The 72,089-nt window shown below is 41.8% G+C and overlaps 1 protein-coding gene across 1 annotated transcript; it reads left to right on the top strand.

The window, feature by feature from the left end:
• The first annotated feature begins 744 nt into the window (after positions 1-744).
• Positions 745-29,169, top strand: ACTR3 (actin related protein 3). The gene is made up of 12 exons (XM_038142658.1): positions 745-955; positions 15,601-15,656; positions 19,201-19,325; positions 19,944-20,054; positions 21,485-21,580; positions 22,124-22,231; positions 24,111-24,254; positions 25,005-25,178; positions 25,552-25,644; positions 26,076-26,201; positions 27,785-27,868; positions 28,260-29,169. The coding sequence occupies exons 1-12, from the start codon at positions 912-914 to the stop codon at positions 28,353-28,355; spliced, it is 1,257 nt and encodes a 418-aa protein (XP_037998586.1). The 5' UTR covers positions 745-911; the 3' UTR covers positions 28,356-29,169.
• The last annotated feature ends 42,920 nt before the right edge of the window (positions 29,170-72,089 follow it).

The raw sequence follows: 72,089 nt of genomic DNA on the forward strand, positions 1-72,089 counted from the left end.
TACAGACTATATTATGTCCACCTGAACACCTGATCCCAACAGTGCATTGTCTCTTGCCCTCTTTGGGACAAAGATGATGGGAGGGAGTCTGTCACAGCTCTCATACAAGGAGGGAGTGCAGGGAGTGCAGGAGCTGGGCCTGTTTAGTCTGGAGAAGACTGAGAGAGGATCTCATTAATGCATATAAATGTCTCAAAGACAGGTGCCAAGAGGATGGTGCCAGACTCATTTCAGTGGTGCCCAGTAACAGGATGAAGAGCATGGGCCATAGACTAAAGAACAAGAAGTTTCACTTCAGCATGAGGAAGAATTTCTTTATATCGAAGGTGGCAGGGCCCAGCAACAGCTGCCCAGGGAGGGCATGGAGTCTCCCACACTGGAGACATTCTGAGCCCACCTGGCTGCATTCCCGTGTCACTGTCTCAGGTGACCCTGCCTGGGCACGGGGGATGGACCGAATGATCTCCACAGGTCCCTTCCAGCTCTAACCGTTCTGTGATTGCCCATGGAGGCGGTGGAGTCACATCCCTGGAAACGTTTAAGAAAAGCTTGGACGTGGCACATGCTCTGTTTGACACGGCGCTGTTCGCTCACTGGTCGGACCCGGTGACCCCGGGGGTATTTTCCAGCCCGACTAACCCCGTGCTATATCCGCGATAATCAACGATCGAGCAGCTCCCGCCGCCCTGAGGGCGCTCGGCCGCTCCGCCCGGCGGGCGAGGCCGCGCCACCGCACGTCACGGGGCGGGGCGGGTCAGCCATCTTGGGCTCGCCGGGCAGCGAGCGAGCGGGCGGGGGCGGAGGCAGCGCCCGCCCTGCGGAAGTCCCTCGGTGCCGCCGAGCGCAGCCCGTCGAGCCCCGCCGGAGCCCAGGGCTGCCCGCCGTGCCCAGCACCGTCGCTACCGACCAGCATGGCAGGGCGGCTCCCGGCCTGCGTGGTGGACTGCGGCACGGGGTGAGGCACGGCCGCTGACAGCTCGGGGCCGCCCGGGGCGGGGCCGGGTGGGTTCCGCCGCCGATGCTGCTGCAGATGGCGGCGGGGGTCGCGCTGCCGGGCCGGCCGGCCGCGCCCGAGCCGCCGCGGGGCCGGTGCTGGGAGGGATGGACCGGGCCGGGCTGGGCCGGGGCGAGCATCCAGCCGCCTTCCCTTCCCCGCCCTTCGCTCTCTGCCCGCCGGGAGCCGCGTCCCGGCGCGGCCCCGCTCGTTGCTCTCGGGCCGGTCGGGGCCGCCCCCATCGGTGCCGGGCCGGGGTGCGGGACCTTGTGCGGCTGCCGGGGCCGGGGGAGGCGAGCGGGGACGCGGCTCCCGCGGCTGCCCAGAGCCCCTGGGATCCCGGGCGTGGGGGAATCGCCGCTTTGCCCGGCGCCGTCTGGGGGGAGCGTGCGTATTTATTTTTTTGTTTTAATGTGCGGATAATGTCATTTATTCTGTGTTACTTCTCTCTGTGGAAGAAAAAACCCCTCCCCTTCCATCGAGCAGGCGCAGAGGAACTTCCTTAGTTTTGTCAAAGCCTCTTCCTGCTTTCGGGCTTTTATACCTTATAAGGCAGTTTTCAGTGTCAAACCTGAACCAAATCCGCTTTGGAAACGCTTCTTTTCGTTCAGCAGCTGCCAGGCGGTGGAGGGAACGCGGTGCCAGCGCTCCCTAGCCCCGGGAGCGGTGCGGGAGGAGGCCCCGCGGACCCGGGCTGGCTCCTGCGCGGCTCCGGGCTCGGGGCAGGGCGGCAGCCGCGGCGGGGCCGTGGGAAGCGGGGCCGGGCGGGCTCCGCCGGCCGCTCGCAGCCGCGCTCGGGAAGTGCGGACCGCGCCGTGACCCGCGGGGCCGTCCGAGAGAGGAAACGGCTCCACCAGGCCGCGGTTTTTCATGGGAAGGGAAAGCGCTGCTGTGCTTCCAACGCTCTTCAGCTGCCGCTGATGACATGCTGCTTCTTTAACTCGTTTTTTACTTTTGTTTCGCTTCTCACCCCTCTTGCTAAAAATAAAGAAAATTTTCAGTGAATGCTCTGTAGATGCAGATATTTATCGTGCTTTCTTGAAAGGGTGTGTTCTTCTGCAACCCAAGCACTTGTTTCTGAAAGCACATGCTCATCATCCCCTCAAGAGAATCTCTTTGGTGTAGGATATTAATAAATCGGACTTTAGGAAGAGCAGGTACACGTATGTGAGTGTCTGATGACTGCATGTCTAACAGTTGTATGAAGAAATCATTCCTGTAGTGAAAGCAGAATTAAAACCTTGAATTCTGTGGGATGGAGGAAAGTTAGCACAGTGGGAATGAGGGTGTATAGCTCAGTGTAATAGAAGTATACATGAGTTTAACATGTGTGTATATGCTGTTTGTCTTTCAGGGCAAAAGATCTCTAACTACTCTTCTACATGCCACCAGAGGCTTTTTCCCTTCCCACATGTTTGTGTATCACCAGTAGTCCCATTAAAGGCAATAATTATGTCTTTATAGGTTTGTAAAGTACAGGTTATGACCACTGGATTAGAAATTCGCTTAAGGCTTTCAGCAATGCCCTGCAGGAGCAGCATGCAAGCTCAGAGCTGTGTAAGAAATAACTTTGTGATGTGAGAGGTGTACCAAGGGACATGAATGTTAAAGCAAATGTTCCCGGGGAAGATGTGTGTGCAAGTACACCATTAATCAACTTCAGAGTACTTCATTACTCTGTAATGTTCTTGAATATGATGTTAGACAATTCTTGCCCCTATTTAATTTATTTATTTCCGTACAAATCTTTAAAAAATGTTGTAAGATGCTGTTTTGTTGTGCACCGTATTTTTTTTTAATGCAGCCCAGCCTATTTTACTCTCCAGGCTTTTCATTTCAGGTGCATTTCCTCATCCAGGGTTGTTCTTCCATAAAATTCTGCTTCAAGAAAGATTGCAAAGATTTGTAGCACTGTGAAGATTACAGAGTGTTGGGGTGGTTTGAATTTAATCATTTCAGTAGGCAAAAATATAAAGTGGTGAATTTACAAAGGAAAATTATGATAGTTAAGATGAATAAGAAACAACTGGGTAATAGTGCAGTGAGTTATGATAGCATGATCATGCTCTTGGCTTTTATTTTTTATTTGGTGCAACCCTCCCAGTCCACCCCACTTTTTGTGTGAGAGCACAAACTGTGTCAGCCCTGTTCTCAGTGCAGATCAGCTGAGGATTCAGTGTTCTGTCCTGTCTGCCAAAATGACCGAAAGCAGACAAATTAAATATAGCCCCCAAAAAGAGGAAAAGAAGTTTTGAAAATACAGCTAAAACAGAAAGGGTGGAAGGAGCTGCCTTGCTTCGACCAGGCTTTAAATGTGCACTGGTTTTCCAGTAAGTAGGCCTTTTTTAGAGGAAAGGGTTGATAGTTTCTAATCTCAGGAGAATTGACCTCAATCACCAAAAGGGCAGGTGTAGAAGTTGTATTGAATAGTGTCTTCCTGTGTCTCATGCTTGTAGCCACAGTTGTTTGTTTATCTGAATGTTAAATTTGGGGTTGGTTTTTTTAATGTGTGTGTGCATTTTTGCCGGCTAAGACAGAGGGATGAGAAGGGCAGCAGAGTTGTGCTTTTCAGCATCACCCTGCGCAGATTATACAAATGATAAGGGCTTCTTTCAAAGCATAAAGAGGCAAAAAACACAGAAGAGATTGGGAGATGATATGATGACTGTTGCTTGAGGTTTTAACTGCTCAGTCAAACTTTAGGGGTCATCTAAGTACATGTCATACAGCTGGAGCTGGGAAATGGGTTTAATCAGTGACATGGCAATCAGATGCAGCTGAAATTCTTCCAGTGTTACATTTGTACCCTGAAATTTGCATTCTTTGCTTAAGCAAACTTGATACCTAGAAAATAAGGTAATTGATAGCTAGTAAGAGCAAGTAAGTACTTGTGGTTTTAGAAGCTGCTTGTCTGAAGCACTCTCCTTTTAATTGCACAGTATTTGTATATGATATAAAAACTCTGAAGAGCCCAGTTAGTTTAACATAACTGTGTTAACATAATCCAGTATTATTTATTTCTAGAACTGATAGCCTTGTCTAGATTAGTTTTAAGTATACTTTGTTGGGTAATCTGTAGAACAACCCCATGGACCTTATTGTCAGGAAGTCTTTGTCCATTAGTAGTGAATTTGACTTCACTTGGATGCTGAGCCCCTCTCTTTCTCTCCTTTCCACAAAAGCTAGGCACCGGGTCCATGAGCTATGAAGTAGCACCTGTGTGCTGTTCTGTTTATATTCTTCAAACGCTGGCAAATTTTTGATTTTTCCTGAAGTCAGTAGATCTGCTGTGAATGTGACTTATTTCATCCTTGGTGTATCTAAGAATTACATTCATTTTAAAACAAAAATTAAAAATAGAAAAATGAGATGGAGTTCTTCCCATAATGTATGTGAGCAATGTACCAAAGAAAGGAAAAGGCTCTTAGTCATTTTTTAATCACAGTAGGCTGCAGTCTTTTGCTCTGTGCCTTTTGGGTGTTGGAATTGTTCTTGCTGCCTCTTCTACAGGCGAGCACAGCACTGCCTGCGAGTCATGATTAAAAGCTCTTCCTACGCCACTTTGGAATTTAGCTTGATTAGGTTGACAAGTAGATTTTAACTGTGTCTTTCTGTGTGAATGCACTTTTTTCCTTCAGTGTGACTTGTATAACACTGAATTAGCTCATTTGGGATGGCAGATAATTGCAAGTGTTCAAATTAATGGCTCTTCAGCTGAGCTGCAGTAAGTGGCTGTGCAACTACTGCACTTCTAAAATGAGAACTTAATTATAGCACTGAAAGGGATTTATAGAATATTGTTTGTATTTTCTGTACCTGAGCTTTGTTTTCTGCAGGTTTGTGTGCTGTTTTTCAGTGGCTGCCAGGTCAATCCATTTAGTACTTGAGTGTCAGTGGTGACCAGCTTCTCCAATATACCCAAGAGTCTTTTGTTGGGAGGGTCATGTCTGTTGGTAACCTTTTTTTTTGAGTAAATTGGTTATATGATTGTGTGGAAAAAAACTCAACCTGTTGCCATGGGTCTCATTTTCTGCCTCCTCCTATGCCAAGCCTTTTATTTCCCTTTTTTATTTCCCATGCACAGGTTGCAAAAATGATGTATTTTAACTTTTCTTGCGTAGTAGGGGTGAATTACAGGCTTTAGGGTTCACTGGAGAAAGATTTCCTGTTCTTGGTGGGAACTCAGGATTTCTTGGACAACTCCTGGCAGTCTAGGTTCCCGCTGAGCTGAGAGCCAGGAGGATTGAGGCTGCTCAGGATTTCCAGGGTTTCTTGATGTTGAGTTGCAAGCTGTTCTTTGGAATGAGTCACATACATCTCTGAGAGTTTCTTGGCTATTTGGTCTCTCTTACCAGTGCTGTGAATGAAGGAAGAGTAAATTTGTGCACACAGAATCTCAGAGAAGCAGAAGCTGGCTGGAGTGAGCTTTGCTGTGGGGAAATTCTCTACAAACCCTACTGCTCTAGTTAATCTTCATGCAACACCTCTGTGGCTCTTAGGGAGAGCAAAGTATTTATGGGTTCAGTGTCTTCTGATGTGATAAGCCATGACAGGATTGTGTCATTCTGTTTCTCTTCTGGGTTTTGACCTGAGAGCATAAATAAGTACAAAATCCATGAAAGGCAGTAATCTTCCATAGACAGCAAAATCTATGAGGCGAGAAATCCAGTGCTATAAAATCAAGGTAGGGGGAAGTAACAGTCTGTTTTGTGAGCTCTTGAACTTTTTAGTATCTTGTACTGTGCCTTGAAATTATTTTTCTTCCCTAATGTTCCAGGTATGGTTTATTTCTGTGGGTTTTTCCAAGCCTAACTTATGTTTAGTATAAAGATTTCAGCACCATGATATTTTTGCAGTTTATACTTCAACTGGATGTCTTGTCATGACCTTCTAAGGGCTTCAGTCTTCATGAAAATTCTCTTTTGGGCTGAATTTTCTCTGTGTTGTGTCATCCCAGAAGTAATTTTTCAATATGGAAACCATGGAAAAAATATTTCCTTGATGGCATTTGGAAAAAATCCTCTTCAGGGTTTTAAGAGTATCTTTTCCTTGCCAGTGGCTGAAGTGTGGTTAGGGAGGGAGGGGAAAATATCTCATCCTTCACATGGAAAAAGGAATTGTACTAGGTTAAGAATTGATTTAATACATTTATAAAACCTTTGCAAGGACACTTGGAAGGCCGATGATGACCTGGGGTGTCTCTTGGATGATTCTAATACCTCACAGTCCATGTTGCAACGCTAAATTCTCAAGAGTATGCAATATAATTAGGAATAACAGGAGTTCAGTTAGGAATACATGTATTTCTACTGACACACACTTTTTTTTGGTGTAATTCCATCATAGGAATCAGTTTATATCTTTATTTAGTGCATTCCAGAAGCCATTCAAGATGCATGGCACCTTCCAATCCTTCAGTTTCTGCTCCTCTTTTCCTGTGTCTCACTTGTGCTTGATACAGAGGAAAAGGGCAGTGGCATAAAACCCACTTCCATCCCTGGGCTGGATCTGTAAAGTTAAAGATTAATGAACCTCCTTGTATGAACTGCAGGGCTCCTGCTTGGGGCAGGGTTTGAGGTGTTCCTGGGATGGGCAGGTGACATTCTTGTCCCTTGGTGTGTTTAGTACCTGGCCTGGACTTTCTGCCCAGCAAGTGTGTTGATTGCATGACTCCTAGGGACATTTACTTGTCTAAATTAATTGAAAATACAGTTTTTGTGAGTTCAGAAATATTGCACCAGTTCTGAGTGGTAATCCATGCTCTGTATTGTTTTATAGGCACATCTAAGAAACTTTGCAGTAGGTCTGTTAGTTCATGCAATTGGAAAGTTTCAACATAATGTCTCAACATTTAGTTTCAACATTGCAGACTTTCTTTGGGACGTGCTAAAAGGTTTTAACAATTTCAAACAAACTTTTTAAAAAACTTTAAATGAATGCTTGTCCAAAATTAAAAGACTTTAGGGAGACAAGGTTAATTTAAAAGGTAAAATAACTAAAAGCATGCTTGGGTTTGTCCCCCAGGAAATTCCAAATTCTTTTCTGCTCTGTGTAAGAAAATGAATCTCTGTTGCTTTAGTCTTTAATTTTTGGTTTTGGTCACTGAACTAAAATACATTTAGGTGTACCAGTTTAACAGAAATCATCCTTGTGTAGATGCTTAAAAATACCAATTGGATTGCAAACTTGTTCATGCCTAAAGTGGGATTATTTAACCACCAAAATGAAGCATCAATCCTTTCCAAGTGCTGCTAGTGATGTATTGCTGGGATTTTGTTTATTCAGTTATATCCAAAATTGAAAAAACAATCATTTTATCCACTGACTTAATGTAGGGTATAGTATGATTCATATCTTTTTTATTTTTGTTCTGATCATGGGTTTGCATTTTTAAGACTAGACGGAAAAAATCTAGATGAATGTACGGTTTTAATTTTTTCTGGGATTTCCTTTTTCTCTTTATTATTCTCTTGTGGTCAGTGCAAATGTTTGCAGCTGTGCACAGGATGTGTTTTGGCATGCTCAGGCTGTAGAGAGCAAGATGCAGACAGGAGGATGATAGTTTATTTTGATAAATAAATGCTATCAATGGATGATTCCAGATTGTAATTCTTTACTTAACACCATACCTCCTATCTAGGTTTTCAGTATTGGTATTTTTTTGTCATGACTTGCCTTAGATACAGAAGATTGTTTATCGTCTGCATGAGGTTTCACAAGACAACTGCTTGCATATTTACTGTCAGACTGCAGAATCTCTGTGATTCTGTTAAACGAGACCTGCTTTTTATATTAAACAAGATTTACTGATATGTTTTTGTCCACAGCTGAGTTTTTTTCCTACGAGCCAACTGTTTCTAATCGAAACAATCTTTTATTACGAATGTGGTGTAACATGATAAATGTGTAATCTGGTGCCTTAGGTGCAAGCCTGCTCTTGATGGAAAGCATTTGGTTACCTGCTGAAAGGCTGAAGTGATAATGGGGCAGATTGGGAATGCTGGGACAATCCCTTGGTGCTTGCAGGGTGCTCCTGCCCTCCGTCCCTGCTCTCCCAGGCCATTCAGTCTCATCCTGCCCTCTGCACAGCTCTTGGGTCAAAGCTGGAGCTCTCAAGTGCTGAAACTGTGCAAATAGCAAGCACAAAAGCTCAACTCCTCTCTTTTTTTTTTTTTTTTTCTTTTTTTTTTTAATGTGGAACAGCTTTACAGTTTTAGCCCCTTATTAAATTTGCTTGAGGAAACTTTCAAGTCAAGTCAGGCTTTTTCTGCATCATATGACTTAGATTTCACCTGTTTAATTTCTTCAAGTGCAAGATTTTGTTTACTTGCAGGTTATGTATGCATTCATTCAGTTGATCCCTCCTTGCTTTATCTGTTGAAAAATATGTATAATTCATTTATTTTCTTGTTGTTTTTTTTTTTCTTTCTAATCAATATCTGTGCAGTCATAGAATATTCTGAGTTGGAAAGAACCCACAAGGATAACTGAGTCCAACTCCTGATGTTCAGCTTATTTTGGGTAAATGATGTAGAAAGTTGCCAAATAAATCTCCCCCTCATACTAAATAACTTACACTGTTAAGTAATTATTCATGTAAGACTGCCAAACTTTTGGGCATTCTTTCCTCAGTATTTGGAAATACTGCATGGAGTAGGCAGGCTGTGAAAAATGCTCAGAAAGCCTGGAAAAATGAAATATGAAATTTATTTAAAAGCCTATCAGTATAGGTGAGTGCTGTGTGGGTGTGGTGTAACACAGAAGCACTGTTAAGACACTTGTTAAAATGAATTAGTCTAGAAGTCTCAAAGGAAGCAGTGAGTAGAAAGGGAGCATTTTGCCTTTGCCAACACAAACTACTCTACTCTCGTTATGCAAAGATAATATCCAAAGCCATTTGCTCTTCTTATTTTGAGGAAAATGCAGTCGAAGAAAAGCTTTTACTTTTGTGTTAAAGTATGTGCCAGCATTAAATATTAGAAATGGGTTTACAAATACAAATAAAATTGACAGAGACTATAAGTTTATGTGATAGTATCATCAGGACACCAGAGTTTGGATTTTGTTAGTTGAAAACATTTCAAGTAGGGACTGGTTTCAAGTTCACTTTTCGTGGCTCAGTAATAAGCCAATTTTTTGGACATTAATGCATCTTATCTTCCTCTTTACTTTTAGGAGAACTTTTCCAGAGTCAGCTTACCAGTGTCATTTGCTTTTGGTTGGCTGGTTGATTTTCAGAAATTTGCTGGTAGTAAACAGAAAGCAAAATTGAAAGTTGTTGATCTTCTACTCCATCCAAATGTTAGTAAAGTTAAAAGCAGCACAATGCAGTAGTTTGCTCTGTTCTACCAGACTGGTATAAATGTCACCTGGAGACCTGTATTCCAGTACATGTGAATTTATTCTGGGTGCTGTGCAGCACTGGCTGCTTTTGTCCTCATGTTCCTCTTGGTCATTCTGGTCTGGCTCTGTGCAGCTGTGTCTTTGTGATTTTCATTCCCCATTTTAGCTGGATTTTACTAGCAAGCAGTACAGTTGTCTGTGCTCTGAGTTGTAGAGGTAGCTGCTGATAAAAAGCAGCACTGGGTAAATTTCTACACAAAAATAGAGATGCCTTTAAAGATAAATCAGCCTTTTTTAAAGGTGGTTTTTGTCTTTTTAGGAAATAAACCTTTGCTAGAAGCACTCTTTCAGGCTGCTTTTAAGCTCATTTATTAAATTGCTCACCAATCTTCTTATGGTTTGTTTTACTGTGATAGTTTCAGTATGTGGCACAGAAGTATTTGTTTCCAAGGTAAAGGCTCTTGATTGAGTGGGCTGATATTTTTTGGGAGAAATACTGTAAAATAATAGTTTCAAACATACAGTAGTGCAGTTAATTCCAAGGTCAAGCTTGTAGACTGTGAGATTTTTAACACTTTTGCTACCTAGAGGTCCCATATATCACTGAAATACTATACTCCTTTTTACCATCCCTTCATGTGACTTATCTACAATTTAAGAAGGCTCTCTTTACCTGAGAGTGCTTCCAATCTTGTGGATTTTTTCCATTTATAGAGCAATTTCTTTGGTTTCCACTATTGATTACTTAAAACACTTGTTGATCAATTTAAAAGAAGCAGCTGCTATTTAAAAATGCAAACTAGTAATGTGTGAAAGGTAAACTATATTAGATAAAGATACAGAACACGAAAAACGTGGCTAATTTAAAAATCTTGCTGTCTTATGTTTTATCAAGGACATTTAAAAAGAGATAGTAAACTAATTTATGAATACAAGTCCCATTTTCGTAATGTAATCCATCCTTCAGGGACTTCTGCTGCTTAACCAATTTGTCTTTGATGGACAGACCATGCGTAAGGAGCTGGTATTGAAGAGCAGAATCCCTTTCCATTCTGTTTAAAAACCTGGAGGTTTTGCCATGAGATTTATTTCATGCCCTTTTGAACATATTACCCAGGTGTGTGTTCTCCTTAGAATCTCCACAGTCTGAGCTTTTCTGTAGTGCCTTTGATACCCTGCGTTACTTAATTACAATTTTTTGAGTTAAGGTCATTTAGCCAGCAATGAACGAGTGTTGAGTGACGAGTGTTGCAATCATCTTGCTTTCTGTCCTTGGCCCTTGGTTCCTGGAGTCTTTTTTTCACGTGGTTTTCCAGTAAAGAAATGCAAAGCACTCCTGCCTCAGGAGAGTTCATAAACACATGGGAAGAGGCTCTCAAGGGAAATGGGAGATTGGCTCCAGATCCATTTGCATGGAAGGGGATATGGAGCAGAGATCTCCTGCTGCCTGAGCAAGTGTGACACCTTGCAAAAAGGCAGTATCAGCTTACATTTAAGAATAAATGCATTTAACTGTGTAAAGCCTAATGTAATCACTGATGCTTGGAGCATCACCACTTGGATGTGTCCTGCATAGGAGCTGAGATGTGTTTAGGTAGGGAAACCTTGCTGGGCGTGGTGTATGGGCTGTGGTACACACCAAAGCAGTATTTTAGCAGTTACACATGTGTGCTGTCCGGACTATGGTACCTGGGAAACTCATTGCATCTGCAGGGTGAGATACAGGCAAAGGATGTGTTGTGTTTGGAGTGAGAACTTGCACAAGACTGTGGCTCAAATGGTGAACAGTAAGTCAGAACCATCATGAAGAGAGCAGTTTGAACAAGACAAAAATAGCCCTCTGAACAAAATGAATAGCCCTGAACAAAATGCCCTTGTTTTGCCCATGATGCACCTTGAAGGTAAACCAGAAAGAGACCATTTTGATTTCCTGTCAGTTTTGGGGTTTTTACTCCCACTTGCTTTACTTTTCCCCACAGAAAAAATGGTTGTTTTGTTTGTTTTTCAAGTTTCTTTATATCTTTCCAGTGGGACCATATCTTTCCAGATGTACCATTGCAGGTACATCTTACTTGTGTTTGTGTGTGCATTTTAAATGTGTGACATTTCTGTTAGCCCAGGTCATTAGGAACAGCAGCAGAATAGGCTGCAACCCAGATTTGCTCTAGGAGTTGGAGATCAGGTGATGCTTGTCCTCGAGTGCTCTTGTCTGCTTGTGCTCAGTTAACTCCTGTCTTTGTGTGGAGCTGTCTGAGAAAGGACACAATTTGTGTTGGACCCCCTCCAGCTCTGTGGTACTTCAGGAGCAGCTGGACAACTGCATTGCCCACGAAGCAATTGTCCCCCTTTTCCTCACACTTGTTAGAATTGCAGTTGTGCTTAAACTAGGGGTCTGTAACTCGGGAGAATGGCATTTGTTGTGGGTAGGAAAGCAGTGGAGCAAAGGCGCATGGTCATAGTTTGTGGTTTGCAGATGGAGGTTCTGGTAATGACATCCTTGGTACAAGTTCTTACCCTCAGCACTGTTTCCTCTTGGCTTTAAAATTGTCTGTGTGACTAATGCACAAGTAACCTCCCAGTGACATTGCTTTTGTGTCACAGCCTCAGAAACATCTATTCTAGGTGAGAGAGCACATGTAAGAAATCCCATTAGTGCTGCTGAGAACATTGTGGGAAGCCCTTTGGCTGTCCTTCCAGAGAGCTCTTGGGCAGAGAGTGCAGTTTCAGGATGTGAGTTTTTGAGGGTGATGATCACATGCTGAAGATATTTCTCCACTGATAGGTGAGGTAAGGATTAGTAGAGTTAACGCAGAAGGAACCTTCATTAGTTGCTCTCCCAAACCTGTTTGTGCTGCAAATGTCCATTACAAAAAGATTTTATTTATCACTTATCTCTGTAGACTAGAGAGTGGTGCTGCCTTTTGCGAAGGTGTTACAGGGAAGTCACTGGGGAATATCAGCACTCTCTATATATTTATATATATATATATACATAGACACATATATGTATATTTATATGCATGCTGAGAGAGTGCGGAGGGATATATATGGTTCTCCATGTATAGACATGCACATATGTATAGAGAATGTGTACTGCTCTTGGATACTCTGTAGCTGATTTTCTGAACTAAAGTTAAAGGCCATGATTAGCCAATAAAATTTTTTGCCTGGTTGTTTCTTAGAGGTTTTTTCCTTTTTTTTTTTTTTTTTTTTTTTTTTTAATGAGCTAATAGGCCTACAGAAACACTTCAGGGAGCTGAATACAGAAGTAGGAGGGAAACACCCAAACAATCCAGGCTTTCACCTTTGGGATTTTGTAAATCAGTTCTGTGTTACAGCTTTTAATAGAACTCAGCTTATACCATTACACTCCTGTGTGCAGTGCCTTGTGCTCTTACTGCTGAATGCCCCAAATTCCATGTGGGAAAGCTGAGTCCATGGCTCATTAATGGGGTGTGCCTGCCTGTCTCCATGCAAGTCCCTTCTGCCACTCTTCAGTTCTGGATAGCAAGACCAGGGGTGATTTATGGAAAATCCAGTGTTGATACTGCCTTATGGTATCTCTCCTCTCAGGATTCTTTCTCTGTAGCAGCAGTAATTCCTGCCCTGGAGAAGCTGGGGTGTGCCTTGTTCCCCTGTGAATCATTGATTAGTCAGACGCACGTTGCTATGTAAGAACTCCTTATGGAAACTGTACACTTGTGGAATCTGGATTGCCCATAGTATCCTTCTTTTCATGTGATTTAAATATTTACTTCAAGTGAATGATAGATCTGATCAGTCTGAATAAAGCCTCTTATCTGCAAAAGTTAATTTGTAAAGAATCCCGTAGTCACTAGATTGTGCATTTATTATTTAAGATTTTTATCGACTTTCATTCAATTTTACCTTAGCTTTTTGCCTCACCTATCACATTTTTAGACTCCATTTTAACTCAAGAGTATCTGTATATATGCATTTAGCTATGAAAATCAGATTTAGTGTTTATAATGTGCTGTGCCATGGTCCCTGGCTGTGCTGTGAGCCTGAGGCTCCCAGGGCAGCAGGGGGTCCATGCCTGGCCCATGTGGCAGCGATGCTGGAGTTCCAGGGCGTAAGGAGGTCTTGTACATGAGAGATGTCAAGTGTTGTGTAGGACACTGCACTGGAGACGTGCTGGTACAATGTTCTAATATTCAGAGATATCATGCAGATTTTTTTTCCCCCCTTTCTTTCCTTGGAAGCTTAAAAACGCACTACTTTTTTTTTTTTTTTCCCTGAGTCAGTACACTTCTTGCTGAGTAGACCATAGTATTTTTTTATATGCTGATTTTATGTCTGAATATGTTCTTTTTATGTAAAATGCATCTTTCATGAGATTATTTTTCTTTCAGTTTTCCCGGCTGGGTGTGCTGGGCAAACTCCCACCCACAAGCAGCTAAGCTGCCAGTTACCTGCAACAGTTGAGCTTTTGCTTTCTTTGAAATACTGAGTTTAATCATCAAACAGTTTTAACTTTTTTAACTTTAAAAAAACACTTCTAATCTCACTGTAGGTTTATGTAGCAGTCAGGCTCCAAAGTTCTTGTGTAGATTTAGCTTTAAAATCTGCATGCCGCAGTTCTGGTTTGCAGGGGAAGGCAGAGGGAGTGAGTCAGTATTTGCTGTTTTACTTAGTAATTGTGGCACTAAAAGCCTCTTAAAACACTATAAATACAGTGAGCAGTTGTACTCTGATAGGTTACTGTATAGGTGTACTATGATAGGTTAGAGAAGCACCAGTTTGTGGAATTCTTGATATTTCTTTTGGGAAGTAGATCTTTAAGAAGAAAATCAAACTTCAATGAGCAAAACCCAAGTTGTGTGTCCTGAGGTGAGGCACATGCAGTGCCTAATGTCTTCATGAGGTGTGAAGTTCTTTCTGGTATCTAGTTTCTTTTTTCATTATTTGTCATCTTGTGCCTGCGAAGTTTTCTTTGTCAAGAAACATTCCTGGTGATTGGTACGAAGTCAAGTTTCTGTGCATGGTTACTCACAACTGTTACAGTGTGTTACACACAAGATCAGGTTTACAGCTTTGAAAATACATCTCGTGCAAAGCATTTGTGGTGTTAGATGAGGTTCTGTGCTAACCACTTTGTTATTCAGAGAGAAAGCCACCTTCCCTGTGAGATCCGGTGCCTTGGCCGGGTGCAGTTAGTGTCAGGGATGGAAATTGTGTAGGTGTTGCTGCTCCCTGCTGCGTGGGGCATGGCAGCCTGAGCTGCTGCAGCAGCACTCCCCTCCCAGCCTGGGCAGCCCAGCCTCCTGCTGTGTCCCTGCCATGGATTTATGGTTTGTGAGAGTTACTGCTGCCTTACACCTCCTAAGATCTTCCAGCTTTACATCAGAGTGCTGAAAGCTGTAGAGGTGCTACTACAGCCTTCGTGCCTTTGCTGATGGTGCTAATTCAGTGCAGCTGCCGTAAAATAAAATGAGAACTTTGTCACGTCTGTGTTTGTTAAAAACATGTGGGTAAGCTCTAACTCTTGAGCTAGAGCTGTGCATTTTGGTCTGCATGGTTTAGAATTTGCCTGTTCTGCTTTAGTGACAACATTTCTAGCAGCTGGTTTTGGTACCCCGAGTTTTAAAGTTACTGTTCATGAACACTTTGTTAATTTCTTCATTTTTCTTGCATTGTGATAATGAAGATAATGAATACATCCACAGCACAATCTAGAGGCTGGGTGAAGGCATGTAGTTATTTTCCCCTTGTTTTCTTTATTCTTATTAGACACGTTTTGACACTGTTTTCCATTTGTGAAATGGAATGGCCTTTGCTAGGACTTGGCATTATCAGCTGCTTGTGTCATGAGGATGAGCAGCCCTGCCTCATGCCCAGCAGGGCAGCTTTTCCCCCTGGAGTGGAATTACAAAAACACTTCTACTACTAGCATTAGCTATATGAAAATATTTCGATAGAGATGCTGCTGCTGAGCAGGGAGGAACAAAAATTACATTCCTAAACACTGATAGATTGAATTACTTACTTTGTGTTCCTTAGTAAAATGTTATTAGAGTAGAAGTTAGCAGTGATGCTTGATCTGTGGCAAGGAGCATTGTTTTTACTTTAAAAGATAAATTCTTAGTTTGCCTTAGGTTTTTTTTTTTTTTGTTTATTTTTATAGAAAAGTCAGTGTGGTGTCCCTCTGATATGGGGAGAGGGGTCTGTCCATTAAAAAAAAGGAGATATCTTGGTTATTTGTGGTATTAAATATTGCAACTAAATCTTTTTTGCCTCAACAGGTATACAAAGCTCGGATATGCGGGTAACACTGAACCCCAGTTCATTATCCCTTCATGTAAGTACTTGTTACTTGTGTATCAGTGCTAAAGTTCCTCTTGGACTTTCTGTAACGTGCCATAAAAAAAACCCAACAAAACAGAAAAACCAACATTAAAAGGTAATTACTTGATCTCTGAGTGATGGCACAGAGTAATAATGTGGCATTTTTTGTTTTGCTGCAGATACTCAGTTTAGAAAGATGCCTTCATTAAAAAAGGATACTAATAGTTGAAGCTGATTTTTTCTGGACATGGAAATAATGTGCAAATCCAGTAGCATGGTTACATTTACCTTTTAGGAGGTTTTTCCCCCGTTTATTGATTTATTTGGTAAAACATTGAGTTGATTATAACTGGAAAAAAAATAAAATTATATGATTTAATATCTCTAGGGTTTAAAATATTCTGCTTGCCTGGAAGTTGTCAGTATTACAGCTATGTTAATTTATTATATTTTGCAAATGCAATAAGAAACCGTGTCAGTTTTCCCCACGTAGAACAGCTTATTTATTTGCTCCCTGGCTCCTGAACTGTTTCTTCCACTTGAAGAGATACCGTTCTACTCCAGAGAATGGAGCTCACTCAGCTTCCCTTAGAAATGCTTCACCTTTTGACCTCCTACAACACTTGGCAGTTCCTCATTGTTCATCTGTGCCAAAGTAATCATGGATTACATCCTGGTGAAAAGGAATAATTAGCACACCCAGTTTTCCTTGCAAATACAACAGGAAGAGAGCTGGAACTAATACTACTTCAGCATAGTCACTGTGGAATAAACTTGGAAGTTCAGGCTCTGGGTTGATGTTTCAAGGAAATGTGCTTCAAAAAGTAATTTTCATGGAAAGATAAGGCTAATTCACTTCTATGAGAACAGGAGGATGCATTCAGAGAATCCATTCTGTATCTTCTATTTTGGCTTCTAATAAGTATTTCTTAGATTATTTGGTTTTCCAAATTAACTTCATTAAGTTTATTTCAGTGTCACATAAAACACTCTACAGTTCTGCTTTTCACACCAAAGCGAGTTTAAGATTAGACATAAAAGTTTCTAAACATTGAAAAAATGCTTACAGTGCTCTTTAAACTTTGTAGCACTTGTTAAAATATAAATGGGCAAGTGGTTATTTAATTTCAGAAGCATAGTGTTTACATACTTTTTCTGCATCTTTAGATTTGGTTATTTAATTTGAAAATCACTTTCTTGTTCCAAAAAAGAAGAAATATGATATTTTAAACACTGGAAATGAAAGGACCTGTCAGATCATTAAGCAGAAAAATTTGTCTAACAGGGATGCTATTAAAATAGGAGAGAAGGGGATGAAATAAGATTTTTTTTTGACAGCCTTTTGATGCAGTGTGGTGTATGGAAGACAGGATGCTCAGCCTAGATGCTCCTGTGGCTGAAATGACCCTTGACTGCAATTCTCTCAATAAAAAAGGCATTTTTCTCATTTGTGCTGCAGTCCAAGCTGGATAATTACAGTAATGGCATGAGTTTGTGTTAATCCTCTGCCTGGAATGAAACAAAATAGCACTGGGTTAATCCACATTAGAGAAACAGAAATAGAGTACAACAGTACCTAGTTTCAAAGTAAAATTTTACAAAAAAGCACTTTGGTGTCTGTAATTTCCTTAATCCTATTCCCTGTGGAAAAATGGTTTGGTTTCTCCTTGCACTTCCAGCAGTGGCATTTTATCAGCTTGCTTCTCTAAAATTAATATTTGCTGTTGAACAGGTCTGAGCAGCATTCCTTGTGCCTTGTTCACTTGTAGCTTATCTTATTCACTCCTGCTCTTAACAAATTTTTATCTCCTTATGAGGTGTTCTTAATTTTATTCTGAATATGCTTCTGTAGAGATGATAAATGCTTAGTTCACATGAAAAGTGAAGTAAATGAGAATATATTGAGCCAATTTTTTGATGTGGCTTGGGTTCACTACTTTCTTCCCTGGCTGCTTTTTAGATCTTAGATTATCAATTTTGTTTGATTTTTATTCACTTTAGCAGGTTTTTCCTGTTGGTTGTTAAACTACCCAGTAGTTCCCTTGTTTTTTCATTATTTCAGTTTATCTGTGATAGCTGATGGCTTTTTCTTTACTTCTGAAAGAAAAAAACTGGTTTGAGTAGTGTCAGCAGAAAAATTGATTCAATGCAAGTATGTTGTTGGTTTTTTTCCCCTGAAAGCTCTTAATTCTTGTGCCAAGCAAACCAAAGGCAACTGCTCTGAGTGATGCTGCCCATCCTGAGGCACAGCAGCTGAGGTTTCAGCAGGATTCACTTTCTTGTTTGTATTTTGAGGGTATGATTCAGGTGGTTTGCTCCTAGTTTCTACCTTTCAAATGTGGGCTGAACAAGCTGGCCTTGAGGCCAGCAAAATATTGGAGACTTCCCATCTTGTTTGAGGCTTAACAGTGTGAAACCGTTGGATTTGAAAGTTGGTGTAATCCTGTGGCAAGTGGTGGATTTTACTTGAAAGTTCTTGAGGATGAGGCGCATCAGGACAGAATAATTCCCCCAGATGTGTGAGCTCTGTAACAATGACCTGAAAATATTTGTCAAGGTTCCTCTCTTCACTTGCAGCAAGCACCTGCCTTGCGACATTTCCTTCCCTGTGATCTTAGCTTCTGCTTCCCATCTACCCCCCTTCTGCTTGGCTTCCCCCAGCCTTCTGCTTCCTCTCTGCTCTCCTGTAAGCAGCTACAGAAGTTGCAGTATGATTCAGTTTTCTTCCTGAAGAGCTCAAAATAATGACTTCTGTTCCATCCTGTTCAGTCTTTCACAACACTCTGCCTGTGTTGCTCAGTGTGGGAAGGGAAGGGAGGAGGATGAGGAGGATCCATGAGCTTGGGGAGCTTTACCCCTTAGCCAGATGCTGATTTCCAGGTCCTGTAGCTGTGCTGCCCTGGCTGCTGGGCTTGAGGCTGCAGCCTTTCATAAGTTTTTTTAATCTTAATTGTGAGCAAACATAACTTCTTGCTGAAGGTGAGAACTAGAAAAATACTTTTGCCATTGAAAAAGCTCTTGGAGCACAGCCTTAGGACAGTTGAGGCTGATTTAATGCTGCTTGTAGATAGGAATTTCCTCATCCGTGTAAAGGATTCTGTTTAAAGGCAATTAGTAAGATTTGAAAAAATACAGCAGATAATGCTGCAGTCCTGATGGCTGGGGAGTGATTATTTTTAAAAGAATAACAACACTAATAATATTTAAAATTGGTTTTGTTATTATTGAAGTGTGCAGAAAATGACCATGTTTGTTGAAAAAAATAAGATGTGTAGGGATGTCCTATTTTAGTGTTTCTGAGTATATTTTATCTTTCTGATTGTATGCTGGGTGTCTAACAATTAATTCTCATTTAAGTCTGTTACTGTGTTACTTTTAAAGTCCTTACCATGCTTATCCATGACTGAAGTCAAATGATCTGTGTTCTATGTAGCTTTTCTGAGTTACACTTGAAACAAAAGATGATTGTGATCAGTGTGTCTGTTTTTCCAGGGTAGATTTTCTTTTTTTAGTGCAGGATATATGACCTAAAATAATGTTTGTGTTCTCTGTTGAAGGTATTGCTATCAAAGAGTCTGCAAAAGTGGTGGATCAAGCACAAAGGAGGGTTTTGAAAGGTGTGGATGATTTAGACTTCTTCATTGGGGACGAAGCAATAGAAAAACCAACTTATGCAACCAAGGTATTAAGAAAAATTTTAAAAATCATTTTTCAATCCTGTTTAGCAAGCATCCCGTGTACAGTAAATACAACAATAAGAATGCTTTTTGGATAACTTAAATCTTATTTATTTATTAACTCTGTTTAAATAGAAAATAAACTTTGGTATTAGTTTTGTTCACCTTGGGGAGCCTGTGGGAATTTGCAAAGCACTTTTTTATGTGTATATATATATATATATATATGCGTTCATAAGTGAAAGGAGGCTGAGAGGGTGTTAAGTGGAAAAGCCACATTCTCTTGTTCCTTGGCAGCTTCAATCAGCAGCATCAGAGTGGGACACTGGGCTGGGGGAACTTTTGGTTTATCCCAGTACCACCATTCTGCTCTACTGAGAAAAATGCAGTGTGTTGTCTGTGCTACTCAAGGCTGGAACCAGAATTTTCAATAGGTCACATAGAAATAGGGGAAGCCTAAATTGAGGATTCTTGCCTGTGTAGATCATATACTTTTAATATATGCAGTTGAGAGCAAATTTCAGTTGAAAACAGAGGGGGTTTTTTTTGTGTGGTTTTGTGTTTTTTTGTTTCTTTTTTTTCCTTTTTGTTTCCAATTATAATTTGATATTTTTCTCCACCAGTGGCCTATCCGCCATGGTATAGTTGAAGACTGGGACTTGATGGAGAGGTTTATGGAGCAAGTAATCTTTAAGTATTTAAGGGCAGAACCTGAGGACCATTATTTTCTTTTGGTATGTAAATTTATGCCTTGCTTAAGAAGTTCTGTATGATGAATAACAATGTGTTGATTTATGTAAATTCTTAAATATAAATATGCATATTTCAAAAGCAAAAGTAAATAAATTGCCTGGAGCTTTCTTGACCTGCCTTAAGCCATCCAGGTTCTTTAATTTTCTAAAAATGTCAGTATGTTTGAACAGCAAACATTTTTCTGTTCTCTTCTCATTTCCCTCCAACTTGTCTGATTCATCACTTTCTTATTTTCCGTCTCCACTGAATTCAATAATCTGAAGTTTATATGTTTGAGACAAAAACAATACTTGTGTTTTGACTTTACATAATTGCAATTATTTTGTTTTTACAGTATTGCCATCTGGATGAAGTATCTAGAGAGTAAATTTATGTCTTTTATTTTCTGTGGAACTGGAAGGGTTGATTGTCATATTTGGGCTGATTAGATCTCAATTAAGGTCAATGTTACTCTGAAGCATCTGCTATTCCTTAATATTTTATATGGGGTCATTGAAATAGGCAGTTTGGTTTAGTGTGATGTTTATAGATCAAGTTTGGAATTAGAAGTGTTGGCCATACCTGTTTAAATGCCTTCATCTTCCTGAAGCAATAATTAGGTCCAGTTGCTCAAGGCTGTATCCAGCCAAGCTGTGACTGTCTCCAAGGATCAAAATGCCATTGCAACCCTGGGTCTCTTTTCAATGTTTGACCACTTTTAAGTCACCTGTTTTCCTCCTAATACCTACTTAGAATTTCCCAGGTAATTTTTTGTGTCCCTGGCCCCTTGTCCCAACACCTTTGTGAAAAATCTGACTCCCTCCTCTTCTTACCCTGCTGTTACACAGTTGCTGCAATGGAAGAGTGATGTTTTCTTTTCTCAAGTATTCTGTAGCACCATCCAAAATGCTCCTTCAGAGTAGAGCCTTGAGCATGTTTGATATTTCAATGAAAGCTATTGCACACTATTATGGTTTATGTTCAGCTTCTCTCACTGGAGTACATTCCTATAGCTGAGCAAATCAACTTGTGTTACAGTGGCTGCCTTCTGAAGGAAAACAGCTCTTTTCACTGAGAAATCTAAAAAATGTCATTTGTTAAATGTGCTAAACTGCATCCTTTGACATATTTTGGTAGTCCTTGATTCTTTCAAGTGAAATCAAAAGTTGTAATGAGCTAACCAGCCCACAAAGGGGGTCTTGGATGTAAATTCTTAAGCAGTAACTGATGTAGTTTGTATTGCACTTTTGTTTTTCTCTCTTTTAATGCAATTTGCGTAAATTCTTAAAAGCACCCTTGGTCCATTACTATTTTCACATGCTATTGTTGTTGAATGACTCATCTTAAAAATTAGGAGTTGGTGGTTCTTTTTTTTAAAGTCAAATGTTTGGTTTGAATATAAGTAAAACTTTTTTTTTTTTTTGTCTCACAGACTGAGCCTCCATTAAATACTCCAGAAAATAGAGAATATACTGCTGAAATCATGTTTGAGTCTTTCAACGTTCCAGGGCTATATATTGCTGTTCAGGTAAGGGGAGGGCCGTTGAAAGGCACAGCTGCAGTATTTTTCCTTGGGCTAAAACTAATTTCACTGTGAAAAAACTGTGTAAGTGGTGTTAGGAATATGTTTATGTCCTTCTGGCAGTTCCAGCACTGCGTGTTTGACATGCTTTGATTCTGTGGGTGGTTACTGGACACTGTTCCTCTGTTACCTCTACAGGCTTCTGAGCCAGTAGAGTATGATATCTGTTGCATCATAAGTAAATAAAAAAACCACACCACATCATAATAATTCTAATAATCCAAGAACTGAATCCCTTTCAGTATGAAGTAACGAAAAACTCTGTTTGAGCATGGCTGAAAAAATATCAGGCAAGTGTCAAAAATTACATTTTGCAGCCTCTTTTTTCTAAGCTGTTGTATAGACATATATAATATTATTAAACAAATCAGTTTCCATGCTGTAAATTACCATGGGGGTGTCAGCCTGTCCTTGGGAGGAGTGCTGGGAAGCGAGGTCTGCAGGTAGATGTTTTACCAGTATTTGATTTTAGTGTGGTTTTTTTCCAAGGCTGTCCTTGCCTTAGCTGCATCTTGGACATCAAGGCAAGTAGGAGAGCGAACACTGACTGGCACAGTTATAGACAGTGGAGATGGTGTCACTCATGTCATTCCTGTGGTAAGTTCAGCTTCTGTGGAGATCTGTTTGTCCTCTAAGTTCTCTGAAGTGTACACCTACACACACTGAAGTATAGACAGGAGTCTTCAAAAACATCAGATAATTCCCAGGGCTGTGGGTGTGAGTTTTGGTTAAATTTGTAGTGGAGGAATTCTTGAATTTCTCTGTAACCCTGAGTTTGTCAGGGCTAATTGACTTTCATTGACTTACCTTAAAAGGTGAATTGCCAAGGCCATGCTAAGTGATGAGTGAAATTACTTTAGCACATTTCCATTTACAGTAGTCAGTACAAAAAGTTTTACTACTTATTTTCATTTAGCTCGGTCCATTTATATATAAAGTAGAAATAATACAAAGTATCAGAGGACAGATGTAGCATGTTTATAGTTTTTCTTCATCTGTTCCCAGTATTTAGTAGTGTTTCAGCATACAAGAAAAGGCAAAGTTCCTGCTTGACTGGAAGAAAACAACCCCTAGAGTTGGTTAGTGTTGAATATCCGTTCCAATACAGCAAGTTGCTAAAGCAGAAACTTGGAAGATTCTGTGATATTTTATTAAATAATGAACACCTAGAGCTGCAGTAATTTTCCTTACTGTCAAATTATTGCCTATCTTTCCTGGGGGAGCTAAATTCATGTCTGTGTACCAGATATATGTGTATTTTCAGAATGAAGTTAGATTACAATTTTTAAGACAAAAACCTGTACAAAGCTTTATCATGCCACAGTAACATCAATTCTTTAAAAACAGTAGCATTGGTGGTGGTCAAACATACACTGTCATGTAGCAATTTCTTACTAATTTTGGGGGAATATAGTGGCTAAATCTTTGTTCATACTGTTCATCCAAGTTAGAGTATTTTAGTAAGACTTAGGAAACAATTGATACCTCAGACCTTCTGTAGGTAAACTATTAAAATTGTACTTAATAGTTCAAAATTACTGTTTAAAATAACTTCTCCTGAATTGTGGGTTAGGATTTTTTTTAGTGTAAATAAGGTAGTCTATATAATTTTAAGCATTAACCTCCTTTGCAGAATGTCATTTACTTCTGAAATTTTTCAACATGTTGAACAAATTGTCAGCAATGTTCTACCATTTCTGTTCTAAAGTAGATAAAAAAGGAATTAACAAACGCTTATCTCTGTAGTGAAGTAGTGGTAGATTTTTATGACACTATTTCCTGTGTTAGTAAGACATTTTTGAATGAACATGAGGTGTGTGTATATAGGAGAACATAAGCATTTTATGAGTGTGATATCTGGATTCCTCTGTTTGGATTTAGCAGGTCTGGTAGGGTTGAAGGCCAGCCTTGCACTCGTGACCATTTTTTAATGCATTTATACTTGTCCCCAGGATGAATGTGACTTGTAAGGGTAGGTTGATGGATGAGGATGGGCCACTCTGATGTTCTGAGCAGTCTCAATTAATGTGCTGAAATGATGCATTTTCTCCCTGCTTTCAGAAAATTAATTTTGGTTCATGTGGATTGTAACGTCTTACATCAGTGGCTGTGACTGCAGGGCCACATCAGTTATTCTAAAATAATATTTCACCAAAAAAGGTTCCTTGACCTTTTTGGTAAGAGTAACCTCATTTTGAAGAGAAAATAAAGGCCAAGGAATAGTGAGTATAGTGATTTGTCTGCCTTATGTACTAGTGACCTTTCTGTTCCTTCTAACCTTGTAAGAATTATGAACCAATGCCATGCAAAGTAAAGTAAGGCTGTACTGTGAAGGATTGGATTTGTGGTAATTAAAGGAGCCTCAGAATCACAGGGAGTGGGTAAGAGTTTAGACTCCATGCCTTTCTCTCTCCCTCTGACCTTTGGTGTAAGTAGTTCTTATCAGTACCTTTGTCCCCATTAATTTTGTGTACAGGCTGAAGGATATGTGATTGGCAGCTGTATCAAACACATTCCAATTGCTGGCAGAGATATCACATACTTCATTCAGCAGTTGCTGAGGGAGAGGGAAGTAGGAATTCCTCCTGAACAATCCTTGGAAACAGCTAAAGCAGTGAAGGTAATGTGAATGTTGCAGATCTTAAAGTTATTTTATATCACAACTTGCATTCTGGTTTTAAAGTACAAGAATATCTGGAAGTAATTGTACTTCTGAGTAATGGGGCTCTGATTCTAAGTGATATAAAAATGTCTTAATGTAATAACATGAAATAACAGGGTTTACAGTTGGGTTATACTCGCTCAGTTTGTCCTGGAATTTCACTCTTCACCTGTTGTCTCCCCTTTCTCTTCTCCTCCATTATCATTATTGTTGTTATTATCCTGTTGCTATTATTATTGTAATGTTCAGTAGGAAATACTGTTGGCTGGATGTGTCATATAAAGAGCTGTAATTGCTCTTGTATTCTTTCTGAATATTAATGTGTTCTTTTTTGTAATACACATTACATGGAGAACAAAGCTATTCTGAAAGACATTCAGCTTAAAGTACACTTCAATTTTGTTTCTCTGGCAGTTCTTCAATGTATTTCAGAATTAATTTCTCACAATCTTGGAAGTTTAGGGGAAAAGCAGAAGAAAAGTAATTTAGCTCAGCCAGAGCCTTCAGTGCTGCACAGAAATGATCTGTAGTAGCAGAGCCATTATCTACCTGTGTACAGTAAATCTCAGTTCAGCTGTTTTGAGGCCTATTCTTTATCTGCCAATTTAATACTTACTCTTAAAAGTTTAAATGACTACATTTTTTTTGAAATTTCTTACCAGTTTTCTCTATTTTAGATAGTTCTAACTGTATCTATTCAATTTTCAGGAGCGCTTTAGTTATGTTTGCCCTGACTTAGTAAAAGAATTTAACAAGTATGACACAGATGGTACAAAGTGGATTAAACAATATACTGGAATTAATGCTATCTCAAAGAAAGAATTTACCATTGATGTTGGTTACGAGAGATTCCTGGGGCCAGAGATTTTCTTCCATCCTGAGGTAAGTTGATTTGAATTGTCTAGACTTTGTTTTAGATGTGCTTAGATGATAGCAGAGAAATCCTATTTGCAAAATTGTAAAGAAGTGGTTATCTTTACTTACTTTTCCTCTTATTTGTAAATAGATACTGGCCATTGTTGCAAGTGGGTGTGCTTTGATTCTTGATTGCTACTAATCTTTATACAAATCCAGGTTGATACACAAAGCACTTAAAATAACAGCAAAAATTTTTAACAACTGTTTCCATTATTAGTTTTCATGACATCTCTAGTATAACAGAATGGCTCTTTCCTTTTTTCTCCTCTTTACCTCTTTTCCCTTGCAATGTGTGGTCCTCCACAGTGACTTGACTTGATTTTATTCCTGATTGCAGTTTGCTAATCCTGACTTCACGCAACCAATCTCAGAAGTAGTAGATGAAGTTATTCAGAATTGTCCCATTGATGTTAGACGTCCTCTATATAAGGTCAGTAGCTATAAGGTCTATTTTTTATATATGGGTTTTAGAAGAATTGTGATTTTTGTCAAGGTACATATTTGAAACTCTTAAAAACCAACACCAAATGAGCAAAGTTAACTATTTTCCTAGAAATGAATCCAATATGCAGAAGGGTTTGTTGTTCACTTAGACGTTTTCAGAATGTGCTTTTTCATTAGGGAAGCAACTAAGCAAAAGTGGTGAGATGTAATAAGATATAAATGGATTTTAAAGCACAGTCAATTTTTATTTTTTAACTCTTGGTGAGTTCACGTTGTGTCATGCTTGTATGTCAGATAATTCACAGTAAAAGCGTACCTGCTAACTGTAACTTTTAAAACTATTTAGAATTTAGGAACTGGGTAATGTGGAGACTTGCATTTTCAGACGTGGTTAACAAATTTTGTTCTTCAAAACAGAATATTGTCCTCTCTGGAGGCTCAACCATGTTCAGGGACTTTGGTCGCCGTTTACAGCGAGACTTGAAAAGGACTGTTGATGCCAGGCTGAAACTTAGTGAAGAACTTAGTGGTGGCAGGCTGAAGGTTGGTTTGTGCAGCTCATGCACTTAACAAGCATCTGTTACCTGGAAATGTGCAAATAACCTCTTGCAATGATCGTGGTCTTTGTTGAACTGTCTTTGTCCTATTTGAAGTTCTTCTAGAGGCTTTTCAGAGATTCATCCATTACACTGATCACATACCTGCAGCTGGCCACTCCAGCTGTCTTTGTGCTTGGTGTTTATTGAACAGTTACAGCTCATTGTGCTCAGTCTCTTGAGCTTGAAGATAAGAGACATGAATCGAGCTGATTGTCGAGCTACCAGGAGAGTCAGGAGCACGTGCCCTGTGAGGAATGAGGAAACCTTGATTAGAGGAGGGAAGGCTTTGGGACTCCTGATAGTGCCTCAGTACATCTGGGGAGATTGCTGATTTTGAGGTTCAGCTGGATAAAACCCTAAGTACCTTCCTCTGGCTTCATAGCTTACCCTGCCTTGAGCAAGAGGCCAGTCCAGAGACATGATGTGGTCCCTTCCCACCTCAATTATCTTAAATCCTATAAGGGACTTCATGTTTTTACTAAACTACATGATCCTTAATTTGTGCTCTTTCCATACAGACCACTGACCTAACTGTTGTCAGTGGTCTGTATGGACCACTGTTTCTGTTGTCTCTGCATGAAGAAAAGACCAGCAGAGAAAAAAACAAAGTGTTTTTTTTTCCTTTTAAAGGAAATTTATTTTCCTCATTTGTTTTTAGTAGCAATCTAGCTAGGCGAGCTCAAGCCATCCTTTAAAACCCCAGCAGAGCTTTATAATATGTCATGTAGATAGCTCTGAAATTTCACTTATACACAGTTCTCTGGCCCAAGAAGCATCATTTAGTCTCTGTTTTCTTTACTAGACTTGTACCCCTTAGTAAGGAAGCAGAATCGGAGTAAGAATATTGGATGTGGTTCTTCTTCTGTTCTAAGTACCAGGCATGGCAAAGAATCACTGGCTGGAGTTTTGCACGTGTGTTACAGAACATTTTTAGATACTGTTTCAAATTTCAGCAGGTTGGGCTGGGAAAATAAATTCTGAAACTGTTACATACACTGGCAGTTTTGATTGGCACAAGTAAGGAATAGGTTGTGTGCCTATGGAGAGGAAGGGAATGGCTGACTGGAATGAGTGCTGTAGTTCAGAAAAGCGTGACTGACTGTATTGATCCTGGATCAACTTCCAATCTGCAACTGATGCTTTGTTAGAATAATCACCTGAAACTTGAAAATTACTTTCCTAAAGTGTAGGTTTTTTTTGGAAAGTTTAGGTCGTATGGGTCGATGCTTATAAATGCATAAAAAAATAGTCTATCAAGAAATCAGAACATTGTGTGAAAAAAATGGGTGTGAATGGAAGGATCTGTCTGATAAAGCAGGTAACTTATCTATAAGCAGGAGCTGTTTCTTACTCTTCAATGTACAAGGGAAAGTCTGATGCTATAAATGTAAATTTACATGCACAGCTTTTATGAAAATGCTAATTTATGAAAAGTAAGCTTGGTATATGCACTCCTTTAAAACTAGATCTGTGTTTTACCAGCAGAAGTGACTTTTATTGTGTTGCTTTTCTCTCCTTTTTCTGCAGCCGAAGCCCATTGATGTCCAAGTCATTACACACCACATGCAGAGATACGCAGTCTGGTTTGGAGGATCGATGCTGGCTTCCACAGTGAGTTTAGCTGTAAAGCTGAGCGTGTTTGGGCCATTCTGGCTGGGCCTTTGAAGCTCTCATCTCACCTTCATAGTATATTAAATGTGATTGGGGAATTTCTGATAGGCTTCAGGTGGTAAATATACCTTCCCTGTTTTTTGCATTAGACTTTAAAGACTTGGAAGAGCAAAAGAAAGCTGAATTAAAGCTTTGTGTGAGCTGTTAAATGGCACATTTTAGTTGTGTGGCAGAATATATTCTTTGCATTGGTGTTTAGCCGCACATGATGTAAGTTAATTTTAGGATTTCTGTCCTACCTTTGTTTTTTCCGCTGGCTACATAAAAGTTAATACTGTTAAAATAAGGTGTCTATACAATACACTAATGTTTTTTTCCCTTCCCTTTACAGCCTGAATTCTACCAAGTATGCCATACCAAAAAAGATTATGAAGAGATTGGCCCTAGCATCTGTCGTCACAACCCTGTGTTTGGAGTCATGTCTTAAAGCTGACCCTGCAGGGGTCAGGGATGGGGAAGTGGGGAGGAGGGAAGAGTCTTTCTGATTACTTGTTTGTCTGATGGCTGGTATTAAGATAACAAACATGACTTGACAATAAGAAAAAGACCAAACACAATTAAGCAAGATCATTTTAATAAGTGTCTCAACATGCGGATGTAGTGGAAAGCCAAAATGATCGCGTTTTTTCTTTAGATTGATTATTTGAACCTGTGCGTAACAAAACAAAAAAAGTGGATTTTAGTTCTTTCTGTGCCCTGATATTTTGTATATTAATGAATTATCCAAGATTTGATGGGATTTGATGGTGTGTAGATAGTCAGCTCTCTAATGCTTCCATTGTACCCCTTCATGGGTGCAATTCAGGAGCTTGTTTATATTTCATACTTTTTTATACTTTGAGGAAAAATATGAATAAAAGAAACTGTAATATTTGAGGAAAAAAATTTACCAGTGACCAACTTGAAAGTAAATTAAAAAAAAAGAAAAAGTCATGACTCATGCAACTAGCTCTTGCAAATCATGACCAGTCTAAATCCTGAGTTCCATGCAATGCGAATGCTTTTGGAACTAAGAAGCTACTATCTTGGATTAACCAATGCCTGCTAGTGCTTTCTGATTACTTGGTGCATTTTCATACTATCTCTTGCTTTAAAAAAAAAAAAAAAGTAAAGACGAGACTGTTGGACCAGTATTGCAGTTCTGTAGTGTCATTTCTAATTAAACCAAATAATCAGGTTATCAAAATTTGGTGTATTTAAAGCCTAACACCATTCCAATAAAGGCACACAATTTCTTTTTATGTTGGTGTCAGACTTGTTAATCTCATGACATGGGAAGTTCTGAGCATGGGTCCCTACATATCCGCTGTGGCTTTTGAGGAGTGAGGTTGGTCTGTGAGGTAGAGATGTAATGTGCTTTGTGTAACTCAAGTGTGAGCATTTTAGAGCTGCAGTTTGTGTGTTCAGCTAGCTAGCACTTACCTAGAGAAGCCTGACAGCTCCTCCGCTGTTGGGTTTGTTCATCTACTTTGTTCTGTAACTTTTCCCCCCACTTTCTTGCAGGTGGTGCTATTCAGGAGTCAGCACTGCGTTTTCAATCTCTGTGGTTTTTCTGCAAGAAAATACCATGTAGATAAAAATAAAGTGAAAAAAATCTCTTTCTCATTCTTTCTAGGAAGAACACTTTCTGTAGTGACTGGAATTGCTTTCAATTTCTGTTGATATTTGATGAGAGAAAACTCTTCTTTAGGCACTTCTGAGCCCACAGAGGGAGTTGAGGCTATTTGCATAGAAAACCACAAGAGGGAGATATCCCAGTTTCTTCCGAGTTGCAAAGATGCCTCACATTTTCATCAGAGAAGCTTATCTATTGCCAAAGCTTCAAAACCTGGCAAATGTGACTCCAAAACAAGGATAAATGTGGGAAAGTGTTTTTACAGCAGGCATTGTAAAAAATCACATGCTGGAATCAAACAGTACATGATGCAAACAACAAAATTTTGAACAATTTTATTACAAAACTGTTAGTGACATCTCCCTAACAGTGATACAGTGTTTCAGTTTTTTATGTCACTTTTTGACTCAGTTTGAGTCCTAACTACACTGATTCCTGTGGTAAGGGAGACCAATAGGGCAAATATATAAAAAATGAAGTTAGAGTTGTGCTTTTCCAGCACTCCTGGTTCTGCCACTGTATGATACTCTAGTGACAGGATATTTTGGTACACTGTAGTGGGGTGAAGATAAGGCAAGGATCTTTTTCCTTTCTAGAAAAAGGTCTTAAAAATTCACTTGAAAAACTTAAATTCCTAACACACAGATACATAACAGTGAGCAATGCAAAGAGAAGGAGTCAATTCTTCTTCCTGTCACACAGAGCTATAGGGAGACCTTGACTGTTACACAAACTCTGGGTTCATCCTCTGTGGCCCCAGGGAAGCTGCTCTGAGCTTCTATTTGTTGTTTGTGTAGAAGAGAATGGAAGGCAACCACACCTTTACACAATCAGCGATTTTGTTTTGTTGTTTTTTTCTTGTAGCTGTGATCTAAAATTATGTTAATTTTCTCATAGAATTAAGTGGGAGGTTTTTTCTTTTTTTTTTTTTTTCCTATACCGTAGATGTACTTTTGGAGAAGTTACACAGCCACAGCTGATTTTGAGTGTGTTGAAAGAATTCAAAAAAAGTATGAGCAGCTTCTGTTAATGACTTGTACTGAAGGGAGAGCCCTCAATACTCAAACACACCAGACATAATGGTAAATTCAGTCTTGTACAATGGGAATAACTCTCTGGAAATGCTCACATCAATGTTCTGTACCTGTAACACCAGATCCAAATCAGATCTGCTGGTGCATGGTGGAGGGCTGAGCAGCCTGTGGGTTGGTCATCCCAGGGATTGTGTAAAGCACACACTGTACAATGTGGAACACAGGAATCCTCTGTAATCTTGAAATGTGAGGTTCATTGCAAAGGCAAGTGTTTTAAAAAACCCACATAGAATGAAATTTCTTTTTTTTTTCTCCAAATACTTGTTACTTGGGAGGTTGCATGAAGAAAGCAATTTTAAACCCATGTTAGGAGGATTTAATGGGAATGATGTCACAGCATAGCTGTGTGTCCTATGTATGAGACAGACTGACAGAATCCCTTAGACCATCCTGAAGGGCAGAGGAGTCCAGGCAGGCTGGTCCTTCTTCAAGAAGGAAATCTCAAAGATACAGGAGCAGGCTGTCCCCCTCTGCTGAAAGCTGAGCTGGTCATTTCCAACTTACTGATTTCATAATATATAGTCTCTATAAAGGAGATTTACACTTCTACTGTCCTGCTGCCTGCAGGATGAGCAGGAGCAGTGCAGGTTGTGCACAGAAAATAGCACAGAGCACTAAACAGCTGCAGTCTGGCCTGCCCAAACTTGGCTTACTTTACTCTTCAGGAATTTGATTTTATTCCAGTAGATGAGGTAGGACTCCAGGTTTAATTGACTTAAAAGCTGGTAGTTTCATGCAGCTGAGCTTGGAATAAACCAAAGGTCACTGCCAAATCAATTTAGGCTCATCTCTTCATTTTGTGCAAATGTTTGTACCAAGTGTTAGGTATTGTTGGGTTGGATGAGTTATCACTTGAGAAGCTGCCTGGAGGTGACTGCCAGGCTGGCTGAGCTGCCAGCTGTGGGCTGGTGTTGTGCAGCCTCCCTGATAACTGATGTTCTCTGGTTAGCCCAAAACCCCTGTGGCAGTAAAATCAAGAGAAATGCGTTGTTAGTGTCACTTAGTTCCCATTGTTTTGTTTCTTTTTTAAAAATTTCCCCCACAGAAGCAAAGTGCTGGAATAATCAGCTCCAAGTGCCGGCCCCCTGTTCCAGTACATGCCTGTGAGTTTCCTATTTTAAATAGGACAGAGATCCCAGCTCCCATGTGGATGCTGCAGCTGTCTCTTTCCTCTCAACATTTTTATCAGAAACTGGGTTTCCAAAGGGAAGGCAGAGCCTGGCCCATGTTGGCTGCAGGTGTCCCTCACCTCCATGGGAAGCAATGCCCCATGTGTGTTTGGGCAGCAGCAGGCACAGTGGCTGTAGGTTTTTCCCCCAAAGCTGCAGTATAAATATATACTTTTAGTATGGATGCATTTACTATTTACTGCTGAAGGGAGGCCCAGAGAGCACAGCAGCAAGTTTATAGGAGCTGAAGCTGTAGTGCTTGATATGAAGCATATAACACTGATACAGCTGAGAAAAGAGCTTTTGTTTTTCTTATTTTCATGAATTCAAAGATCAAGAAAGATGTTTAGTTTGAAAGACAAACTGGCAGAGAAGATGGCCAACATGAGCACTCATCTCTTTTAGCATCTTGGAGCTGTTCCATTTTTTTTTTTTTTTTTTAATAAATAAACTTTAAATGGAGCAGGGGTTTAAATACATCTCTCCTTCCCAGCTAAATGCCCTGGCTACACAACCTTATGGAAAATTTACCCCGGTCTTTTTTGCATCTCCCCATCCCTGACTTGTTGCAGAGCCCAAGGCTGAGCCTGCTGCCCGCAGCATGGCAAGGGGTCTGTCAGCAGGGGCTGCTCTGAGATGCAACCCCCAAAGGTGGTGTTTACTTGTGGGTTGGTTTTATTGTCTTCTCCTGTTTCCCAGCTCTGATTTAGCCAGACTGTGTTAGTGGTGAAAAATACTGAAAGTTGTGCCTGAACAATAATAACAAATATGAAGCAACTGGTCTATCTCCCAATGAACCCAGAAAATCAGGAACATGCACGAATCTGTTGTAATGCAGACCTGCAGCTGAAGCACCGTGGGGAGGGGAGTTGGCACGTTTGCAATATTATTATTGCAATTGCACGTTTGCAATATTACTATTGCAGTTGGCCTTACTGTAGCATGTGTTTTAGTTGTGTGAGGCTTTGCTTTGCCCGGCAGGAGTGTGCAGGCTCGGTGCAGGCAGGGTTTCACACTCTGCCACACGATGGCATTTTCCTACAAGAAATCCTGCATGGCTGCAGCCTGGAAAACCCCTCAGCACAACCTGCCTGGGAAAAAGCGGCTGACTGAGAGCATCTGATGGCAAACCTTCCCGGAAAGGCTGGTGCCTTGTAGTCACGGCAAGGTGGGAGCATTAGAGCCTTGTCTTTCTGTCTGGAGCCGAGGAATCCGTGTCTCCCTGCAGCTGCTCCAGCCAGGAGTGGAGGGAGCTCACCTGTGGGTGCTGAGCAGGACTGAGTCCCTGGGCACAGGGAATCCCGGAGGGACGCAGAAAGGGAATCGATGTCACATACGGGATGTGACACCCCTTCGGGGGATAACTGTCAGGAGGTTTCTGCACTCTCGCTGCAATTCAGTTCTGCATCACCTCAGCCTTTCCTTGCGCCTGGCTGCAGGCAGGGCACGGGCATGCACCCATGCCACTGGCAGAGATAAAGGCAGGGAGAGCTCTGCTTGTCGTGGTCCTGAGAGAGATTAGTTTTTTAGCGTGCTGAGCTTGTCCCCCCCAAAGTGTGGGTAGTGATAATCTTACCCTGCTGTGGTGATCCTGCACAGGTGTCTCAGCACTGCCCTCAGTATGGCTCACCACGCATTTGTGAACAAATTGTGCTGTTACCTGAGGCTTGGTTTGGGGAAGAGGAAAGTTTTTACATTGTTTTGGGGGAGCTGAGCCACAACCGGGCTGCTCTGGTGTAATCACAGTGTTCAGCCCAAGCAGACACCCTGGAAGTGGTGCTAGGCTGGAGCTGGGCAGCAGCTGTGTGTGCCTCTTGTATTTTACAGAGCTATGAGTATTTATAGAAGAACTCCTCTAATTATTGCTAATGCACTTTGATTTCGTGAAGTCATGACCTGCCAACCTTCTGCTCTTCTCTCACCTCCATTAACTCTACAAAATGTCTAATGTGGTCTGTCTGCCCAATGTGCAAGCGAACAGTGAGCTCAAAAAGGGCAGATACACCTTTCCTCAGCTGTGCAACACCCTGAGGGCAGCAATGATTTTGTTCTGGTTGGGCAGTCACCTCTAACTAATGCTCCTTTCACTCTCTTACCCCTGCAGCACCCTGGCAGCTGCTAAAACCTGTCCAAGTCAGACAAACATGGAGCTGTCTGCGAGGTAAAGGAGAGACAGTGCCTGATGCATCGGGAGCTGAGCACAGGTTATGGAGCAGGGGAATGGGAGGTGCATCCCACAGCACAGCCTGTGTGTTTTCCCAGGTGATCTTGGGGTTCCTGGGGTTGTTCAGGTGCTGGACTTGGTCAATTGATGCTTCAGCTCCTCAAAAATGGATGTGGCAAAAGCCTCTGAGCCTGTGTGCTGGGAAACTGTGTGGTGATGGCAGCTCTTTGCTGGCACAAATACTGCCCACTGAATACCTCTGGTCCCTTTCTCCCTCTCCTCCTCCTGTTGTACTCAGGGAAAGGGTTTCTCATTACAGAGCTAAATAGATCAAAACTAATGGTCAAAGGGATGACAGGAGACAATGCTCTATGACCTGTGGGGTCAGTGTCTCATTTTGTAGCACTCCACAACTTCTGTCCTCCGTTTTTTTTTTCTTTATTCCATTATGTCCATAATTCCCCACATGAATGGGGTGTGTTTGCTGTGGCAATGGCACCTGAGCTGAACACCAGGCTGAGAAACCAGAGATGGCATGGGGACTGGGGGCCCTGTGCCATTGGTGGTGATGTCCAGACCACGGTCATGGTTCAGATGTGCTGCCTGAGCACAGCCTTCCCCTTCACGCCCGCTCCCACCTCCTCCCAGCTGAAGAACCTGCTGGATAGCAGTGCTTAGCTGCTTTCTGCAGGTAATGGCTGCCAGGGCCCCGGTGCTGTGACCCACCCCAACCCTGATGAGAATTGCAGCAGCTGCTTTTCCAGCCTCCAAGAGACAGGGAAACCAAATGGCACACTGTTTTCCAATCCCCTAAGAGTTTAACCATGTTATAAATGGGTGTGTTGGAGGGACAGATAAAACACACTTGGAGCTTGTGTAGAGCAAGAGGTGGGGTTTGAACTGACCGACCTGCAGCTGGGGTCTCCCTGGTTTTCCTTCTTGCAGCACCTCCATGCAGCCTGGAGCCCTGACTTTCATTTGGAAGGTTAATTATCCTTTAAATAAGAAATGTGTTTGGCTCCAGCAGTCAGAGCAAGGTTAAGGGCCTGGACAGAGGGGCTGCACAGGGCTGAATCCTGCAGATCAGTGCAGCTGGCCATCCAGAGCTGGGCTGGGAAGAAGGCACAGCTTTCTTTGCCTGCTCCTTAGCCCACCCAAGCATCTTGCCTGCCAGCTTTTGTGATCACATACATGCCTTTTGCTGGGCACATGGGCTGTTAGTCCTTAGAAACAGAATTTTTCTTAAATACATAGCTGTGTAGTAATTTATTAATTTCCACAGAGTTCTTGCTCTGCAGAAACTCAAGCAGGTCAGAGTACCTTAAATTAAAAAAAATCTGAGGAGAAATTCACGGGCATAAAAAAAATCGCTTTTAAAAGTTTCATTAAAAACACACTGGAAATGTGAAATTTTCTTAGCAGAAAACATTTGCACCTGTCTGATCCTATCTGCAGAGTTTTCCTCTCCCTGGTGGGCAGTGCTGGCAGCTGCCTCAACCCTGATCCTGACAGAGGAGGAGGTGCTGCTGCTGCAGGACTGTGTGACCTAGGGCTGCTGTGAATCCCCTGGTGCATCCCCTGAGTCTCCTCAGATGTGTGACCCCTGCCACCTGCTGCTGCAGCCAAAGCCAGAGAAGTGATGAAAGTCCCTTTGCTGCTTTGTTTGCTATCTTTCCCAAAGGAAAAAATATTTTCCTCTTCATGGGTATTAATGACAATGCAGGATTTAAATTGTCACTCTGCATTTAAGCCCTGATTCACCTCAAATACAATTTAAGTTTTTTTGGGTTTTTTTTCCCATTGTTCAGCATAAGGATAACTTCACACACTTAATTTTGGGTGTGTTTGAGCAGCAGAGGAGAAGAGAGGGGGACTGGAAATTCCTAAGGCAGGACAAATGTCTGGCCATAAAGAGGAAAGTAACGATGGTACAGGGACTCCTCTCACTGTCTGGGGTGGTGGACCAGGAAAGGCCCTTCTCCAATTCATGATACACAGTCAGTACCTGGTGAAGAAGCAGAAGCAAGGAGCTGCAGGGCTGGGAGACTCCTTGCTTCAAACCTGGAGCTTTTGGACAGCACTGTGGCCCAGCCTGGTGACCTTCATCACCTTCCACCCCCACCCAGGCTTTGGCAGCAGGATCCAGACTCATCTTCCTGAAGCTTTTCTGCTGCAATGAAGTCATAACTGGAGGTGTCAGCATTTCAGCTGGGGGATGGTGCTCAGCTTCACATGGGGAATAAAAAAAGGAGCAGGAGAATGTAAAATAAGAGGCAACTGCAAAGATATAGAAAAATTTGATACAGTTTTTATAGTATTTGTACTTGCCTTAACAGCCTTGGCTTGCCACTGACACAGTGCACTGGCCTAAGTGAGCACGTAAAATGAGCACATTAACTTGGTAAACACAACCGACTTTTCAATATTGTCTTTATATTGATGTGCACAGGCAATACTGAAAAGGCATTTTACTCATTCACAGCTGGATCACACACTGTGAAGCTGTCATGTGTATTAGACTTTGGAAGTGGCTCAGAAAACTCCAAATCTGCCCTTTAAAATTAAACAATTAAGATGTGATGGGAAAGACCATTTAACAGCCAGGTCTTTATGTGATGAGTGCAAGTCTTGAGTGACTTACTGGATAATATATTTTATATGGTGTCCCTCTGCCATGATTTTTAGGTATTACATGGAAATAATGTGGTAATTAAAATCTGGTGTGTTTTTTGAGTAAGTTACAGGACAGAGGGATGGTCACTTATGGCACTGAGGTGCCTGAGCTCTCTATGCACCAGTGGGGATGGTACCCCTGCATTGTGGGGCCCTTTGCCCCAGGGGTTACTGCCTGTGTGCTCCAATGGGGTTTTGGATAAGCAGCTCCACAGTAAAAGGGGGAAGGCAGTCAGGAAAAATGGAAGGACTCACAGGCTCTTGTTCTTAGCAGCTGTAATATAATAACAGTAAATAGAAATTTAAATTAGGTTGCTCTCCAAAATTATTACCCAACAATTGGTCAAGGAGTCTCATGACTAATCAAATTGTTACACTTTATGCCTATAAAATATCTGTTGATGCATTTTCTCTCTCCTCTTTTTTTTTTTGCAGGAACATTGATAATTTTATTGATAAGTCTGATGTTGGTACAAGTGCCAATACTGCTGCTAGAGCCCTTGGTCTGTGTGCGGCTGTGTTTTGGAGAAAACCACAAAGCCTTCAGTGTATGATTGACTGGAGCAGCAAAGCTTGCTCATCCCTTCCTTGGCTCACCTGAGCTGAAAATACAATCTCCTCTTAAAACAACCCTGCACGCAGCTGGGTGTAATTCAGCACACAGCTTCTGCTGCCTTAATTCACAAAGATCAATTTACAGAGGGAAGCCTCCAGCTAACTGACGCCAGGTGGTGGCTTCGGCTTCCTGAGGGGGAGGGTGACAAATACAAGTGGCCTGAAACAAATCAAGGGCTAATGCTGTGCCACAGAACGGTGCCGGATGCCTTCTGTCTGCGGGTATCTAATACAGCTAATAAGCAGCTAACATTGCTGCCTGATTTGGCAGGAATTATTACCTGCTGAATGGCTTAATAGATTTCCAGGCCCTCTGTGTGTAATTTTCGCTCGTCCCCAAAGGAAAGCTATATAATGTTTGCCGTGGTTGTTTGTAGAATTGGGATGCACCACAGGTGTACTTTGAACTTCATAAACTGCTCGGTGTTACATCCCACTATGCTTCTTGTGGGGCTGTAATTACTGGGAGCTCTTCTGGGGCAGTGACTGCTACTTGGGACGTGATTTTTGAAAGCAGGACCTTACACTGTCTGGCCTCCCTTTGTCACTGCAGTGCTTGCCTGCATTATCTGTAATGCGCAGACATTGGTAAATCTCCCCAAGTAACTCTTGGACAGCTTAAAATATCTTTAAGTGGTTGCATTCAGAGGTGTATTTTATGAGGGCTGTGCTTTTAAATAAAGCAATATCTTGAAAAATGGTTTTGACTAGTGGACCTTTTTCAATAGCTTTTAAAAACAGTGTATTTAAATTAGCAACATGGTCACAGGTTTAATCATTTAGGTGGCCTATCTTATAGAAAACTAATTCACTTTTTCAGATTCTAGTTCAAGAGGAAGAAATAGATTCCAGTAATGCTTAGAAGTTATAAGTTAGATTCTGACAAGATGCCCTATACCCATGCCCCTATATTAGGGGAGGAATGTTGTGATGTGGGTGTGAAATGAAGAGAAGGACCCAGGCATTGAACACAGAGGGGTCCTGCTCACATTCATTAGCCAAGATGATTGCAGCAGCCAAATATTTGATTAAAGGGTGTATAAAAATACCCATTAAATAAAATAAGCCTGCATGGGTCTTTGTCTAGTGTGTCTGAAAATGCCATAACCCTGGAATTGCAGCGTGCAGAGCAAGGGAAGACTCTCTGAAGTGCCCACCTAAGGGACCTGTGAAAATTAATGGCACAGCAGAAATGTTCTGTAAAGGTCAGCCGGGACTGTGTGTGGAGCCCGGGAGCTCAAAGCACTTGTTTGGCACAGGGCTGCCTGGTGCAATTGTTTTTCAGCACAGAGGGGTTTTAATTACAGTAACACCTCGTGCATCCCTTGGTTCTTCTATCAGAAGAAGTGGGGGAACTCCTCACCCAACAAAACAAACCAAACCTGCTGCCTGCTCCAGATTGGTGCATTCCCACCATTTAGCAAAGAGACTTTAGGGAGGGGACAAAGGATTTGGTTCATGAGGCTGCAGCCCATCTGATATTGGCACAAGAGCTTATAATGGCACAAGAGTTTTGCTTGCCACATCCAAATGCCCTGGCTAGGTGGAAATCCCTGAGATTCCAGGCTGCTCCAGGGTACCACCAGGTACAGCAAAAAATTCACCTGTAAAAAGGGGTACTGCTTGTAATCTGGGGAGGTTGCTTGTGAAATGTCGTTTTAAAAATATACCATATTACATCCTCAGTAATACTGCCTTGAACAAGCAAGCAAAAATGTTGATGCTCTCCAGGCAGAAGTGAGGGAAATCAGAACTGTAAAGGGCCTTTTAAAGCTCCATTTTTGTTATGACCTCAAATATCATTGCTAGAGCTAGCTTAAAATAATGCCCATGTCCAAGGGTTTTTGCAAGTAGAAAATGTAATGAAAATCCAAACAGCCATTTAATGGTGAGAAAAGTCACTATTTCATAGGAAGAAAAGTGTGTTTTCTTGCTATGCACAAAAACTAAAGTGCCCAAAAAAATGTCATTCCTGTTTGTAATGCTGAGGCTTCACCAAAACTGCAGAAAAGGTCAATCAGGAATGTTTCTATTTTATCTTTAGTTAAGTGGGAAACTGCTGGAGCAGCACTGCCTTGCTGGGGTGGGAGGTTTTCAGTGAGGAGGTGGCTGGGCCAGGACCATGGCTGTGGCTGGCTACCAGTGTCTGGGGGAAGTTGTCTCGTGCTGGTCTAGGCTGGGCGCAGGATGCTCCCATCCTGCCTCTGGAAGCTGTGGCACTACACTGGCAGCTTGATCTGGCTGTCAGGGAGGGTTTCCTGCTCTTCCAGCAGGCTGATTCACATTCCCTCCACACACAGCTCTATTGAAACCTGCTTGCATTTCTTTAGATGCTGCAATTTTGCAAAATCCTCAAGTGTGTAGCTGTCATGTCTCCTTCTTCCTGATCCTCAGCAGTCCTTGCTGTCCTCCTCACCAATCCTGCCAATGTATCCAGTGCACTCCTGTCTCTATTCCCTCTGGAACAGCAGAATCTGTGGCTATTCCAGGGAACAGCCCTGAGTCATGGCCACATTTTGATGATATTTACCAGTTTCTGCTCACCTTGCACTCACCTGATTTATTGTGTGTTCTCAGGCTACTTCTGTTTTGTGGCTTTAAAGGCTTCATTTTCTTTCTGAATAAAAATTCCACATTTTGAATTGTATTTCCCAATATACAAGGTGGCCCTTTTCTTCTCTCATTTAGACAATACCTGTCTAACTTCATTATCCTCTCTGGACTTCTCAGCCTCTGAATTAGTCTGTTCTACAAATGTCAGGGATCTGCCACTAACTCCCCATGATACACAGCGAGGGAAGCTATTAAAAAATGCTGTCCCTAAGTGGTCCCCTTGGTGCCCCAGTGCCACTTTAGCCATGGAGCTGGCGTGCAGTGTGCTGCTCTGTCCCCATGGCTGGGTGATGTTCCTGCTCTGAGTCAGAAGGGGATGCCAGGTTTTATTTGCATCTTGTTATGGTTCAACCCCAGTTGACAACTCAGCCTCGCTCAGCTGCTCACTCGCTCCCACACAATGGGATGAGGGAGGGAACTGGAAGAGTGGAAGTGAAAAAAGTGGTGGGCTGAGATAAAGACAGCTCAATAGGTGAAACAAAAGCTGTTCTCTGAAGAAAATCAAACCAGGGAATTCACTCCCTACATCCAGTGGGCAGGAGGGTGTTCAGCCATCTTCAGGAAAGCCAGGCTCCATCACACACAGAGGAGGAGACTTGAGAAGGCAAACACCACTGCTTCAAATATCCTCCCCTTCCTTCTCCTTCCCCCAGCTCTGAGTGCTGAGCTTGATGCCCAGTGGTCTGGGATATCCCTGGGCTCAGCTGTCCTGTCCCTCCCAACTCCCTGTGTACCCCCAGCTGCTTCACTGGTGGGGCAGGAGGAGGAACAGAAAAGGCCTTGACCCTGTGACTGCACTGCCCAGGGATAAGGAAAGCATCCCTGAGTTATCAGCACTAGTTCCACAAAAAATACAAAACACAAGCCTTACTGAGGAAAAAATTCACTCTATCCTAGCCAAAATTGGTACACACCTGTAAGGCCATTGCTTCTTGCTTTTATCTGACCCCTTCTAAAGATGTTTTTGTTTATCCCAGGTGAAAATGAGAGGAAATCATGAAGCCTCATTAGCTCCCTCAGAGGAAAATCTGTCCTGCCTGATAAAAAAGGATGTGAAGGGGAGAAGACAGTGGTAGGATGAGGCTGAGAGATGGGATATGTGAGACTCATGGGGGATGGACTGCTCACCTCCCCACCTACTAAGTGACTACATTCTTGTGCAGTTGAGCTAGAGGAGAAATCTTGAGGCTAAATAATAATAATACAAATAATAATTCAACAAGGAATACAAATCATGTGAATGTGAGTAAAATGTAAAGCCTTTTTGCTAGATAGACTGCAGAGCCCCAAGTATACCCTGGAGAATTCCATAAATCTAATGAAGCTTTCACACCTTCAGGGACAGGGCTTAAGCTGCTGGGCTTCCTATCCATCTTGGGATCAATAGTGCAGTTAAGTCAAAATCACCTGCAAATAGAGAACATGAGGTTGGGAGTGCAGTTCATCTCTCACAGAGGAAGCAGAATAATAATCAAAAAGTCCAAACCAGCAAATTTCAAACTTTCAGCATCATTGGTGATGCTGCTTTTTCTGGGATGACCCAACAGTAATTCAGGAAAATGTTCATGTGGGCACAGGGAGTTTTGCATATGGTAGGACCCACCAGGCACCTTCACTTTGGGGGCCATGACTTTAAGGTACTGGGTGAAGACCAAGATCTCAAGCAAGTCTCCAAACCTGGCAGAGTTGGTGGGGAGGTGGGAGACATCATCTTGTGATTGTTGTCACCTGTGTAGAGGCCAGGTGTGGCACTTAGTGGGGAAATATCTACAGACCTGGACAGAACATCTGGGGAACAGAAACACTCACCTCTCGTTGAGGTGGAACTCACCCTTCCTCCTCCTCCAGCCCAAACACAAAAATATTTTAGATTAATTATCAAATGGCTGAGGTGCATTGCAGCACAAATTATGTTATTCCCTGTGACTTTCTTTCACATCATGCAGTGTGTAAGGCTTTGGCAGTGGGTAATACCAATATAATGGAGTAGGAAAAGTCCTGCTTGAGAAAAGCAAATTAAAATTTTGCCTTTGCAGGGATGGAAGAGCTATAAAGTTATTAATCTTTAAGAGGTGATTGCATGGTAATGCGTTGCCTTCTGCTGGAAAGAAAAAGAAAAGGTTATGTTCTAGAGGGTGAAATTAAGAGAGCTGACTGCAGTGGTTAAATACACCATATATCTTGGGGTTATGTAGTTGACATGAGCCTGTGTGATGCCCAGAAGTGAAAACAGAAGGTTCTGGAAAGGGAGAATTGAGCAGAAAAAAAGGGACAGCAAAATAAGGACAAGTGCTGAGAGTGGACAGCTTCAGGGGACAGGTAACTGTGGGGAGAACACTGGTGAGGATGCAGGGACCTCTCTGAGGACACTGTTTTTGTTCTTCCAGGCTGGCAGCCCACCAGATGAAAGTTAAGCTTCCGTGTTGCTGAGGTCATGTAGGAGTGAGATCTGGTGGTCTGCCCACTCACACAGGGATTTGGGGAAGAAGGGATGTGCTGCAGGAATGACAGTCCTGTGTCTCCCTCACTAGAGGTGTGAGCTAAGTGGGCTGGGGAGGGAACAGACAGCTTGAAAAGAGCTGGAGGTGTGAAAGAGGGCCCTGCTCAGAGATCTTGCAGGTCTCTTCCCTCTGCATGCTTTGCACTTCAGAGGAAAGGAATAACCTCATGCTTTCATTCCAAATAATAATCTTGTGTTGCTTTAATCACCTCTCAGATCCTGAATCTGCAGAAGAAGAGTGGACTGGTAAAAAAATTGACCTTTGTGTTAACACTGGCTTTGTTTATGGTTGGTAACTGCAAGACCTCTCCTTTATGAATGATGTCTATCTCTGGAACTGGAGTGAAGGATGGGAAGTTAAACAGATCATTGATGCAGACTCAAATTTCATGGCCCATCAGTGTCCTTTGGTGTGCAGGGCTGCACGGCTGAAGTTGTCAGCAAAGTGGTTGTTCACAGAAGGACACGGGGCTTAGTCATCACTCCTTCTGGCAGCCTGGGCTGTCTGCAGGCAGGATTTTATCTTAAGACACAGATTCAAAGATAAATTTTCCCCCTCTCATTTTTTCCCCTTTGCTTTGGTTCTCAGCCTGGCAGTAAAGCTCGAACATCTCCAGCTCATCACAACATCCAGGGAGGGCTTGTGGGAGAGTAAGGACCAAAAAGCACAAGATCTGCTGGCAACTGCTTAATAGCAGAGTGTTTTAAAATGTCAATCTGACACTTCCATTTTTTATTTATTGAATGTGGAGTACATGCAAATAGAGTGTCTTTGGGATTGCATGCTGAGCCCTGGGACATTTGCAGATCCTAGCTATAAGCCTGGAATAAGACAACACACCCCCACTGTGATATCATTACTGCTGTAATAAACATGAGATGTTTCCTCTTTTCTCTCTTTTCCTCATGTGAGATACTGCAGATTTCTGCTGTCTGGTCTGGTACAGCCATCCCTTGAAGACATCTGGGCTCCCAAACTGGCAGGTCTGCCCTGAGCTTCTTGTCTCCCCTTAAAACTGCTGGAAATTAGGGCTCAGGTTCCCAAAAGTCCATAGTCACCTAATCCATATTAAAAGCATATGGTGACAGCAAGAATTGATTGGTTAATTGACACCAAAGCCTTGCGAGCAAAATAAATGAAAACCAATCAGAATTGGGGAAATCAGAAGGTGAAATGTGATCATATGAAACATAAGATGATCATATAGTCAGGTCAGGAGAATAATGTAAAACAACAGGACTAAGAGAAATAGCAACTGCCTGGAAATACAAGATAAAGGATGTGAAATAAAATTAGAGGATAGTATGAGAACCAGGTGTAGGATGGTGTAAGGCATGATGAAGTCCTGCCTAGCAAAATTAAAGAGATAATAACATGTAGGTTGGTGTAAATATGACAGACAAGACTGGTGGGGGAAGATTTAATGTGAGGATTTCTTGGGCTGTAGTAACAATGGAGAGAGATGCTGCAGCTGACAGAATGAGATAGAAAAACTATCTTATGTGGAATTATCTATAAAGTAATATATTGTTATGGCTTATTCCAACTATGAAGCAGATCTCAACTTCACAGTTGATCACCTCCAGGATTTGGAAATGTCTCTGAACCCCCTCCTCTACAGACACATAAAATACCAGCCAGAAAATCCCAAGCAGTGACTGTAGCCTTTGACTCCAGTGCCTATGGTGTGGGCCGACCTAGGTGCAGGTACAAGCTGCGGGCAGGGCATGGCATTTTAATTGTTCTTGCTCTGCTTCCAGGGCTCTCCTCTAAGCAGTTTCATTGGTCTTTCCCACTTAATTGAGAAGGTGATATGGAAAACTATGCATGAAGAGAAATCTTTACTCAAGGAAGACCTGAACTATGACCACATGGGTAATTCCTCTTGGGTAATTCCCCTTCTCTTTATCATCTGCCTCCTTCCCAGCTCTGCACTGACTAAGCACAGTGCTGGTGATTTGGGACAGCTTGTGGAGGCTTCTGGCTTCCAGTGACTCAGACATATGCTCTTGTGGAGATCTCCCACCCTCACAGGAGGTGAGGAAGCTGTTTGTATATTATTGCAGCAGGAAAATGCTGACAGGACATTCGTTCCACTTATTTGTACTGAGCAAATGGATATTGGGAAAATTAACAGTGAAATTCATTTGGAGTTTAATTAAGAAAGAAAACCCCACAATTCTACAGGCAGAATCCCTTAAATAAGAAAATGATAAGCTAATAAAAAATTTAAAGAGATAGGATATGCTCAGAAATAACATATCCAAAAATTAATAGCAATAAATTATATATCATGTTGTAGCACTTGCTGCTTTCCTTCAGAAAGGAACACACTGCCAGCTGCATTTCAGAGGAAAAGGAGGGTTTTGTCTTTGAAGGGATTACTGCTCATGTCTTCACAGGGTGGCTTGGATCATCAGAGACTGCCTCAGCTTAGAACAAAGTGCTCAGAAATGTCACTTGGCAGCCAGGCCCATTGCTGAAATCCTAAAAGAAACAACTTACAGAAAGTTACCAGACTGAGTCTTAATTGGCCCAGCTGAAATGTCTTGCTGGGAAATGAGACAGGCAAAGTCAGCGCTTGGATCTGTAATTTGTAACCCAACATGACTTTGGAATGATGTTAAGCTACAAAATGTGCATTTTTGGCAGCTGTGCTTCCATGTTGCAGTCCAGTGGGGCAGAGACATGCAAGGCAGCTGCTTAAACACAAGGATCTGGTGCCATTTGAGATCCACATGGGTACCTTGCTGCACTTCACATCTGCCTCAAGGAGGTCTCGGTTACCCTTCCGATGTCCTCAAGTCACCCCTCAGGTGGCACTTCAGGCACTTCAGGCAACTGGGGGGAGCCTTGGCATCCTTGTTGGGTGGAGCAGCCTCCTGAGATGGCAACGTGCCTGTGCATCATACGGTCAATCTTTGCACTGAATCAGGAGTGGTGAATTACTGACAGAACAGAAGGGGGCAGGTTCAAGCCTGTCTGTGCCATCTCCTCTCCCTGTCTGACATCCCTCTGGCTGTCCCCAGAACATTTGTGCTCCCCTCTCCATCACCAAGCCCTCCTGCTGTCAGCCAGGGAAGTGTTAACCCTGCCTCTGGCCCTTGCCTTGATGGAGGAAACAGAGGAGAAGCACCTTTTGAAAAGGAGAAGACACACAAGGTTGCTGTCTTGTTCATTGTGAGCTGTGCATTATTAAAGGTCCAAGTTGTGTTTATCCAGAGCTCTTTGCTGGAGCTGCAAGATGGATAGAAACAGGAACAAGGGCACAAGAAACCCTTCCCTGAGGCAGCCCTGGGGCTGTGTGTCATCTGTGCCCCAGCTCTGACAGGATGTTGAATTTCTCTAGTACTTTCCATGAAAGTCTTGCAAAACCTTTATTTGAGACTAAAAATCAGGCCCACAGGGATAAGAAAACCCCCTTCAATTTCCAACAGCATGTGATAGATGTGTCCAAGGAGCAGGGAAGACAACAGGGGGAAACAGAGGCAAAGCATCATTGCTGCTGCCTGATCACTGGACCACCTTCGGTAGTTTTCAATAGCCAGAGCACTTCTTCATATGATTCCTGAATATTTAGAGAAGAAGGTGATGTCTTTGTAGCTGCTTTGTACCCTGCTGTCTTTGTACCCTGGAGACTCCTTTGCTGTGCTCTGGTCCCTGTGAATGGGTCTGGGAAGGGTAACTGAGGAATGAAGATGTTTTCCCTTTTCGAAAGGAGATACTTGCCCATCAGTCTAAGTTAGGCAAAGTGCCCTGGGGCTTTGGGTTTGTGGTTGGAGGCACGTTTTGGAGCCAGGACCAGGTGGTCACTCCGAGTGCCTCATTTGGCTTCAGCTTGGAAGTGGCCACCTGCCTAGAAACCTACAGGAAACTCAAGCAGAGATGTGTATTTAATGATGAAACACAACTCAGACAATGTGCCCTACAGCCCATCCAAAATATTCTGAGTCAATGACAATGTGGGGCTCAAGGGCAGCAAAATGGAACCACAAATGAGGAAAATTGCCATGGCCAAGCTGAGCTGCACCTCTTTGTGTGCATGGTTTGAACCACTGGAAATGCCAGATAGGTGGACTTCTCTCATCCTTCTGTGTTCTAGACAAAACTAAATCAATATCCTCCTGTTTGAGTCATGCTAAAAGCATGGACATAGCCAGTTCCTGAAGCCCAGCTGCTCCTTTTAAACTTCCCAAGCCACGTAACTTGTTTTTGTGTCTGACTCCCTGTTTAAAGTCCAGTGTTTTCTGCTTACCTCTATTTCTGTAAATCCTAGTGTGCTGTGTGAAGGGAGCGAGTCTACTAATCTGTAACTGAGGTCTGCAGAGTGAATTAAATGTGCTGAGTGCTGCTTGGTGATCTTGCAGAAAGAAAAAGCTGAAAAACACAGAGAGGATAAAGAATGACCAGACTTGATATTTTAAACAATTAACATTTTCAAGCCCTTTAAAATGGAAGAGAACATCTGTTAATAAAAGAAGAAAATGGAAAAACCAAAATCCCTAAAACCAATTATGCGAATCAGCAGCAGAGGCTCAGATCTGTCATATGTTACTTTGAATTTTCTAGTAACTTCTAAAATCTTGAATGAGGAGTCACAAATGCATGTATTTGCATCTAAAGCAATTTCCAAAATGTGAAAGGTGAACAGCATGCACAAAGGCAGAAAATTAAATGGAAGCTAGACAGGACAAAGCACACAGTATTTGGAGAGGCAAAGCTCTGGCCACATTGAAAAATAAAATAAAGGACAAACTCTAAGCTCATCAGTTCAGTAGAATTGATAGGAAATGTAAATTTTCATACCAAATGAAAATCAGATTTTCATGGAAAATGAACCAGATAAAAAAATCCAACAAAACAAACCTAAAAAAACCATGAAGTGATACGTGCCAAAACACATTGAAGTATGGATCTGATTGTCGCATTCAAAGGGAAATCACAGCAAATTGGTGTCTCTGCTATGTGGCTGCACCTTTACAGACTGTTTCCCCCTCAGCCCAGATATCTTCCCCAGTCCCAAGGGGCTCCCTGAGTTTTGGTCCATTTAGCTATGAACAAATGAGCTGCCCCAAAACTCAGCAGTGGGGCACCCGTGCACTTCCCAGGCTTTCTGCCAGGGCTTTGCTTATTGCCACTCTTTGTTTTTTGGCTGCTCAAGTTGTGTATTTCTTGTAACTGCTGCTCTTTTGGAAGCAAAGAGAGCTAATTTTTATAGCTGCAAAATGAAAAATATGTTCCAAACTTGAGAAGACAGAAATGTAATGGTTGCACCTTTCAGGCTGACCTAGAGGTGGAGTGATTTCAATTAAAAATCGATTCCAGTGAGTACCAGACAGAGGAGAAAAGGAATGAAGTCAGAAAGACGTTTGCAAACTGTTAAAAAAATTGTTTCATTCGTATTTGAAAGACTAAGAGTGTTCAGACTTGCATTGCAAAGTGATAGGGAAAAGGAAATGTATTATCTGTCTAGACAAGGATGGCAAGTTCGCTGCACAGGTACCTCACAGAAAGACCAACCCGACATCCAGCGCTCTCCCTGCTGTGTCACACACTCAGCACTCCAGGGAGGGGCGTTTCATCCGGCATTAAAGCTGCTGCTCCCGGGTGCTCCGGCTTCATTAGCAAATAGAAAGGCAAAATCTTTGCAGATGGGTAGTTGAAGGGGGAGGGAAGGGAAGGCAGAGAGTTTAAATGTGTTAATGCTGCGGGGTTCTACAGAGAGGTGCTTTAACATTGCTTGGTCTAGGCTGGCTGTTTGTGCAGCCCCTGGTGCTGTGCTCCGGCTGGGGGGAGCGATGGAGCCGCGCCCGCTGCGCTGCCCCGCACAGCGATGACAGCAGTGACAGCAATGACAACCCAGGACAGGGACAAACCCAGCATCTGGCAGGGCTTGCTCTAAGATACCCAAACCAGAAACCAGCCACCGCTGCCCATTTTCACTCTTGCCGTACCTGCTCCTAGTTCTGGGCACACACAAACCTTTATTTGGCAGATTATAATCGGTGGCAGGTCCCTGAGTAATTGCTGACCTAACATGAGACAACATGAGAAATGAGGAGCTCTAGAGAACTTCCTACAGAGGCTGTTTCCCAGATGAGTTCAGTGATGGAAAGATGCTGTTCTGTTATTTCCCTAAGAAAGCCCAGCAGGCTCTACCTGACACTCCTATTTACAGGAGCTGCCTTCTGCTTAGAATGGCAATTGTGTCTCTCTGGCACTTGTTTTATTTTTATTATTTATTTTGTCTCTGTTTTCTAACTCTACAGCTGCAGATCCCATAAAATGTAGAAGCTAAATCACATTACTCACTCCTGACTCAAGAAATGCATTAAGGTGAATCTTGTGAGGGATTTCAAAAGGCACATTTTGAAAATACAAACAGATCTTTCATTGTGACCCCATTTGCCTTAATTCCCCCAGAGACAATCAAAACTCCATTAAATTATAAATACCAACCACGGTGGGATTGTGTCTGCAGACCCACAGACATCGGGGCCTGGAATCCACATCACTTTTATGTAGTTGGAGTCCAGAAGGTCAGGCTTGTGGCCATGACCACCCCTGGGTCTGAAAGCCCATGGCTCTGGTGCAGTGGGAAGGATTGCACGAGGTGATGGGGTTGAAAGACAGGTGGCAGAGAGCAGTGCTTTTGCTGCCCCTCTTCCCGCAAAGAACACCTGATTGTAAATAACAAGGTTATTTAAGCTACTAGAATTAATCAAAGAAGTATTTTACAAGCTTTTTGTCTTGAATGGGCTGGTCATACCAACACTACTGGGAAGAAAAAAAAGATAAGGCACATGTAGAAGTTCTGTGATGAAATAATATGGCACATATGGTGGTTCAAAATAGAAGATTTCTAAAATGTTGAACAGCTGAAGTTGGTCTCAGCTTCACAATTGCTCATTTCACACCTCCCCATGGGCAAATGGGTGTTGGAACACCGCAGTGGGAGCTCTGACTGCACCAGACCTGGGTTGCCTGCCTTGCTTGTTTTACTTATCATGCTGCCTGCAGAGAAAAAGCCTCAACAACTGTAGAGGAGTGTAAAGACTTTGCACTCGGCTCGTGAGAGAGGAGGGATGGCTGGAGCTGGTCCAAAGGGGTGCAGGGGCCACAGCTCCCCTGGCCCAGCCAGCTGCACCCTGCAGGTCAGGGACAGCCCAGCTCACTGCCACGGGAGGGACAGGTCTGCACTTGGCACAATCAGCCTGGGAAAAACACTGAGATCCGATTAGAGAGCAACATTACAGGAGCTGCCACCTGCCTCCGGTGGCTCTGGGGTAAGAGAGGAGCCCCCCTGACAATGCTGCACTCCACCAAAGCAAATATAACAACATGGATTGTAAACCCGTAGCTGGTACAAAGTAAGAACTAACATGAGGAAGGGGAAATCTTATTAAAGTCATGCAGATCACTTGGGAGGCAGGGCCTATTTGGGCAAAATGCATTTTAATCTGATTTTAATTAGACTGATATTTTAAAAAAGATGTTGAAGAACACTATTGGGGATATAGAAAAAAAAAAGCTGTACACAGAATTTCAGTCTGCATAGTTGGTTTAGGCTCCGTCTGAAAGTGGCAGATTAAGGAGTTTAAATTTTTTAAATTATCAAAAAGGAAATGGAGAGGTAACTTGATTACCCTGGAAATCCTCAGGGAAAGAGTAGTGGTTTATACAATTAAGTGGCTCAGGTTAAAGAAAGGTATAAGAAAGCTGAAGCCAAACACATTCAAATGAGAAATCCAGCACAGTTTTTAGCAGTGAGGATGATTAATTACTGGAAAAAAATTACCAAATGAAGCAGCTGATTAACAGCCTCCCAGTTTTTCAAATTGTAACCAGTTGCCTTCAGCCCAGAGTGGACATCTTCAGCTGAACAAAATGGTGCCAGAATCCTTTCTGTGGTGCCAGGGACAGGATGAGGAGCAATGGCCAAGAAGTTTCACTTCACCATGAGGAAGAACTTCTTCACCTTGAGGGTGGCAGAGCCCTGGAACAGCTGCCCAGAGAGGGTGTGGAGTCTCCCTCTCTGGGAACATTACAAACCCACCTGCACATGTTCCTGTGTCCCCTTCTCAAGGTGACTGAGTGATGTCCACAGGTCCCTTCCAACCCTGCAAGGCCCCACACACCTCCTGCAGCTGCTCTGTCACTCCCCATGGCATCCCATCCTGCTGGACACGTCCTTGAGACCAGTTCTTGAGAGCTGCCTGGCTCAGCTAGCCCAGGAATTGTTTGGAAACAAGTCTGGGCTTTTACTCACTGTTGCATTGCTTGCCACTTTTTGCTTGGTTTGTTAAACACAGTTATGTTTAAATATTGCACAGAAATTTGGACTGAAATTCTCTCTGGCAGGAAATGCACACAAATGAACTGAAAAAGAGAGATTCCCACATACAAGACTATAACAGACAATCATTCCTCATTCCATCATTCCTCAGCAGAATTGCTACATTTACATTGTTAGGTGAAGCTACATAGAGCCCGAAACGGAGTCCATTAAGAAATCCCATTGGCTCTCTGGAGAACACTCAAAGCACAGGCACTAAGATGCTGCATTTAGAAAGATAATGGATAAAGATGAAATCAGTTTTTCAGATGAGTCTTCCATTTCCATGGGGGCTGTCTTTATGGTTTCAATGATGAAGAGTAAAAAGAAAGAGTATTCACTTCCTAATGAAATGAAAAATTTTATTAATTTGAGGATATTCATTCCTTTAAGAGCTTCACTCCTGGAGTTCATTAACTCCTCGAATGTGCCTTGAGCTGATGCTGCCTTCCAGTCCTTGCCAGGATTTTCTTTCTGTTCTCTGGTCCAGGCCAAGACACAAAGATTTTGCCAAGCCCCAGTGTAACGCCTGCGGTTACTGAGCAGAGAGATTTCCTATCAAATGAGAGAAATGTCCTGATATTCAAATACCTTGATATTCTCAGCTGTTCAATCTGGCTGATTCCTGTAGCAATTACAGATCTCATCCTGCTCCTGCAAATTTTGTAGTGTTTACAGATCTCACCCTGGTCCTGCAAAGCATCCAGACCCTGGTAATTCATGTGACTTTCAAGGCAAGCCATGAAGCTCATTTTTTTGGAACCAAGTGAGATGTGGCAGCAGTTCCAGCTGAGTGGCTGGGCGACCTGTGTGCAAGTGCTCTGCAGAGCTGGGGAGCAGCTCCTGGAGACTTTTGGGCTTCTGCAGAGTCTCAGTCATGCAGAGACCCATTAGCAGCAATGAGCATTGGCCTTTGGGTTATTTGGGTTATTTGATTTAAGTAACCACCAGTGTGTATGAGGTTTCAGCAGCATATGAGACTTTCTATTTACAGCATCAGGGGTCAGACATAGCACGAGAATAAATTCTTTGATTACAAAACATAATTTCTGAAACTATTTTCTATGTAGTCAAAATAAAGAAGGGGTAACAGTAGCTTAAAAGTGAATTTCTGTTTTTTTGTCTTTCTTCTCTGTCTTGCTCCCCTTAAAACATTCTATGCTCTTGGGACTGCATGATGCTTTCTTAGTCTTAGTTAAACATTTTCTGTGATTGAGATGTGTCCACGTGCAAGTTGATTAAAATGTTTGCATAGCTTTGCATTGTGGAAATCATCTTCAGTGTAAAACTCTGCAGAAAACAAGCTCTAAAAAATCAAACTAAATACCATTGTGGACTGAAAGACGCTATTCTTCCCTAAGCAAAAATGTAACCTCATTGAGTGGGCGTTTTACTGCCACAAGGTCAGCAGCATCTGTTCTTATGTATTCAAAATAACTGCCATGGGATAAGCGCATGACATTTTGCAGTATTTTTGGATTTTGTTTTCTGTAACTAATAAATTATGAAAACATGCTTCCAGTAAGCTAGACTTTGATCTAAAGAAAGTTCATCTGTAATGAAGCCAGAGGAAAAGAACCATATAGAGACTGATAATGAACAAGTTTTTGAATCTTTAAATTTATAGTTGTGTTTATCTCTATCTATACATACACACAAATCTCTTTCAATACCTATACATCTTTTCTATACTTGCTCCATACACATTCAAAAGACAGGAAGGATTAAATTAAGTTCTTCTGGTTCCAAACCACTCTGATTATTTGTATTTTGCTAAACAACATATTTATGAGAACCTGCCCCCTTTCATCAATTATCTAGAGTAGAGTGGTTCAACCTCTGGAAAAAAGGTGATGTGAAAATCAAAAGATGGTCTGAACTATAAATGATGGGAAGAGTATCTTTGGTTGTAAAATTAGTAAATAGTAAATGAGATTTGTGAGTGAAAAGACATGACAGGAAGAGGGGTGGTGATGTGAACATGTCAAGGTACAGCACGGGGAAGGAGGGAGCTGTATAACTACTTCGAGGTCCAGAAAGTGATGAGCAATAAAACCATTTAAAGTCCCTGTCTGGAAGTGAAAGGAATGAAGGATGAGGATGCCAGTTATAGGGGCCAAGGTAATCATCACATGGCTGAGACCTCAACGACAGCAAACAACATCGTCTGAAAGGAAGACTGGGCTTGATGAGACACTTTATGGGAGGGAACAGACTACCCAGGGACACAGGCAGAGGTTCCAGAAGAAACCTGGATACAACTTTGTACAGAGAAGCAGAGAAAGCAGGGAAAAAGAATTGTGTGGCTTTGACCTGATCAGCACAGGGGACTTCCTGAGAAAAGAATGGTGAAAGGCACTTTTTTATAATCATGATCATGGAAGTGTTCTTGAGGAGGTGAAGCAGGAAAAAGTAATAAAGACAGCACATTCTGGTTCTCTCCAATAATTGGTAAGATTTCCACATGGAAAACAAATCTACAAAGGAAGGGTATTCCAAAGGCTTTGCTGTTTATTAAGAGATTTGAAAGCAAAGTGTTGTGCTGTGGAGATTGGGTAGGAAGTTGAACTGTCAGCTTTTTAGTGACCTGAAATTCCAAAATGAATTGTTATAAGAAGTGGAATGCTGGTGACAAATGATGTTTACAAAAAGGACCTTTGAGTCACACACAGTTATCTTCCAGCTACCAGGAAAATCCTGAACATTACACTCTTGCACATCTCCTCCCCCCTAATACTGCAATATGTAAGGAGCAGTGTGGCATTTGAAATGTTTGAAGTGATGTGTGTACAGCACTCCAGGAAGGGTCACTGGTGTTCATGGCACTGTTCTCAGTGACATGAAGTGGACCTGGCCCAGGGAGTACAGGGCTACCAAAAGTGAGATATATGAGCAAAGACTGAGGTGCTGGAGCTGTATCCTGAAGAGGAGAGGATCATTGAAACACCTCAGGCCTAAAATATAGCTAAAAAAATGTGCAGAGAAAGAAACGGTTTCCATGACTATGACAGGTAAAGGAAGAAGTACTGGATTTAGATTGCAGCAAGCAGGACTTAGGCATTATAAGATGTTGGTAGTTCTGGGCTAGCTAAGCACAAGGACACTCTGATTCTATGAGGATTCTCAAAACGCATCATGGTATGCTAAAATACAGCCCAAATCAATCAGCACTTCTCACAATGGGAACTAACTAATCTGCCACTCTCCTTTGGTGAAGGAGCCATAGGCAAAGATTTTCCTCTTCCATGTTTCTCTCTTTTGAACTACAGTGAAAAAGGCTGTAGGATTTCCATTGCTGAGGTTTAAAGGACAGATTAGGCAGACATTTGCCAAGGTTTTTTCTGTCTGTGTGGGTTTGATATGTGGATTCAATTCCAAGTGCAAACTTTCAACCGGAAATTTGAGGAAAAGATCCAAACACCCAAATAAAGGATGCTCTTTTCTATCCTCAATTCCACTTCTGCAGCAAAAATTTGGAAGCTGTTGGAGCCCAAATCCATTCAGCACTTGTGGGACCTTCTAATCTGCAGTGCTGGAAGGCCATTTCCCAGAGTATAGGGCAGAAATTAAAAAGTCTTGGAAAAGCTGATGGGACTTGGAGAGAGTATTCCTTTTCAGAGGAAATCTGCCTTGTGACAGATCTGGCTCAGATCTAAGGATTCTGGCAAGGTTTGCCTGGAAATCTGCCCTGCTCTGCGAGCCAGGCAAAGATTCGGCAAAAGTCCTGATCTGAGCTCAAGATGTTTAGAGAGAAATAATTCAGCCTCCATGGCCATAGCTGTCTCTGATGAATATTTCTGATTAAACTTGGCCAGTTTGTGGCATGAGCTATTTTTTGCCCCGATCTCAGAAATGCATTATTTAACAGTGCTGAATTCCCTAAAAACCTGCCAGGGCTGTTTTTGTGAGGAAAGATCCCCAGGCCACTGAAGCACTACGAGGGATGTGCTCCTCAGAGTTTCACCACAAAATCACTTTCTGAAATGTGATTTTCCAGGAGTGCCAGTAGCAGGGCTGAGGGTGGCATTGCTGAGGATGGCGTTGCTGAGGGTGGCGTTGCTGAGGATGGCATTGCTGAGGATGGCATTGCTAAGATGGCATTGCTGAGGGTGGTGTTGCTGAGGATGGCATTGCTGAGGATGGCATTGCTGAGGGTGGCATTGCTGAGGGTGGTGTTGCTGAGGGTGGCGTTGCTGAGGGTGGCATTGCTGAGGGTGACGTTGCTGAGGGTGACGTTGCTGAGGGTGGCATTGCTGTGCCCAGCCGTGGGCTATGGCAGAGAATTCCTGTGGGAATCTCCTCACAGAGGAGCCCTCACAGCCAGCACCTGCACACAAACACCCAGTCCAAGGCTTGACTAAAACATTTGACCCTTTATTCCGAAACATGGCAGAAATTAAAGAGTGAGGGGTGAGCAAGAGAGCTGACAGCCGGCGGCTGCCAGGAGCAAGGCCCCGCAGGCCCCCACCTCCCTGTCCTGTGCTGTAAGTTGATTTTTATTATGTTTTTTACTTTTCCCTCCAGTGTTTTTAATTATTTGATGATTCACAGCCTCCCTTTTCTCTAGGAACTGAGTTTAGGGAAGGAACGCCTCTTTCACAGCCACACCAGGGCCTGAGGGGAACTCGGGGATCTCCGGCCCCTCACTCTCCAGGGCCGAAAGTGACACTTTTCAGCTCTACCCCTTCTTTCAGTTGGATTTCTATGTTATAGCAAAGCTTGCTAGTCTTGGCAGAGGCAATTACTTCAAACATGCTCAGCTTCTTCTCAACTTCTTCTCAACTTGTACACACTGGAGTGTTTCTTACTGGTGATAGTCCATATTCCCAACAAAAAATGAAAAGCCAGCAAAAATTTGAGAATATCTTTGCCAGTCAAATCTGCTTGTACATAATTATAAAAGACTCACAGTTAAATTGTCTGTGGGAAAAATATGGCTGAAAGGTTGAAATTAACTATTTTCAAATTCAAATTTGCCTGTGGGAAAATTTGAGCCTTAATTTATTTAAAAATTGTATGGAATCAACCCTTTCAGATATTTGCTGGTTTTTTGTGGGGAAGATGGTACCATTATATGGAAGGAGATTGCTTGTTATCACAGCTAGTTTAATTAAACTCATAACTTTTTCTCATGTTGGATGTGGTCTAGCATCCAGACTGAGTAGTGTAACAATTTATCACCAGTCTGGACATTTCCAGTAAAATAGCAAATGGTTTATTAAAACCATAATTATTTCTTGGCATTGGAGCTGCTATTGTGAAAATCATTATAACAGCCACTGATGTCTGTATTTTAAAAACTTGCAATATTTGTTTAAAAACAAAAATACTGTCAAAACAATTTCCCTTAAAAATGTTAGGTTTTTTCCTATGGTATTGTGGCAATTGTGGTGAAAGGAGTTTTGGTTCTGAGTGACTGCAGTGTAGCCCAGTTCACCATAGACCAGGGCAGCAATTTGTTTCAGACAGCTGGAAAAAAAATGCCATTCAAATAGAAAATAATACAGTTGGTAACAGCTTACTAACTTATACCTGTTTGTTTTCTTTAGCTGGGTAACTTTTTCTTAAATGTATTCTTTCTTTAAGTGTTCTTGTCACTATCTACAAAACAGCTTCAGCTTAGATCAAGCTTTTGCTTTAGCTTCAGTTCTGGTCCTGTGCAGAGGGGTGCTAAACAAAGTTTTGAACAGAAACCAGTGTGAAGATGCATAATAACAAAATCAGGTTTCAGAGTCTGTGAATCTAGATGTTAAAGCTACCAATTACAATTTCATTTGCTTAAGAGAAGCACAGATTTCATGTTTATGGTAGCCAAAGTTTTTACATATGCTATTCTAAAATGAATAGAAGTGTTTCAGCCTGCTACCATCTGAATGCCATTATTCTGAGGATTTGAATTCTGCAAACACCTCTATCTGCCATTGAGTACTGCAGGATTTAAGCACATACTGGGAGCTAGCAGGCACCTGCTGTGAGCTTTACAACCTTGAATTGCCTTTCTGTCAGTAATGTAGTGATCATGTTACCCACGCCAAAATTCCCTCTTGACCATACCTTAACAGATAAATGTGTATTTTGTGCTAACTGGGTGCGATAGCAAAAGTAGTTTTCTCTGTAAGACTGTTCTTCCTTTGGTGAAAATGGTGTATTCATCTAAAAGCAGTTCTAGAGAGAAAAACCTTCTGTCATTTCCTCTTTGTGCTTTCAGAGACTGTAGATAAATGTAGCTTTAAATGCTTTTATTTTGAGATTTTAATGAAAGTGATGGCCCAGATATCTGCACTCCCTGAGAGTCTCTGTAGCTCCTTCTGGCTGTGAAGCAGTTAGGGTTTTCCTGATGCTGCAGCAGTCCTGGGAAGGTGGGATGCTAATGGGATTGCAATGGGAAAAGGAGTTTACCACATTGCTGCAGGAAAACACTTTTTCTTCTGAAGTTATTCACCAAGTAAGTATTCTGCAGAAGAGATTGAGAGGACCCCACTTATCCAGCAGGGACACAGGCAGCAGCTGTTAGACTTTCCACAGCTGTGTGGGTGCACGTGCACATAGAGGTCTGTCAGAATGCAGGAATGAGAAGCACTGAGTCATCTGAAGAGACTTTCTCTGAGTTTCTTTAAAAACAGAAAGGGAGGGGAGAGCAAAAATATTGTTCCTAAGTGGTTGCTTGGAATTACTTCTGGTAGGGGCCAGATTGCAATTACAGATGTGCTGAACGCAGTGTCAGCTCTCTTGACAAATTCAGCATTTGTGCTGCTGTCCACAGTATCTATTTCAGACAGCTTGAGCCATAAAGTGTTCTGGCTGTAAGATTGAGAGCAGGAGTAGAGCCTGCAGATACTGACTGAGCCTCGGGTTCGTGTTCCTCACGTACATTCACACTGATTGCTGTAATGAGGGGACCAAGTGGTTTTAAAATCAGGGCACCACCAATTTGCAGTTTTTCTGCAAGCCCTATGCCCTTCTGTAAAAGCAGTAAGAATTGAAGTTTATAACTTCACCTTTGCCACTCATCTGCTCAGTCTTTATTTACATTCTGAAAGAGTAATATTGATCTGAGGACATTCTTACAGTTTCACTATTTTCTATCATGTTTTCTAGGCATCCAATTGTTTGATTAGATTTTTTTTGACCATTGCTGTGCCTGGAGCAGAGAGTTTTATTGAGATACTCTGGATGATGCTTTGTGAGTTTAGAGTTGTGCAGCATGTAGAGATAGCAATCTTGCAGACTGTATCTCTTGAATTAGATTGATTAGAATCTCACTGATTCTTATCACCTGGCCTATGTAAATAAAAAGGGCAGCTAAAAGCCTGAGATCTGCCTTCCAGCAGCAACTGGTCTCAAAGGATACTCAGAAATGAAGAGGAAAGGTAAGCTTATACTTAGTAAAAGCCAGTTAGGGAATTTGAACTAAACCTTGTCAATGTTGTATATTTGATGTGTTTGCAGCTTGTGGGTTTCTGAAAGTCTAGTCTTGCAATTATGGTTGGTCCATCCATAGGAAGAAAAAAAGTCTGACTTCATAAAACTTTTTATATAATATATTTTTTCCTGAAAACAGGTTTTAAGTCTGACTATGCTTAGAGAAGGAAGTCTCTCTGAAAGGTTCCTGAGAGGGCTTTTCAGGCCTCCAGAAAAAAGATCATCTAAGACCAATTCTCCTGGCTGTGAACTGGTTTCTTAGGAGGAGTTGTGCATTCAGACTTGGCGTGCTCCTTTGCCGTGCAGTAGCTCCTCCTCTGCTCTCCCGCCTTACCCCTGGAACGGTTTGTGCAGGTTGCACAACTGACAGAGGAGGATGAGGTTGTCTTTGGTATCAGCCAGTAACTCACCTGTTGTTATGTGAGTTGTTGTTAAGCAATAAATAACAACTTAGAGAAAATGCAGCTTTGGTGGAATTGCATTTGGAAAAAGGGAATGATTGGAAAGGAAATGTCCATCAGAAGTGGTAACAAGCCTTTCATCAAAACGTTAATGTTTGAATGCCCTCAGAACCTCTGGATGTGCTAGTGCTGCTTCAGATGTCATGGGAAGGATGTGAAAAACAGAGGGGTGTTCTATAGCCTAGGACATGGAAATATTAAAAACTGATCTTTACCTGATCTGGCTTTCACAGGTGTAAAATGGATGTTGGGTAGCTCAGTGCTGAGCTGAAATACACTGTTCCTGGGGTGGGGAAAGCACAACTGCATGAGCCCAGGAATGCAGATTTCAGACATGACTCCTCATCACCAGGAGTGGGGGGTTGGGGTTCTAGTTGTGTGCTTTCCCCTCTGTATTGGGATCAGAAATAATTAAAGGAGCTCTACTGCCTCTGAAACTTTCACCAAGCCCTCTGTATGTGAGATTCAACAGGGCTGAATAACACAGAGGAGCAAGGAAAATGTTCTTATTTCCTTATTAACTCCAGTCAAACGTGGAAATTAAACTCATACTTGACAAAGAAGCAAAAAACAATTCTAATTTAAAAATAAGTACCTGTGAAGCTTAAAACCATGGAAACACTGGGGTTTTTTCCACCTTTTTTGTAAAGGGCCATTTGCAAGTTTCATTGCTCTGTTATTCTCAGGTTTGTCATGGTTTCTAGCCTGGATTGGATTCAAATTTGTGATATGCTGGAGCTGAATTTCCCAAGACCTTCCTTAAAGTGTCTTATCCAGTAAGATGTACCTTCATATCATATATACTAACATGTAGAGCCTGACTGAAACTCAGAACATTGTTATTTCAGACATTTAGCTATTTAGGATGTAATTAGAAATATGTACTAAAGTTTAATGATGTCAATGGCTTGTTATAATGGTCTGTATGGGTAGGGATGTGAAATAAAGCTTGTAGACTAAAAATTTTGGTTGAAAACTGCCTGACAAACAGCAGTTAGTTACAAGCATCTTGCTAATGCCTCATTTGCCCACAAAGTCACTTCATGGGAGCCTGTATGGTGCTGAGCTTTGAACTGATGATTAAAACAGTGTTGATAAGATACCAGTGTTTTAACCACTGCTGGGCTATGCTTGACTCAAGGTCTTCTGTTTCTCACTGTGGTTTTTGGTGCCTGGCAACAAAGGGGCTTGAGATAAAGATGAATTTTCATGAATGTGTTCAGTTGCATCTCTGATTTCTGCACCTCATTAATCGACTTCAGGGATAAGAAGGTGGCAAAGCCCAGCAGCGGAGTTCTATCATTGGATTGTATTCAAGTCATCTATTGGAGCTGGGAAGAGGAATGGCCCCACAGCTGTCTGGGTTGGGATACTAAAAGCCCCAAAAGTAGGTGTAACTTTTATTTGGCAAATGGGCATAAAGAACCTGTCCCCAGACACTGCCATTAGTGCCTGGGGGAGTCCTGGTGGTCATGGCTCTATTGTCCTGCAGCACTGACAATGCCTTCTTCCTGGCCCTTGCCTGCTCCTTATGTGACTGAGGAACAGAGAGGAGATTTTCCCCAGAAGCTCTGTCAGACGTGCCTTTACTCACTTGTCTCAAGGTATTCACCTGAATTGTGAATACCTCTTAAAGGTAAAATGCTTTTCTTCATATGACATCTTGTAAGTGGTAGCACCTTTGTGAAGAAAGCATTGAAATAGGATCACAAGGCTGCAGAGATGCACAATGAACAAACCAAAGCTTTGTGCAAAGTGGATGGTTGTGAGGACAAAGTCTCACTGCTGGAAGTATAAAATTTTTAAAAATGCTTGTTATTTCCCCAAAGAAGTCTGATATGAATCATCTCGTTGATATTCTAATGGACTTATATGGTACAAATATTCTGATTAAATCAGAAAAAGCATAATGACATCGTTATCAGATACATTTTTGTTCTATTTAAATTCACCCATCTATCAAAAATGCTCAGTGAAATACTAGAAGGGCACTCACTGGTTGCAAAACAGATTCATTTCAAATTCTAATGGACAGGAATTGATCTAATCATCACATCAGGATTCTTGGAGAATTAAAAAAGCAACCGAAACCACTCAGAAGTCAAATGTTTTGTTTTTTGAACACTGATTACTACAAAATGTGGAGAAAAATCTTTTCCCTTGCTCTGATTTTGAGACAGTTGTCTACACGTCCATTGTCTGCCTAAAAAATCCCCCCAGCTTCTCTCTTGTAACAAAGCTGTTGTCTCCTTGCTCCAGCCTTTAGAACATTTTGTTCTGGTTAGAAAAACCAAGCTTCACAGAAACCACGCTATTCCATGTGAGGCTCGAACAGACCTGGGATTGTGGCCTGTCTTGGATGAATGCAGAATCTCAGAGCATTAGTGCTGTTTTGTGATCTGAACCAGGGGTTCACCAGGGAACGCTTGGGACCCAGGTTTTGGTCCCTGGAGCTCTGATTGCTGCTGAAGCACTCTGTGAGTGGGAAGTGCCTGTGAAGCGTCTGTGAAGGAAAGGCCAGGAGAAGTGTCTGGCTGTGAAGAAGCACCCCAAAAGTGCAGGGAACCTCATGAAGGATTGGGGTTCCAGGCACTGGTCCTCTGCTGGTGGCAATGTTCCTCTTGAATTTCTTACGTGCGATGCACCCAGGAAATCCTCTCCAGGAGATACGCCTTTGATCATGTAAAATTAAACCATATTGCTAAATTTTAATGGTCTTCAGTGATCTTCACACTGCTTTCTACAGGGTGCCCTGATATTATACACAGTATATGGGATTTTTGGAAACCTCCTCTCTGGCCTGTCTCAGCCTCAAGCCACCTCAGTCTGTTTCCCCAACCTAAAATGCATTTGTTTTGCACTCCTGTGAAGTTAGCCTTGGCTCCCTTAGGCCCTTTCCTCCTGACAACCACTTTCTGCCAGGGAGGTTCTCACACATTTTCACATGTTGCCTACAACCTGCCCAGTGGGTCCTTCTCTCTGCTCTCCTGAGCTGCCCAGGGTTGCTGGTGGGCCTGCCTTGTCTTGCAAACAGGTTGCAGAGTGGCCTCCTGGTGAACCAGCTCCTCTCTTGGGACACATCCAAGCTTGCCATCAACAAGCTGAGCTGGGGTGAAGGGGGTGATTTCCAGCAGTGTGCATGAAAAGCAGTGGAAAGGGAAGCAGGCAGGCAGCAGTTGAATCAAATCAAACTCTTTGTGGTTCCCTTCTCACATCTGTGAATGCCTCAAAACATCACTGAACTTTATTCCCTCATGGCAAGACTGCAGAGCTGCTGACAACATCTGTTTCCATTTTTCAAACTGCTCTTGTAAATGCTGTGGAGAGCAGAAAACTGGTGCACAGTTGGCATAATGCTTTCTGCTGCATGCTGGTAACGCTGCTTGGCCATGATATGGCCACATGCCCACCAGAACTAATGAAAGTTCCCATTCCTACCTCATCCATAAATGCATGGAGTTCACCTGTGTAGTTGCAGGCTTGTACCCTTGTTACTCTTATCTCCCCCCTACTTCAATGCCTGTTGCACTCATTTGCAATTACATTGCATACAACTAATGTAATTACTTTGCAAAACAGATTAGTATCTAACACCTGCTCTACTTCTAATTTAAATAACTGCCTTAAAATTATTCATGAGGACAGTAATTTGCTGATGTTTCTCTTAGGGCTAATCCTTGCTTTGGCAGTACAGGTAACAGTGCCTGGTTGTATGTTTGCTTTTTTCCTTAGGACCAGGGTTTCAGTTGCTGATATCTTTGTCCATCTTCTAATCCTTACATGTATTTTGCTTAGGAGTTTTTCAGCTGAAATTGTTGAGTCACAACAAAGTTTATGAAAAAGCCATGTATTGTTGATGCTAAAAATGTTCTTACAATGATTTTTAGCAGTGTTAGCAGTCTTCTTGGTCATTTGCAGGCAACAGGGAACTGAAAGGGTCAACGTTTTATATTAAGAGATCTAACCCCAGTCAGTAGCAAGGGTGGTGCTGAAGCAAATCCCAGTTCAATCACAAACCTTCCCAGGATTTCAGTGAATTCATTTGTGCAGTGGTGTACCTGGCTCCCCTTCTGCTATCCCAGCTCTAGGATTTATCTAACAAGGTCTGAGTATGTACAAATTCACGTAACAAGATCCAAAAGGTTTGCATGAATAGGAGCACATTTTCAGTAAATTAGCAAGAAACATGGCTGCAACTCTATTCTGTTCCCTTAACCAATGTTCCTCTGCCTACCTGAAAGCATGAAAACAGAAGCTCTCAGCGAAGCACAGAAAAATATTGAATAGTGCGAAGGAAAAAAGGATACATTTTTTCAGTCTTACTTTCATCATGTCCACTTGCCATCAGTTCTGAAATATTAAACATTCATGCTGTTCGGATGTTGTGTTACTGAAAAATTAGAGTGAAGACAAGAACAAACCTGATTAGAGCTCCTCCTTAATTATAGACTATAATTCTAGCACTGATGTTCTTGAAGAATATACATTTATGATAATTAAAGCTCAGAAAAAATCTTCATAGTGAGAGTTTTCATCTTCCCACCCGACATGATTTTGCAAGTTGCACCAATCATTTCTGGATATGCTTTTGGAAATGGCTGTGTAAGACACAATTTTTCTTCTACTTGTAGCAATTTGGAGTAAAACAAAGTGCTGCCACTTGAATTTTTTCCATGCCCTTTTACTGAGCTTAGGCCATTTCAAATGACATTTCCCAGGTAACATGGGAGCAAATCATCAGCAGGGCAGTCATGTTTAGCTGCTCATTAATGAAATCAGTGTTCTGAAGCATGGATTGGCAGAATGAACAAAGCTAAAGCAATTACTAAACTCTCTGCAGAAATGTGTAGAAAATTGAGGGTCTCATTTAAATTGTTAACATTTTACCAGTACTGGATTTGAACCCAAGAAACAATTAATTTGATCATCTGCCATACATACTAATTATAATGATGATGAAATAGTTGAGAATGGACTTTTCATTTGGAGGGAAAAGGAGATAGGAAAATGATGTAATATGCAGTTGCTAATGTATTGAATTGCTTTCCCTCTTGAGCATCACTTGCCCCTCTTGGTGGGAGGAGAGGAGCAAGGGGAGGACACACAAGAGATGCCACAGGGCTGCACTGGGGCTGTGCCTCAGTCACTGTCACTGGTGATGCCTTCAGAGCAGCAGGGCCACTTTCCTACATGGAGGAGTTTCCTGCTCACCAGCTACCAGCCCAAAGTCCCTTCCAGGAGAGCAGGGTTGGCATTACCAATGTCTCACACCACACCAGCCAAGTCATTAATTTTCTGATTAACAGCAGTTCTTACAAAAAGAGACTAAACTGTGCATTGCTCTAAACATAAATCTACTGCAGTGGCACTAAATTGGGTGGGAGCGAGTAAAACAGCCCAACTGAAGCTCATACCTTGCTAACAGGCCATTTAGATAGGCAGGCCATAACTTCTGAGCAGCCTGAAATAAATCTGTGGTGTGTATAGTTTCCAAAATGCCTACATTATCTATTGCTTAATCAGTAGTTGTGTAAGAAATCACTGTGGTTATCGGAGCATAGGAAACAGCTTTACTGCTTCCATTAAGAACCACCATTATGCTATAGCAACACATTATCTTCATAAATCATTTGTACTGGGAATATATTTGTCAGGTTTCAAACAGATTGTGTAATTATCACATAATTTTATTTCAAGGGTTCATAACAGGGAACTAGATATGACATTTGGTAATATAAACAGTGCACTTGACTCAAATAGCAGTTAGCCATAAATGTTTAAAGAACTTGGCTCTAAAGGATTTTTATAATGCTTTGACAACAGGTTATCAGAATTCATATTGTGCATATAACATATATAAGGGCAGCTTGTGGGACATTGGACCAGTGAGGGCATGTGACAAATGCTGTGAAGTGAGCACAAGTGCTTTGCAGTGTGTCAGAGCTGCCTACATGTTGTCCACAATGCTTCTAGAAGAAAAAGTTATGAAGAAAAAAGAAATGTAGGAAAGGTTAGAACACTAATAAAACTTCCTATATTTGTTACAGAGAACCTCTTAAATGTGGAAGATTCAGAAATGTGAGAGGTAATGGACCGGTAGCACAGTATCAGTGTTAATGATGTCTGTCAATGTGTTAATTTTCCTTAGTACCTGGAACATGTTTTGAGAAATACATCACTGATATTGCAAAAGAACCAGTGATTTATCATGTCTAGCTGTATGACATGTGCTGTGAAACTGAGCAGTGTCCAGAATCTTTTCTGCTGTGAGTATTAGGAACTCCAGTACATTAAGGACCTCTAATATGGTCTCGTAATTTCACTTATTTCCTGAAGTTTAGAAGGCTGATTTCATAATTACTCAATTTGCTCTTCTGCAAAGTGAACGTGAAATCCTCTGCCTCCTGTGGGTGCCCAGAGAAGCCAAACTAAACAAAATCTTCTGATAACAGCGGTGTAAATGCAGTCTTGTTTTCACAATGCAGCAATGCTGTGTGGCAGGCTGACAAAGGAAAAGTTATGTCTGAAAACAGTAAGCACCTTCCCCAGCTCCCAGGCCAACTATAAGGCTGGAAATCCACAGTTATTACCAAGCACATCCTGCTTTCTGATGATTGTATTTCATTGCTAAGTCAGAATGTACAATCTTTCCAAAGTAAATTTCCTCATCCTGTTCTCCCAGTAGTCCTTTAAATCTGTGATCCATAACCAGGGAGCTGCTATCTTTGAAATTGATATGTTTTTCTGAAATGTTATGATGAATTGGGTATTTTTTTAATAATCCTAAAATAGGGATGGATATCAAAAGAGAGATCTGTTGTTAGACTAAACCCACTGGAGTGACAGCAGGGTGCAAATAAAAATGACCATAATTAAGCCTTTTTCTTGATAAATTTTGCTTATAAATCCTAGCCTTCACACATCTGTTTGGTCCTGCACTAATTGTTCCATACCCCTCAGTATTTACAATTTAAATAGTATTGACCTAAATTATTATTAGAGTTTTATGTAATACAACTCTAACAGAAAAGGCTTTTCCTCTTTCACCTTTAGAGAGATTTTAATACCTTAAGTTATGATAAAAAATAGTGCATTGAGTAGCTGAATATTCCAAATACAGACATTTGAGGAGAGGGCACTTTGGCAGTGGTCTTCTGGACTACTTGCTTTTCATTCTGTCCCAACCTGATCTTACCTGGTCTTAACTTGCAGGACAGGATTCCTGCTGCTATATATTGCATATGGCATAGGATGCATATGGAAATACTGGGCAGTACACACATCTCTCACTGCCTCTGACTTTAGGCATTATTTGGGCAGCTTTTGTTATTCAGAAATGCAGATCATAGCTGGCAGCTGCTGAGGCTTTTGTAGTTGTTTACCCTAGGCAACTTGTTTTTACTTCTGTCACTGTCAATTACTGCAAAATCCATTATCTTTGTGATTAACAAGTGGGCTTTATTTCCATCTAAAGGCTGTGGCAAGGAACTTGAGAGCTTAGCAAATTGTGTTGATTATAGAGGTGACACATGGGTGATGTCCTTGACACCAATATACAGATTGTGATACTGCCAAGCCCTTTATGTCTGATTAACTGAGCAAAGGCCTTTCGAGAAACAGCATATCCTGAAGGCACTGCAACTTGCATTTTTAATATATGGTTTCAATCACCTCTCTGGAAAGATGGTTAGTATTTTATTTTTAAAAAGCAAGTTATAGACAACTTGATGGCACAAGTTTTAAGAGAAATTGCTGCAGGCTAACAAGAAAAAAGCTATGGCAGCATAACTGGTCATTCTATATTTTCAAACTTCTATTGCATTTAATTTTACATAAAATTACATAGTAGTTAGTAATCCTCTGTCTTCCAGGAATAACCAGGGGGCAAAAGTAACTCATGAAACCAAGTATTTAAAAGGAGTGAATTCAGAAAAAGCTTGACAGCCCTAATTAAGGAATACAACAAATAAAATGACTGTAATAAAAATGTGTAGTAACATGCAAACAAGATCACAAACAGTATCTGTGCTGGGAATCTAAAATGTGAAGAAAAACTAGTGATTGAATCTCACTACAACTTCTACAATATTCTTAATTAATACCAGCCTGATAGAGATAAGCCTTTCCCAATCTCATGGAGAATCTTTATTCAGTGCACTCCATGTGTGTGGAAGATCAGACAGCTACAGAAGCTGAGCCAGGTAGCACTGCCAACCTCTTGGCCCTGGTACAGTGGAAGCTGTGGGAGAGAAAAACTCAAGGCAAGAACCAAAGTGAGGACATCATGTCTGGTCACTCTGTTCTGATGAGAGAAGATGTAACAAGGACTTGATAGCCAAAGAGATTGTAAGGGGTCTGAGTGGAAAATTTTGTATGGAACTTAGAGAACTACAAATGCTGATGACCAGTGTAATAAACTGGCTTTGCTTGCACAGCATGGTCCGTGTCTCTCAATCCCCACACATGTGAACTGCAGTGTGGGGACAGGGAAAAATATCACAATCCTGAACCCTTCCTTTGTTACCTAACCAGGGAGGAGGAAGCACTTGGGTTACCACTACATGAAATTGGTGTTTCCATGGGGTTTCGAATTGAAACTGCCACATCATTCCATCATGGCTAGGGTGGATCCACCTTAATACTGTCCTTGTTTCCAGATGTGCCAGCTGTTGTTTCAGACTGCCCTTGCTACCTGCCAAATGCCAGAACTGTGCTGATCCCATCCCCTGGGTGATATCAGCTCAGTCAGGTATGACACGGTCCGCGTGTCTGAAGCTGGTTGAGTGTGGAAGGGGCTTTTCCCCAGCCCCTCCTGCACTTTGGCTAAAGGCTTTAGCCCACGCTGACTCACATTCTGACAAACACAGCTCTGTTTGGAGAGCAGCCAGCCCAAGGGACCAGAGCCAGGGTCAGCCACGCTGGGGAAGTCCTGTGTGCAGTGTTAGCACAGGCAGCACTTAGCTGGTGACAATGAGTGAAGGTAACCAGTTTTCATGCCAGCCTTGGCTATGCTGGGTCACTAAAAGGGATTGGATCTCTTGTGTCTGACTTGTGTGGAGCTATAACACTCCACATTCTGCAGTGCTTCTTATCCTGCTTTACTTCCAGGTATTTAGCAAACTATGGGTAGGATTTTGTAGCGTGTAGGAGGCAAAGGACAGAAAGTGCAGCCTAGGGAGAGGGATTAAAATGTCTTTGAGTGTTCAGCCACACTCTGATTATTCAGAGTGGCAGGGCTGTGTGTCTTGGGCCACCACTGCCCGCTGAGAGCAGAGCTTGGGAAGCTGCTCGCTCCTGCCATGGCCTTTCCAGCAGCTGCATTCCCAGCACATCCCTGGGTTACAGGTTGTTAGAGAGTGGCCTGTGAAGAGCCTCTGCAGAGCTTGTGTTAGGGCTGCTCTGAGCAACCCAGTACTTTTATGTGTTATTCAGAGACTACCTGAGAATGGCAAAGAGCTTGCCTTGTCTAAGTATGCACAGTGCATAAATAATGCATGTCCCTGTGCAGCAGAGCCGGGGAAAACGTTTGCAGGACTTCAGGACCTGAGGGATATTGGTATGAAAGACACAAACCTATACATTTAATTGTAGTGTTTTGCTTTAGTTTTTACTGATTTTGATGTACATGGAGAGCAGGGAACTTTAACATCTGCATTATTTTGGCCTTGCTGGGCAAGATCAATATTTTATGCATTTATTTGGATTACTTTATAAAAATCCAACACCATGCATGCCTTGGAAAAATCTCTGAAATCCAATAAAGACCAGACCTTTATTAATTCTTCTTTAATCCTACCCTAAATCAAATAGCTCTCTACAAACAAATGCATCAAAATAGTTCCCAAAATTGCTGTTCAGTTTCCCACCACTCTAGACTGTTTTAGGGCAGTCGTGTAAATCTACATTTGGCCTTAAAGTGCCAAGTGGCCAAGAGTGCCTTGAAGGTTTATTAGTCTCTCGTTCATAAGGGAGTGAGTAAATATAAATTTCAAATGTCAAGGACTCTAAAGGAGAACATTTGTCTTTTTTCATACTGAAAATGCTCAGTTGATGAGCTTGACTGCAGCCCCAGCAGTTGTGCTGCCAGAAAATAGAGAGGTGTGAGGGTAAGCTAGGGCTTTGATAAAACCAGAATCTTGAGTCATTTGGGAACCTGCAGGTAACAGACTCATACTTCTTATCAGGTGGGCTACTAAGTTCTCCAAGGTCAGTCCTACAGGATTCAATATAGACTGGTTTTAACACACTAAAGGCCCATGTGTTTATTTTACTTGATCTTCCTTTGTGAGGTGTCAGGCCTTCAGGTGACCTCAGCTGGGAGCAAGTTGCCTTGGTTATGGTAACTGCTTGGTTTTCCAGCAGCAACTGAGACTGTATCAGAAGCTCAGGAGGCATTTTTTTAGCTTGTCCTTTAGAAATGGGCAGGGCCTGATTTCCCTTATTACAGGGATAAGGTCATCTAGCAGCCTGTCTGTGCCGTGGAAAAGCTATTAAGTGGATTAGCAAGGGTAAGGAAAGAACTGGATCTCACTAAAACTTCTACAATATTCTTAATTAAAACCAGAGTATACTCAGCCTAATCTTAACTCATATTTACTTTGGTGCTTTCATTTAGAGGGATAATGAGAGGGATGTGCAGGAATATTTAGTTTACATAGAGACTGAGATGTGATATCACAGCAATGTCAGCATGGAACAATGGCAAGGGAATAAGAACAACACTGCCTGAGTGGCAGAGGATGCTCTGGAAAAACAAGGAGTTTTGTCTTGATTGGGGGTGAATGTTTGAGCCTAGATGTGATAAGCATCCAAAACATTTTTGGGAAGTGCTGGAATAAAGAAAACTCGATGTTTGCATATTTGCAGCCTTGCAAGAAGGCTGTGTATCTGTGCCTGCTCAGCCCCAGGCAGCTGCTGGGCATTACCAGCCTCTGGTGGGTACAAAGGGCAGCTAGCACTGGACTGGGCTATTTTCTCCTCTCACATTATGTGCTACAAGCAGGAAGCCACAGTGGGATGAGCAAGTTCCTGCACAACCCATGTAAGAGGCAATGGGCATGGGTAGAGAACAAGTTTTGGGGTCTCTACTTCCTTCTCTCCACTCTACCAACAGCACAGGGGTAAAAGCCCATTTTTTTCTTGACCTGCCTCTTACAGTAACTGAAGTTATTGCAGGTAAGCATCTATGAAAGCTCTGTCAACAATCATACAGGAATTTAAATGAGAAAATACTAAATAGCTTTTCCCAGAAAAGAATTCTCCCTAGGGCTAATATTAAAGAACAAGATTTGTTCAGAGTTTTTTGTTCAAGTTTTTGTCAGATTGCACAGGGTTATACACTCAAAGAAGATATTTTGTACATAATTATGAACTATCATTACCTCATTTCTCTTATTTGTGTTTAGAGAAACATTTTGGATCTAGGGCATAGTCAGGTGTTTGGGACATGGACTTTCTGTTAAAAGGAATATTTTTGGCAAATTTTAGTCTCCTTTGATTGTGGTCCTGGTAATGGAGGAGGTTCCTCAGAGTGGGAAATTGGAGGAATATGTTCCCACATTTCTACACGGTAAAAACTACTGCAGTGCTTGGTCTGGACACCTCCCACAGGACTTTAGGCATTGAAGTGGAATGTTGAAAATCTGAAAAGTCCCTGCAGACCAGAGGGAGGAGAGACTGGAGTGACTGCACTGACATTATTGGGGTCTTAACTGGCTCTCGAACATTACATGAGCCTCTTCCACAATGACAAGAAGTCTTCTCAATTACTGCAGAGGCAGTAACTGACATCAAAGCTGTCTGCACCATTTTGTTAGTTTGGAGGGCAGTACTGCTTTGCCACTATCTCTGGGAAAACGAAATGAATTTATTGTAGTTGCTAATTCTGAACACTGGTGGATTTTCTTCAACAATTTAGTCAAAAAAGCAAGTCACAAACTTCCAGGCTCTTTCTTTGAACTACTAACTCATTTTTGTTCAAGACAATGAACTAGGTATGACTTGGTCATTCTAATTTTTGTTCTGTATTTCAAGTTAGTTGGAGACATTTCACCTTGAAATCAGACAGCAGTATTTGCTGTCCCTGTAAAGGCATTTATTTAATGTTTTTCCATGTGCTACAAGTGGAGCAACAAGCATATGCTTTGTTATATACAAAGTGTATTTCAGTTCTTGTGTAACTTGCCAAAGAAGGAAAAAAATTAAGCATCCTTATCTGCTATTGGAGCAGTCAGTTCTAGACTTGTTAGGAAGATGTTCTCAATTTTAAAATCAGAGCTTAAGTTCCCCTGGTTTGCATTCCCAATATCCTATGTCTCAGTCATGTTTAACATACGGACATCATGTGTGTACAGTAGCTCTCACACAGTGTCTCAGTGCCATTTTTTCCCTTCAGTGATGATGGTGATGATGAGAGAGCAATTGGAAGGAACATCTTTGCTTTGTGGGACCTGACACTGCTTTTACAGGATGATTTTTACAGGCACAGTCTTGTGCCATATACCCAAAGAATGCAATATGAGCTGTCTGCAGGGTTTTCTTTCTGTTACATAGTAATACGTATTTAGAAGCACTTGCCTTAGTGAAGGTAGAAGAATATTGTGTAAATATGTTTATTGAAGTAAATTATATAGCTAAAAATACCCAGAATATTGCTTATAACTACATTTACTAAAAAAAAAAAAGGGGGGGGTTTAGATGTATCTGTTTTGAAGTAGATAGGAGTAAACAGACTAAAAGCTTTTATTAACTCAGTGTATACAAAGAGTTGGTAATGCAAAAATTGAACAGATTGCTCAGGGATGTATAATACAATAGAATTGTGTTCAAAATACATCTTGAAGAGAAACAGGAGCAAAGATATAAAATTATGGATGAAGATGAAATTTTAAATGACGACAGCTTTTTACAAGAAGCAGCTTATGCTGAATTTCTACTCATCTAATGACAGATATTCTCTCATTGGAGTCTGTGTTCTTGCACTGCCTAAACTGTGGGAGCAGTATTTGCTGTTGCTGGAAAACAAGCCCTTCCACAAACACTGGGAGGGGAAAAAACATAATTATGAGAGTCAGATGAATTATGCCATAGAATTTATGGAAACACTTATTAGATTTGGTAATGAATCAGGTTTATCAATGGTTAAAATTTATTTCCTAAAATCATCCACAGTTTATTGGCAAGATGGAATTGCACAGCAGGTCCAGGTTTGGAAGTTGTGTTTGATGCTGGCCCAATGGCACCAACAGTGCATGTTTGCAACTGAAGAAAACCGTTACAATATTTATCCAGTCAAATGTTTCATCTGATTAGTGCTAATCAAGCCAGCAAGGGGGAATTAGTACGATGTGGTTAAAAGGTTATAAAGTTTCATTTAGAATGAAATGCATCCAGAAAATACATTAAATACATACTGAGATTTAATTGGGGAAAAAGCTTGCAGCAAATAATTAATTTCTTATTTACTTAATTTTCTCTTTCTACAGTAAAATCTCTCAAAC

Source organism: Motacilla alba, chromosome 7 (assembly GCF_015832195.1).
Source record: "Motacilla alba alba isolate MOTALB_02 chromosome 7, Motacilla_alba_V1.0_pri, whole genome shotgun sequence".
Lineage (NCBI taxonomy): Eukaryota > Metazoa > Chordata > Aves > Passeriformes > Motacillidae > Motacilla > Motacilla alba.

Excerpts from the sequence above, each read along its gene's own strand:
- ACTR3 (XM_038142658.1), top strand. The coding sequence starts at position 912 with ATGGCAGGGCGGCTCCCGGCCTGCGTGGTGGACTGCGGCACGGG. Across the intron at positions 21,581-22,123 it reads GGCTATATATTGCTGTTCAG|GCTGTCCTTGCCTTAGCTGC; the intron begins GTAAGGGGAGGG and ends TTTTTTTCCAAG. Across the intron at positions 26,202-27,784 it reads TTAGTGGTGGCAGGCTGAAG|CCGAAGCCCATTGATGTCCA; the intron begins GTTGGTTTGTGC and ends CTTTTTCTGCAG.